The sequence below is a fragment of the Primulina tabacum genome, chromosome 6 (assembly GCF_025594145.1).
Source record: "Primulina tabacum isolate GXHZ01 chromosome 6, ASM2559414v2, whole genome shotgun sequence".
In the NCBI taxonomy this organism is placed as follows: domain Eukaryota; kingdom Viridiplantae; phylum Streptophyta; class Magnoliopsida; order Lamiales; family Gesneriaceae; genus Primulina; species Primulina tabacum.
Genome location: NC_134555.1, coordinates 37,744,631 through 37,816,719, shown reverse-complemented (window position 1 = coordinate 37,816,719; position 72,089 = coordinate 37,744,631). Strand labels below are relative to the sequence as shown.

Here is a 72,089-nt window from a genome sequence, read left to right as displayed (position 1 = left end):
TATGCAAAAATTGGGTCTACGTTGGATGATTTATATGTAGCAATCATGATGCATGATGTGTATATAACGATGTTAATATTTAATTAATTAATATATTTAATTTGTGATTTATTAAAAGACTTTTTTTGGTTTTTTTTCCACCCAATTTGAAATAAGAGGAATTTTTTTATTGGGCAATGATTGGTCATAACACTTGAATTGTAGTTAATATCAATGACTTATGTCCAATACAATAGAAAGAGACTTGAACGATACAAGGGTGTAACATATATCAACGTTGAAAATAGAAGCTGAAGCTAACATTAGATGCTAGCTCCAACCTCATTTATTTAATTTTAAAAAATATTTTTTTAAAAAATTGTATCGGACAGGGTGTGCGATGCATGCACCCCATACTCGGGTGTGTGTGGCATATGTGCGTGGGAGAAGGCCTAACGTGCAGATTGTGCGATGGATAGTATGATGGATAAATACTAACGGATAAATTGAAAAAAAGTTCTCTATAAATGGCAATATCTCCAACTTTTCCACCATTTCCCAAGCAAAATTTTTAACTTTCTTAAACTAAATGGTTAATAAATTCGATGCTCATTCAAGAAAATTTTGGTTCTTCACCTGCATAAGAAAATTCAAGTTATCAAAATTCACAATCTCATTTTCATCCCGATCACCAACCTTCTGAAGTTGCTTACGCAGCTCAATTTGCAAAAAATATTCTCACTTATTCGAATGTTGTTCATAACCCTTCGTTTTCATGATTCTGGCTAATTATTATGCTTTAATGAGTGGCCATTTTATGACGCCGCCTCTTTTTCACATATTTTCTCCTAAACCACCACGGAAAATTCTGTCAAGCGAATTTCAACATGTGTGTTTTGGAGGATTTGGATCCAATTGAGAGCCGACGTGTGGGGGCCCGTGCTCCTGATTAACGTTTAATGACCAAACAACCAGGATTTATTAATGTAAACAGCGAAAGCGATTAAAAATTTTCCTTTTGGGCCAATAGAAATTTCGGCATGACCTCCCCGTAAGTAGGACATCCCAAAAATTTCCAAACAACACAAACAACATTTATATACTCGAAATAAAGTCATAACATCAATTCACAAACCTATAGCCGCACTGGCCAGGACTAGCATATACAGAGCCGATAAGGCTCGCTCACACAACAACAATCCAAAACATCTAAAAAATAACAGTACAGCTACACAGGACATTCCCTGTCAAAAGTATGACTCCATAATATAATATCTGGGAACTCTCAATCACAATCCAACTACTGGGCGCCGCTACCTGACGCTCCACCAGACGTGTCAAATCCTCCTGGATAACCTGCTATGGCATCAAAAACAACCACAGCATAAAGAGAAACGAGGGGTTGGGCCCCAGTACGACGAACCAGTAATATTACGACAAATATAACTGACATGAAATAAAATCAAATAAAATGCGATACAATGCAATGTAATGCAATGTAATGCAATGCGTGAAAGGTAACAATCGATAACGGATACCAAACGGAGTCCAAATGAATCGCATCAACAACAGTAACAGTGGTCACCCGTGTCAGGAACGTAGCAACGCAACATCAATTCGCCACTCATCCATGCACGTAGCATCGAGGGTACGGGAGCTACTCGCTCAGCCCTCATGCAAGTCATCAGGAGTGCTAATCCTACCCATCCGCTCTATCGATGACGCAACAACTCGATAGATCAATAGCAATCAAAGGAGTCAAGGCTCGAAAATGCTATGCACTAATAGTATCAACTCAAATAAATGCATGAATGCAATCACGTATTCACAGAAGCACATAAGGCATGCCACAACTCATTACAAAGTACTTAACGTCATTTCACATCATATAGACGTCATAATAAAACAGTTCATGCGTACCTCAACTGATACTTAATTTACCACCAAAATATCTTAAGGATTTCTCGTAGAATCCAATCATGTGGCAAATAATACATTTCATGTCAAGTTCCATTTATTTTTCTATTATTTGACAATTTAGCCTAAAATTCCAAAAATTCTTAATTTAGACTTTAATATTTCTAAAATGAATATGCGACAATTCTATAGCCTTTAAACACCTAATTATTGAACAATAAAATTCGAAAACACAATCACATAAATCTGAATTTTCGAATTTAATCCAAATAAATTCCGAAAATCTGGTAGATACCTCTAATCGGCTCAATTCTTGTACCTACAATCAATAATATAATAAATATTAATATTGGTACCAAATTTAACCCAAAAAAATACAGCAACCTTGCTGGAATCATGATTTGTACCTCAATATATATACCAAAATGAAGCCTATGACATAAGGAACAAAACCCCTCAATCAATTTCCGAATTTCGACGACGTACGGCGGCAATTCGACGATGAAAGCGACGGCGGGTTTGTCGAAAAGTGTCAAGAAACCCTTCAATATCGGTACTAAAACGTAGCTCTTGTCACGGGCTTTCCGAATATGTATTTATTTTAATTTTTGGATCACCGGTGTGACTACAATCGATGGAAGAAGATTTGAAATTGAAGGAGAAAGAAATAAGAAACTTGGAACAGAAAGAAGATTACGGGAGATTCACGATGCTTCTTAGCATTTCTTTTTCTTTTTTTATATATATTAATTACTAAATGGGCTGGGCTTGGGGAATTTGGGCTCTCATAGGACGGTACCAATGTCAAGGCTATGCTCTCAAGTTCCACCACACTTGATGCAACCTGAGATAGAAAATATTAATCTCGAGGATGATGAGAATGTCCCTCGTCATAAATTAAAGGTGATATGTTCAACCGAGGAGGATAAATTTCTTGCAAGAGCTTAGGTACTACTAAAAACGACCCAAAAATTGGTGATGAACAAAATAATAAGCATTTTTGGCAAAATATTGTCGCCTACTATAATGACAAAAGTCATGCAGAGAGAAAATGGATGGCGATAAAGTCACATTACTATCGAGTTATGCACGATGTTGAAAAGTTTTTGGGATGGTACAACAATTTCTTCAACAATCGGGCTAGTGGTAAAAATGACGATAATATTTTAGTTGATCCACGTGACATGGTGAAAACATCACACAATAATAAGCCGTTTAAGTACGAGTACATGAGGAAGATTGCAATGGATTGCGATCCTAGTCACTTGGTCCTCATGTTGTCAACAAGTCGAGACTTTCGAGTCAGGGGCACATATTTATTCAACAAATTTGGATACTGATGATGACTTTGAAAGCCACTCATGTGAGGTCCGGGGTCGAAGAGGACGGGGGGTGATCGTCGGTGCCATGATGTTTCACGGACAATGAGCGGCTCCTGGCAGGCTTCTAGGTGAAGGGAACACGAGTGAACCAATCTTACACTAGAAGGAGAGGTATTCCAAAACTATTCAGGTATGAGACTGTGCAGTTGAGGAGGGCTTAAAAGATTTGATATGTACTACTCATATCAAGAAGGTGCATCTTCTTTTCGAAAGCTCATCACATAAGAACTCCAAAGTTAAGTGTGCTTGACTTGAGACAATTCTAGGATGGGTGACCCCCTGGAAAGTTTCCTAGGATGCGTGTGAGTAGGAACATAAACATGCTGGAAAGATTCGTCTTGGTAAAGTGAGGACAATCGTCGAATTCGAGGCGTTACAGCTCACATCCAATAGGGCAACAAAGGGCCAAAAGAAAGAACAAACCCAAAGTTACAGACGTTGGAGAACATCAAGTGAAATGGAAATAAATGCATGAATATCAAAGGGAAAAATTGGCGATGAAGGAAGCTGAGATAAAGAGAAAATAAATCGAGATGATTACAAAGCAAATGAAACTTGAGCAAAAAATTTATGATATACTTATAGCGGATACTAGTGGAATGATGGAGACCCAGCTTCATTGGCATATGAAAATGGTTGCAACAATTGCGAATAGGCGTGGCCTATAATAGGTGTGTTGGTTGTGTACGCTTATGTTTTTCAAATTTATGTTAATCTTTGCCGGTTGTTTACGCTTATGTTTCTAAAATTTGTCGCTCTTTCTTGGTTGTGTACATTTATGTTTTTGAAATTTATATTAGTCTTTGTCGATTATTACGTTTTGTTTTTGAAATTGAAATTGATGTAGTCTTTGAGGTTTTTCGATAATTTCTTTTTTAAAATTTATATTCATTAACCGTAATTTTTTTTAAAATTTAAAATTTAAAATAGGTATTGAATTGGTGACCAGGCTGGTCCGATCATATGTCAAAACCTCGAAAAGTGGCTTAACCGCTAAAAACCGATGAGAACGGGTAAAAATCGAAAAACTGTAAAACCGGCCGGTTCTTATGGAGCAGCCAGGTTTCTTTATTTTATTAAAAAACAAAATAATATATACATATTTATTTATTTATTTAAATTAGAAGCAATATAACTTGTAAGGGCATCTACATTAGTGGTTTGAACACAAATGAAGTGTTAATATCAATGTGAGTGATGTCATCACACACCCACTTGTGCAACATGATGTGGGCGTTCAAATGTTTGAATGTCCGCATCACTTCATTTTCTTTTCTTTTTTATTTTTTTTTTTTGAATTTGAAAGTGAAAGGGTGGTCCCCATTAATTACATGTATTTATATATATAATATATATGTATATTATTTAATTTAATAATTTATTTAAATAGTTAAAATAAAGATTATTTATTTTTAATAATATTAAAATAGTAACTGTTAGTTTTATTAAAATTATTAAAAAATTATTTTAACGGCTATTTAACGACTAATTAACGGCTACTTTAATAAAAAAAATTAAATATTCATATATAAATACTCACACATTCCACAAATTATTTCAAACATCCAAACATATTATTCTACATCATAAATCACTAAAAAAATCTTCTCTCTTCTATTTTCACTATATCAATATTATTTGAAAAATCTATTTCTAAATTCTTACTTCGTGCCGAAATGGATGAAAATTACCGAGATTTTTTTAGAAATTGCGTGAATTATCCAAAAATGTCGGAAGAAAATACTTCTTCTCAAAATTCACAAATTCCGCCAAATTATCCATATTTTTCATACCCACCAAATTATCCACATCACATATATCCACCAAATTATCTCTATAATCCATATCCACCAAATTATCCATATAATTCATATCCACCAAATTATTCATCTAATCACATCTCCGACGGAAAATGAACCTGCCACCCCGACTTTCGTCCCAGAGACTAAATTGTCCGACCGTGAATCCCCAATTGAAGTCGCAAATTTGGAGAATGTGGATTCTGGCGCTAAGGGTAGAAAAAACGGTCAACCTGGAAAAAATTTGAAGACGATGTCTTAGCGAGATCGTTTGTCACTATCAACGATGACCCAATCATCAGCAATGATCAAAAGGTAGAAGCTTTCTGGGGACGTGTTGCAAGATGCTACAATGACAATCGTCCCGCAAGTACACCAAATAGAAGTGCAAGTGTCATACGATCGTACTGGCACAAAACCATCCAAAAAAAAGTATATCGATTCAATGCAAATTACAAGAGCATTTATAGTGCATATCGTAGCGGTCACAATGATGAGGATATACTACGGCTTGCGTATGAAAAATATCACGAGGAAAATAACGGCATCGAATTTAATCTCGAGCATGTGTGGAAAATCGTAAAAGATCGTCCATTGTTTACTCCACATTATGTTGATCACCTTGTTTGCACGAAGAAGGCAAGGACCTCTAAGTCTAGAGCAAGTTTGGTCGTTGGAAATTAGCCGTTGGAATATAGCCGTTGCAAATTTGGTCGTTGGAAAGTAGCCGTTGGAATATAGCCATTGCAAATTTAAAAATATATAGACACTTTGTGCTCTATAATTCTTCATTCTACAAACATATCATTTGGCAAACACGTAGACTTGAATTTGTTTACTCCAAAATGTCTCAATATTCAAGTAGTTCCAGGTCTAGCTCAACAAGTGAAAACGAAGTCCAAGTTGAAGTTGATGACGAATATTATGATCCGGAGAAAGAGCTAATGTCATTGATACTTCAACAAAGCCGAAAAATAGTTGAAGCATGTCAAAGTAATAACATGATGCGGCGAAGAAGAAGGTTCATTAAAATAAATCATGAAGCTGGGCATGCGAGGCTCTTCAATAATTATTTCTCCACAAACCGGTGTATCCAGATCAAATATTTCGAAGACGATTTCGCATGCGAAGAGAAATATTCCTTCGAATAGTGACTGCACTTGAGAATCGTTCACCGTATTTTCAGCATAAGGACGATGCTGCGAGAAGAAAAGGCTTGTCACCACTAACAAAATGCACGGCTACAATTCGCCAATTGGCGTATGGAGTCCCGGCCGACCATATTGACGAGTACCTATGCATGGCTGAATCAACTGCCATCAAGTGTCTTTTCAAGTTTTTCGAATATGTGGTTGAACTATTTAGTGATCGATTTTGAGAAGACCAAATGATGATGATGTTCAACGTCTTCTTCAAATGCATGATGAGAGGCACGGGTTCCCTGAAATGTTGGGCAGCCTTGATTGCATGCGCTTGGAATTGAAAAATTGCCCAGTTGCTTGGAAAGGCCAGTTTACAAGAGGCCATGGGTCACCAACCATCGTGCTTGAAGCGGTTGCGTCTCAAGACTTGTGGATATGGCATGCATTCTTTGGTGTTGCCGGTTCATGTAACAATCTTAACGTGTTGTACGAATCTCTCATATTCAATAACGTCTTGCAAGAAAATTCCCTAGATATTAATTTAATGGTCAACGAGACTCAATATACGAAGGGGTATTATTTAACAGATAGAATATATCAAAAATGAGCAACTTTTGTTAAGACTTTTCCTTGCCCGGAGGATCCAACTATCCCGATGTTAGCTGAGATAGCTCTTGATGAATTTCCTACGAACTTTCTTCAGATCTCCTTTGTGTATTCTTCTAATCAGGTCCACGATTGGAATATTAATTACTCTTCTTTAATGTCTCCATTGAGGAATGCAGTTTTTACATCCATTTGCCATATCTCATAGTCATACCATGTTGCTATGGCTAGTAGTATTCTAATGGACTTAAACATAGCAACTGGTGAAAAAGTTTCCTCATAGTCAATTCCTTGCCTTTGAGTATAACCTTTTGCAACCAGTCTTGCTTTGAAGGTCACTACCTTCCCATCCGCCCCAAGCTTTCTTTTGTATATCCATTTGCATCATATGGGAACGATTCCTTCAGGTGGATCCACTAATGTCCAGACTTTGTTTGAATAGATAGAGTCCATTTCTGACTGCATGGCTTCAAGCCATTTATATGAATCGGCATCAGACAATGCTTCCTTGAAATTTCTTGCATCACATCCAGGAATGGGCTCACATTGGCCCTCTTCAAGAAGCAAGCTCAACCTATTAGGCGACCTTGAGATCCTTTCGGATCTTCTAAGAGCTTGTGTTTCTTTGATTGGTTGTTGGGGTGTGGGTTCTACTAGTTGTGTAGTAGGAGGTTCTCAAATCTCATCGAGTTCTATCATCCTGCCTTTTCTATCCAATAGAAACTCCTTCTCTAAGAAGGTGGCATCCTTGAAACAAACACATTTGTTTCACTAGGATAATAGAAGTAACATCCAACAGAATTCTTTGGATATTCCACAAAGTAGCACAAAAAATTGGCTCTACTATCCAATTTGTCTCCCACTGCCTGCTTCAGGTAAGCAGGGCATCCCCATATTCATAAGTAAGAATATTTGGGTGGCATTCACATCCATATCTCATATGGATTTTTATTCCCTGCCTTTGTATGGACTTGATTCAACAATCTTGCCACTGTTTCAAGCGCATATTCCCAAAGGGATGGCGGAAACTATTTGAATCCCATCATAGATCGAACCATGTTCATCTCGTCCGATTACAACGTTCTGACACACCATACAACTGGGTTGTGGCAGGCGGAGTCCACTATGAGAGAATCTCATTCTCTTTAAGGTAGTCTTGAAACTCAATACTCAAGTATTCTCCACCTCGATCTAATCGTAGTGTTTTAATACTTTTTCCTAATTATTTCTTTACTTCTGCTCTGAATTCTTTGAACTTTTCAAAGGCTTCATACTTGTATTTCATCAAATACACATACCCAAACCTCGAATGGTCATCGGTAAAGGTGATGAAGTAGGAATGACCATATCTTACGCTAACACTTAGCGGGCCACACACATCTATTTGGATCAAATCCAACAGATTATGTGCACGTTCCACTTTTCCTAGGAAAGGGGCATTGGCCATTTTTCTTTTAGACAGGACTCACATGTCTCTCAGAGAGTTTATGTCTGACGAGTCAAACATATCATCTCCCACTAGCTTGTGCATCCTTCTTTGGGAAATATGCCCTAGCCTAACGTGCCACAAATGTGCTTGGTTTAGACTATCTTGTTTTCTTTTGGTTGTTGTTGAAATCGTGTTTACTTGGACATTCACTTATTATTGCCAAAACATTTCTGGCCCAGATAATTTTTTATGTCCAGACTTCTTGCAGTGAAGCAAATATGTTCTGACTTATCGGGCTTTGTCAAATTCCTGGCCCACCACCTTCTCATTAAGCCCAATCATACTTACATCATGCTCATGGGCAAGAGCCTCATCTTGCATGCGTGTAGTAATGTGTTCCTTGAAAGTGGCGTGCATCATTATGCGAGTTTCATGCACTATGCAACTCTTGCATGTGTATTTGAATGTCAACAGCATTCAACATTTCCTCAAAATGTCTCTACAGTTCATTTGACATAGAAGAGAGCATATTACACTTCAGCTTGCATACTATGGTCCTACCATCTTGCATGCTTTGTCAGTTCAGCAAGACTGACATTAGTATGTATGCTATTTTCTCCGAATTTAGAACAATTATCTCAGTCAATCTTGAAAATTAGTGTTCGGTTAGCTTGTTTTAATAACAGATATGAATTATGTGACGAAATCATAAATATACTGATATGGAAACAGAATAAATTTGTGAATGTGGGTGGCTAGGGTTATGGCTTGATTAATCCTATTTATAATTAAGACATGCCCTAATATTTTACAATTAACCCAAAGAGGAGGCTTTTTAAGGAAAGACATGAGTCTGCAAGAAAAGATGTTGAACGAGCATTTGAGGTGCTCCAAGCTCGATGGGCAATTGTCAGCGGTCCAGCTCGTTACTGGTACAGAAAAAAGTTAAAACATATTATGTTAGCATGCATTATTTTACATAACATGATTGTTGAAGATGAGGGGGTTCACGTGACAAATTGGTACAACGGTGAAGGCGACGAACCCGCACAATCTGTCCAGGGCTCAAACTTAGAATTTCATGAATATATCCAAACAAATTCCGAAATACGTGATACATGTGCATCACCAAATTCGTGCCGACTTAGTTGAACATATTTGATCACAATACAACAACTTTTGAATTAGTATTTTACATTTTCTCTTACATTTAATTTATATGTTTGTGTGTTTTTATGCAAATTTTCTTAATTTTATATGTTGTATTGTTTCTTAAGTTTATGATAAAATTAAATTTTAATTAAATGACACTTAGAAAATAAGATAAAACAACGTACTAAATATATAAAAACATATTATTATTCATATAAAATAATAATATTTTATATTTTGTAAATAATTTGAAATTGAATTTATTTAATTTTAAATAAAAATAAGATGAATGAGTGGATAGCGAGATCTATAAATAATGAGTGTTAATGTTAAATGAATATGAGAGAATAGATATATTAATATTAAAAATTTGACACCATATTTGGAGAGCTCTCTCGACATCTAATTTCTATCGATACCATCTATTGGAGGAAATCTCGACCCCGAAGAAATCGACACCTTCGCTCCTCGTTTCTTTTCTTGTAATATTTGGACATTGGTATCATTTTCATCCTTAATCATCCTCTTCTCTATATATTATTTGTTAATAGCATATATTTTTCCTTGAAGTCATCTTAGATTATTTTTCAAAATCATTTACTGTTTAAACTATATTCAGAAAATGATTGACAATCATCATGATTTGGCATTATAATTGACAGCTAATCTTAATTGAAAAGTCCTCTGAAGCTATTATTTACCAGAAAAGAGTAAGTAAAATATCATCTTAGGCTATATCACAGCTCGTTCTAACACTTAAAATGACAGTTGGGATCATATTGTGAGTTTATTATTCTTTTAAAATTTATATTCTCTGTGACAACCAAGTATTCTGGCTTCAGGTCTTTAAAACACTAGACTTTTGAAATATGTGAAATAATTACTAATTTGGCACTGAATGAGCTGATAGAAATTGAATTTTTATTTATTTTTCGTTTTATTAACCAAATTCGATTTTTTTTCATTTCTTAATTTATCAAGATGATATATAATAGGTAAATCAGAATGATATACTTGATGATTTAGGTAAAAATTTATATGATTTTACTTATGAATTAGTATATTGTAATTTATATAATAATTGATTCAGTATCATTCAATATCACTTTTTGTATAGATGGATTGGTCAGACGGTTTTCAGCAATCTAATTCCACAGATAATCCTGTTTGCTCGTTAAGAAGCAAAACTGATCCAGCATTGGCTCATTTTAAAGAGGACGCGATGGGAAAAAAGTTGGACTTGTTTGCATTGCGATAATGTGTCGAGGGATCAATAGAATGAAAAAACATTTAGCTGGAAGAAAAGAGGATTTTGTGGCATAAAAAAAGTTCCATATGATGTAAGATAGCAAATGAAACAATCTTTGAAGTCTTGTGAAGAAAAAACATAGCTCCGATATCATTTGAAGATGATAGTATCGATGGTCCTCATGTGACAAATCTAGAAGAAGAAATGCATCCACCACATGCTCGAACAAAAGGAATAGATTAATCTGTTTTTGGTGCATCTTCTCAAAAGGGAAAGAAAAAGATAGATGAGAAGATGCCTAACTATTTTGCACTAAAAACTACTACTGGTGCACAACGTTCTATCAAAAGTGTTCTTGTAAGTAAAGAATCATTACTTAATGTTGATATGGCCGTTGCTAGATTTTTCTGTGATACTTGCATTCCTATCAATGCTGTGAATTCTGTTTATTTTCAACAAATGGTGGATGTTGTTGCTGTCGTTGTTCCTAGTTATAAAGCACCTAAATATAATCAGTAGTGAACAAATTTATTAGGGAGCATGAAAAGAGAAGTTCAATTAGTAGTTAATGTTATCTGAGTGTTAGTCAAGAAAAAGGTTGCACTATTATTGTTGATGGTCAAATAGGAAAATTATGAACTTTCTAGTGTATTGCAAGCGGGGAACATCATTTGTGAGATCTATTGATGCTTTGACATTGTGAAAGATGCAACAACAATTTCTAATCTATTTGTTGAGTGGGTTGAATGGGTTGTATCAAATAATGTTGTTCATTTGGTAACTGATAATGGGGCCAACTACAAAGCTACCGGTTTTTTTTATTAATGACAGGTATCCCTCTATCAAATGGTCGCCTTGTGCTACACATTGTTTGAATTTGGTTCTTGGTGATATTGGTAAAATGGAGTTTCTTAGTAATCTTGCAAAAAAGCTTCTTTAGTAACAAATTTGTTACAATCATGCATTTCTATTGGCATGGTTGAGAAAAAGATAAGGATGGACATAGATTTTATGTCCAGGACCAATTCGTTTTGCTACCGCATTCATTGCATTGAAGAGTATCCTTGAACATCAACATGATTTGCAAGCTTTTGTCACTAGTAAGACATTTAAGGATTCTCAATACTTTAATGACAAAAAAACAAGTGTTGTTGTGGCGGTTGTTCTTGTTTCGAGATTTTGGAGTGATTGTACATTTGTAGTTGGTGTTGTTGCTCCACTAATACGTATTGATAGGATCGATTGGGGACAAGCATTGAATTACGATAACTCAGTTCTTGAAATATTGAACACCGATAAATTAAATCAAGTTTGATTTTCAAACCAAATGGGAGGAACTCAAAATAATATTACGTAGAAACCAATTAAAAATTTTGGTAAAGCATTTAAAAAATATACAAGTTAAATATATAAAAACGTTTTGGTTAAAGTGTTTTATCAAACAATTGGTATGCAATATTTTGGTATTTGAAGAACTCATAAAATTCTTCAAAGATGCATTTTAAAAACCGTAGCAATAAGTAAATGCAATAATATAATATGAATGTTCGGAGAATAACAACTGATATGTCGCATCTTCTTCTACGTAATAAGGTATCACTATAAGGTTTTGATTTATACAACTCTTGTACAAACTCATTTCAACTTAGTACTTATTTCTTGGTTAATTAAAACTCCTAACACACTCGAATGTAGACTGCATAATGTTTAAAGTCTCTTATGTCAAGAGTATAAACACAATATTTAATGTCTTTGTGTGAAGACTCGCTCATCTAAACTTTAAAGTTCAACTTTCATATATATGTGTAAGTGATTATGTGTGAGAATTTAATCTTTTATAGTGTATGTGTCTGAGTTTGCTCTCATTATAACTAATTTCTTCATGTAGACTTATCATGCTTTGAATCCCCTCCCAAAGCTTGTATTTGATCTTTAAGTCATATTTATAACATCCAACAATGATATGGACGTTTGAAACAAGAATATGGCCGTCGGAAAAGTTTATGTATTGTTTATGTTATGGAAACAGTTTGCGTTGCTGACTATTTGTTGAATTTTTACCGTTTATAAATTTTGACCGCTGCTGAATTTTGCGATGCTGAATCCAATTTGCTTATTTTGGGTTGTATTGGATGCAACAGCTATCGGTTTTCTACTGATTGCAGCAGCTACTGGTTACAAAGACTATGGTTTTTGGTAACCATCTCTATTAGTTTGGGCTATGTTGCATTTCGAGGTCTACTGCTTTTCAGCACTCACAATTTCAGCACTCATGATTTCAATAGTCTTGTTTCTTGCTTATAACTCTTGATTTGTTGCTTTTTGAGCAAAATGATGAACATAAAAGTTGTAGATTTTTTTTATATTTCCACATAATCAAGAATCTTTCAATTTAGAGCTTGCAAAAGAGCGTTATGCTCGAAACACTCAGTTGCACTAGAGATTCTACTCTACTGAATTTGAGTGCAAAACCAATAACTTCAATGTGAATTTTTGTCTTAGAATTTGATTCAGACCTCTATTTTTGAATTTTTTAACCGTTTCAATGGCTGGTCATTTGAATCACTCAGATGTGAAATATCATTAAAAAATTTATGCTAGCCAGATTTCAACTTTGCTAATTTCATATTTCAATAACTAAAACTTTAATTTGAATAAATAACTACAGACTTGAGTAAAGATATTATAAATATAATAACAAGTTTTGTTATGATCAAAATTAAGATTGTAAGTATTTCAAATCCCAACATAGAATGGATACTGAACAGAGACCTTCGATTGGTTATGTCTATGATAGAATGTACATGACAAAGAAAGCAATAATTTGATGAGAAAACAATGAAATATTGTCAGCATCACTAATTTAAGTTGAAAGTAGTAGGCTTTACTCGGATAAAACTCTTAAAGAGAATTTTCAGCCGGCATTCTAAATGATCATCAAAACATCATCCTATAAGAAAAGCAATATGCCGACGGGTCTATTCGATATATAATCAAAAATCCAATTTAACAGCATAATCAACACAATCTCAGTCATTCTATTTAGAAACTTTCATCTTTGATATTTCTTCAAGCAAATGATTGGATTCAGCTACGTAATCAATAGGCGCAACAGCTTTAACAGTTATCCTCTGCCTCTTCTCGTTGTTGTACACCTGTGGTGTAACACTAACTCGGAAAAGGTGAGGAACCCATGTAGCTTCTTTGAGTTTCATTTGATAAGAACTCCCTCCATCCTGATATTTTATTAAATCAAGAAATTAGCCAGCACGTCAACAGCTGCATAAATTGGACATTGGAAAAGGGGGTAGCATAGTGCTAACCTGAGATTTCAATGCATTTAGCTCATCTGCTGAGCATCCAAGTAACATTTCTGCTTGTTCATTGAACACAGATAGATAGGCTTCACCGCTCGCATCGGAAACTTTTACTCCCATTATGTATCTGCAGTGAGACAAGGACAGATTAGATATATGTTGTAAACATTGTTGACTGATAGTTCAAAGTAGATGTCATGTTGCAAGTTAAACAAACCTTAAACTGCACTCTTCTTCATTTTTTTGGCATCCTTCACACCAATAGCCTGAACCAACAGCTTCGGTAACTTTCTTGTTACATGTCTTGCAAGCCCGATACCACATTGTTTGGTCGGGTTTGATAGTGCTAATGTACGCTTTGATGCAGAAAAATACGGGCTGTGAACAAGGAACAGATAAATTAATATAGTTAATGCATATAAAAATTTGTTGCGTTCCTTAAAATTAACCATGGAGTTCAATCATGTTTTTGCCATGGAAAATTAAATACATTCAATTTTTAATTATTTACATCATAATTTGTTTAAATATTACCTTATCCTCACCCAACGAGGGGTTATTAGTAATATGAGCCAAAGAGACCCGGTCAGAGTACATAGAACGCACTCCACCTTTCGAGGAAGGGCTTAAACCAGAACCTACAGAGGCCATAGGTGTTTCTCTACCTTCAGATTCAAACCTGGAGAACATTACAACAAGAACATATTCAAAACATGTAGAAACAAAGAGAGGTAAAGGCTGAAAATTTTGCATTTCGTGAACATTGATTTACCAAGATCTCAACTTTTTGGCTTCCGGTGTTGCTGGATTGACTACTAAAACACTTTTGCTCAGCGTTGACAATGATACGCCTGAATTGGTATAGAAAAGCATTGTTCAGCTGACATTATAAGTATTCAGTTTCATACGTTGTGTGTAAATATAATATTATAATTACCCTGGAAATCTCCAACTTTCAGAGATTTTATCGCAACAATAGGAGATTTATCTGAAATATCCAGCAGTTCCTGTCCAACATTTGTGGCAAGATCATTCCAAAGAGACACCACTACGGTCTTTTTCCTGCAAATATTATTTAAAATTCATCACTTTTCAACTGCAATTGAACTATATTAAAATCACTAATACAACAACAATGTTGACATACGTCTCATCAGCAATTGTTATATCACGCTTTGGCACCGACTCATTGTTACTTTTCCTCCGAATGCTCATTGTAGGAGATACATCTTGGACAACACCAATTACATCTGTGAAAAGAGGTCGATTACAGGTTAGGTTTCCAAAATAAAGGGAAAGATCCATCGAGTTATTGTATAGGGAACACCTACCCACAAGTTCTCTTCCATGGACATATGGGCCTAGTTCATCAATGGGGACAAAATTGAATTTTGTGTCAGGAATAAAAGCTGCCTCATTGAAGACTTCCTCGACTTCAGAATTTTCATTCAAGGTCATTTCGTAATCATTTTGTACAGTTTTGAATTGCTTGTTGGCAACTTTCAATGCGCCCTTTGATATAAAATAGACCTTCCCCATCTGAAACTTATCATAGAACTTCCGGGCTGCCTCGTTGAACATTGTTGCTTGTATTTGCGTTCCCTGGACCATATCAAAGCAATTTAACATCTCCATCAGCGTGAAACAGATGACAAAGATTAATATTTGACACATTTAAAAACACAAACCGTCCACTTACATCTTCATCTGTCAACTCTACATTAAACACACAACCTTCTCCTCTAGCATTCTTGTAAAAACGCATTGTTCCTTTGCTGGTGACACGGACCTTTATGGTCCAATTACCCTGGTATGGATTCAAGGACACAAGCGGATGAATTCTCCGAGTCATAGACAACCGTGCACCAGGTGCCATACTGCCATCAATCGCATGTAAGAAGATTGAAACACTTAAAAGTTGAAACTCATGATATCAAATCACCAAAAATTTCATTAATCGCGATATTTATGCATTCTATTACTGCAAATTATGAAACCGTCTACTTACTTTCCATGTTGTTCTTGAACTATTTGATGAGCTGATTTAGCCACAATTTCTTGCTTAGGCTTCAATACAATGCCGGTACCCTCACTCTTTACTTCAATCTTGACATGAATCTCCTGCTCAGGCTTCAACACCATCTCAGTTTCCTCGGTTTTCACTTCTGACTTGTACTCTGACTCAAGCGCTGGACATACAGACTCGCATTTTGATACAATCAAGAACCTAAAATATATCACATGTTGTACCTGTTTAAGATATGTCGAATAAGATTTAACATACTAAGAGTATCAGAAAGAAAATTACTTTTCGTTCTTTGTTGGGATGTCGTTCAGAGCGTAATCAAGAATGCGAATGAGACCCAAATTCTGAATGTTCCCAGAGGTTACTTCCGATGATAAAGTGGACTGCAACAGTGCCCTCACCTTCTTCTTACCATCACTCGCCATAAACCTGAATTAAAAAAAAAGGTGTAAAAGACGAATCGAGCGTCAAAATATTTGTTTAACACAACGTATAACTTCATAAATGATTGATTCTTAAACATTTCACGAAATTCATCGAACCGAACTCAGAATCTTGTAGCACTACTATAGTGACGAGTGACAACCAAATTTCTTTACGTCATTTTACACGAAAAATCGATGAAAACAGAAAATGAATCGGATACACAGATAGAAACGATTTTATTAGTGCATAAATCTGTCCATCCATGACATAAATTTCATTTTCTTGATCAAATAAATGCTGGGAAATTACAAAAAAAAAAAACGTACATGTATTTCGACCCCGTGGGCTTCAGATCGACAACTTGTATGATAATTTCCGGCAAATCTGACGTAGAATCAGGACATGGGTTAGAAAGAATCGTAGATATCGCATCTGGGCTCGCCGTTTTGGCCATCTTTGTTCCACCTCCTTCAGCTTCAGTCTAGATTTACACGCAGGAAAATGCAAAAGGAAGAAAACCCCAGGTTTGAATTTGTTTAGAAAACTCAGAAAAATGGATATTGGATACTGGAGAAAATGGAAATCTTGCTGTACATATGATTGAATATTAGGAGCGAAAGTTTTTCACTGAAATTTTGGATTCGGAATTTGGCGCGAGGTGATGTTTTCTCAGCGCCATAATTTAATTTAGACTAGATTTACTCGCAATTGGGCTTTCTTTGGTTTTATTTTCTTCATTATTTATAAATTATTAAATTGGTAAATGGACTTCGAACAAATTAATTTATTCTTAATCTGAATTGTTTTTAAGTTCAATTAACATTGTTAAATTTATTTAGGTACAAAATTCTATTTTAAAAGGTTTATTTTATTTATTAAATTTTTTGAAAAATTCATGTTTATTTAAATATTATATTATAAAAATAAGTATTTTTATTAAAATATTATAATTATTAATTAATATAAATATAATATATTTTAAAAATATTTATACATAATAAAAGTATATATAAATCAAAATTTTATTTTAATACATTGACTTTATTAAAAAACAAAGAAATACTGTTGGATCGAGAATTCGGTAGGTGGATAACAAATAATATTGTGGCAAAATTGACTTAGGAGAAACTGATATAGCTGTTAGCCTGTTACAGATAAATAAAATCGATATTGTTCTAAAACTAAATACGCAAAAACTTGTGTGAGACGGTCTCACGGATCATATTTTGTGAGACTGATATCTTATTTGGGTCATCAATGAAAAAATATTAATTTTTATGCTAAGAGTATTTGTAACGTCTCCCTTGTTTTTAAAATTCTACTGGACATTTTTTTTTAATGCGGAAACATTTTTTTATTAAAAGCTCACATTTTCGAAATAACATTTAAAATAATCGTAATAATTTGACAGAAAAAAAATATCCAAACTCATCTATAATCATACGAAAACATAAACTAATAAAAATCTTAAAATCATCAACGTGTTAAAATATTCATTTCCTCTCAATCTCATAAATCGTAATGCGGAAAACATGTGGTCCTCGGGTCGTGTCACCGCACCAGGTCTGCCTACTCAGAGTTCGGCACCTATAGTCTCCTCAACATTTAACTCACCTGCATCACACACGCCTAGTGAGTCTAAAGACTCAACACACCTATACCAGGAATAACAAGTACATATACATAGCACACAGCAGTGAAAAATATCATACTCAACATATCTTTCATGAACTTAAAAGCATAACATAAACGTGTATTGTAAAATCATAATGCCAACATACCTTTCATGAACTTTAAAACATGAATATAAACATGTCGTATCAAATCATATCGTACTAAATCATGTCATCTCATGTCATCATAAACTTAAACATTTTCTTTTTAATTGAATTCAGTTCATTAGTTGTGACTTTCGTATCAGCTCTATCGTATCAGCTCTATCGTATTAGCTCTATCGATGGATCCATCTATAAAACCGTGGTACCCGGCGGCGAGGACATCAGCGACAGCATTACCCGTCCACTGAGCCTTGGCCTCAGCTCATCATATCTCATATCATGTCAATGGAAATACGATCGTCGGGCTCCCTCTGTGGCCTTCTCCCGTAAACGGGCTCCCTCTTGGGCCTTTTCCCTCACGATATCTCCAATCATATCATCGTATACATATACATCGTCAGTCACAACCAACTCTCATCCTTCAAAAACATCATCATATTGATCACTTAATAAAAACATACATATACGTAATTTTTCCTTTAAACCAAGCATGCAACGTATATTTTCATAAAATCTTAAAAATCGTGTTCATGATGCATAAAACTTTAAAATATAGTAAATTTGTGCTCAGGGCGCTGACAGGGCTAACATCTCACCCCGGGTGCAAAATGACCATTTCGCCCCTAGAAACCCAAAAATTACCATTTTGCCCTTAGACGTAAAATTTCACGTTTTTGACATTTTCTTAATACCATTGATTCTAACATGTCCCAAATAATTATTTAAGCCTACAAAAATTTTTCCATATTTTTAGTTGGCTTAATCGATAAATTTTAAATTAATCATCTTTAAACATAACATATTAACGCGCTTTAATCCCGAATTAAACCAAATATTAGCATAAACTTCCCAAATTAAAAACTTAGACTTCTTATAATTATTTGAGCTTAAATATAATTTTTCATAATTTAATTAAGCTTAAATCTAGCGTTTCAATTAATTTTGTAATTAACGTTTCGTGTTGCGACTAAATCCCGGATAAATCCAAAACTCATTATTTTGACCCGAAGCTTACCAAATTACTTAAAATATCCCAAAACATATTTAAAAGCATCCCTAGACGTAAACTCGAGCTCATTTTATAACTTAACCGAATTATTTTAAAACTTGGACCGGTGTCCCGGTTTTAACCCGAATCGACTCGAAACTTGACCGTATTTTTCCCAACTTTTTACCACACCTAATAAACACTTAAAAGGCCTTAAAAACATCCAGACCCGTTGCTTAAACCATTCAATCAGGCCTTACAAGCTGCTGGAAATCAGCCTCTTACCCTTTCGCCTACCCTACTACTCTACCTCCCTATTCTCGCGTCTTAGCCCAACACCGATGGAACCAGGCACGGCTCAGCCTTTCCTAGACCACCATAGGGCTCCCCTGAACCTACTGCACCCACGCCATCAGCCTCATGCATCAGGCGTAGATCACCCTATCGCTACACTCCCCACGACACCAATCGAACCCAACTCGTCCAACTCTTCCATTGCGGCGTCTAGGACAAGACCAGCAGCGTTCGTGCATTTCCAGACCATGGTTCAGACCCACCAGAGTCTGTTCAAGGTCTAGAGTCGCCCTTGCACCACCAGGCTTCACCTACCCACCGATCTAGACAAAGAAAACGAGAAACCCCAAGCCGCTACACATCTCAGCCTTCACTCCAAACCTACCGAACCTTACACCAGCCCCATGACTCCACTAACCTGCTCTGAACGGTCCTTTAGCATCAGCAAAACGGCAGCCTCCTTGCACAATTCAAGAAAATGTGAGACTTGAAACAAAAAGAATGCAATAAACACAAGAAAATCAAAGATCTTCTATAGACAAGCTTGGATCGAAATTTTTCATGCATGAACACCAAACTCAGTATATAAAACGTGTATGATGCAGAAGAATGATATAAAGCGTGCCTGGTGAAAATATTTCGCAAGGAAATCGAAGAACGAGCGTCGGGACTCAAGTCGGAGAATTTTCTTACGCCTTGAATGGAAATGGCCGTGCTTTCAGTTGCTGGGATTTCTATGAAAATGTTGAGATGGGAGTGAGGGTGTCGGCTGATTGGGGAGGGTATTGTTAGGTGTAGTGGGTCTTTGGGGATTTATTATGTGGTTAATTAAAATATAATAGGCCATAAGTTGCTAATTAAAGATTTAAAAAGGATTTTAAGCCCAACAAGCTTAAAAGTAGTCTCACTAAGTCCAAACACACTCCCGAAAAATATTTCGTCTTGAAAAGTTTTTGAAAATATTAGCCGAACCCTCAAAAAGTCCCCCGATTCGATAAAATTTGCTTACCGGATAAAAATAAAATTCTGCGGATAAAAAATACCCAATAAATCCCAATTCTTGAAAAATACCTTTAAAACATCTTATTTTAATTAATAGACCTTAATCGTGTAATAAAAATAATTTTCTTGAAAATTCTTCGGTCTCCGATCCTCGTTCAAGAGCGAAATGCAACTTAAAAACCTTAATGCATGAACTTATAAAATGTATGGAATAAATTGTCACGCCCCGAAACTCGGGATTGACACTGGCGTTGTTTAACAATCACACAATCGAAACAACAAGTCTTTCGTAGCACAGTATAAACCGAACCAGTTTATATATCATAATTTCCACGAAATAAACATTGTCTTTACAATAACGAAATCCAACGAAATAGTAAATAATGCGGAAGCGTCTTACAATTATTAAATCATAAATTCGAACATAACTACTACTGGTCTCGTGAATCACCATCCCCAGAACTGTTCGGACTCCTCTTCCTCAACCTGTTCTTCGGACTTATCTGGGAAGGGTTGTAAGGGGGGTGAGTATTTTGGGAATACTCAGTAAATGGGGGACTTTGAACACAACATAACCAATTTAATAACATTTTCAAAACATATCATAAACGTACATCATGCTTTTCATAAACGTAACGTAAATTTCATAACATAATAACACTGCGATTTTTCACCATTAACGGTTTACTGACGTCAGTCCCTAAGTTTTGATCCTCTAAGGGAGCGAGGCCATAAAACAGTCCTATCACACTGTTAAGGGCCATATGTTGGAATTCCACTCATTTTCAGGGAATCCTCACATTGTCAAACATAAACGTAATAACTTTCGTAAAAACGCATAGACAAAACGATGGTACTCGACCGTATTTTTAAACCACAAAACCGAAATTTTCATGTGCGTAAAACAAAATTTAAAACAGCCCACTTACAGTGTTTGGATGTACTTAAAAAAACGTGGAGTGAACGGCTTGGTTTGGATCACTTCGCGCTCCTCGTCCGGGTAGCGCTCCGGCTCGATTTCTTTGACGATTTTCGGGACGATTTTTGTGCAGTATTTTGGCTAGGGAGAGTTGCTGAATTTTCGAGTTTTTCAGCTCTAGGATTTCGAAATTATGTGTGTTGAATGAGTGGGGTTGATGCACTATTTATAGGGGAGGAGGGTGGAGCTAAATTTGGCACTAAAATCATACCAAAAATTCATGTCAAATCTCCTAATATTGACTCCAAATATCCTTGTCATTGCTGATGATTTCTCTTCCTAATTCGTGAGATATAAATCCTTGATTTATATGAATATCCGAGATTTTCTTTATCTTGTTTCCTTGCATCTTGTATGATATACTAATTTGTAATATTTCCTACCCCAAAATTCGAAATTTGCTTGGCAATAAAGATTTCAACATGGCCATCTTATTCTAATACAATAAAAAGAATCTTATGCTAATAAAATTTCCTTCCAAATTTTAATTACATTATTGCAAGATTTTCGGTTCTCACATCCCTCCCTCCTTATGAGAAGTTTCGTCCTCGAAACTGGAGTTGGCCTGGTCTCCAAATAGGTAGGGATATTCCTTTCCCTTACAATCTACTACCGCATTGTTTCTTGCTAACCAATCCATTCCTAAGATGATATCGAAATCGACCATGATCAACTGTATCAGGTCGGCTCTAAAAATCTAATTACCAATACTGATTTTTCAATCTCTGTAAATTTCGTCAGTTTCAATGGCTCTACTAGTAGGCGTGGCTAGTTGGAAAGGTTCGGTTAGCTTATCGGGCGTACGTCCTAACTTCTTACCAAATCTCTTAGATATACAAGAATGTGTAGCGCCACAGTCAAATAACACATAAGCAGGCACTTGCTGAAAAATATGGTACCTGACACAACATCGCTTGCATCATCTGCCTCCTCCTGCGTCATGGCAAACACCCTAACATTCGGTTTGTTCTCCCGTGGTTTATTGGTATTCGCCCCTGAGCTTGACCCGTCTCCTTTACCTGGTCCAGTTGTTTTGTTGCTGACGGCTGGACAATCTGCCATAAATTCTACCATGCATGAATTATGCATAAAATGCATAAAATAATTAAACACAATTTAATAAAATAAAAACATATTTTATGCTTTAAAAGAATTTAATGAAATACCAAAGAATTTAATAATTTGCATGCATGTGGTTCACGTGGACTTTTCGATATTCGGGAAGTTACAGTATTACTTTTTATTGTGAATATCGGTAGGGTTGACACGTCTCACATATAAAGATTCGTGAAACCGTCTCACAATAGACCTACTCAACTAAATAAATAAGTCTAAAGGATTTAAGTTCACCAAACATCAGAATCAACCTATGACGAAACTCTAACTGATGTCAACATCGAGCAATATGAACAAACTGATCACAACAATGTACAAGTCAATACTTATCATAACAGTGTACAAATTGTCAGAAAAACATTGACATTGACTAAACAGCCAGCATACACTTTTTTGAGAGTACAAATAGATGAGGAGTTGACTTCAGGAATCAATTACTCATCCCCTGATAAGATTAAATATTCAAAGTTCTTGATATATCTGAGTGAAACTGGGTTTATTTCATCCTACCCATGTGTGCATTGCCCCCATGATATGATGGATGGTCAAGATTTGCCCATGCATATATAGGACCCATTTTTTTAAATTGTACGTGTGGCAATATCTTACCCGGTGAAATGAAGTGAAAGTAGTGCCTACATAGGTAGGATCTCATTAACCGCGAAACTGAATCACTTCAGCACACTTTTAAAAGAATTTTATCTGAACATTTAATTATCATTTCGTGCTAATTTAGTATCATTTTGTATTACTCGTGTATAGCAGTTTGTAGACTGTATATTGATCAATTTGAGGTACTAGGAATTTTAGTTTGACAGTGTTTAAGACCAAACTGAATCAAGATCTTGCAAACTATTTGTATCATCCAAAGTTTTCTGGTGTGAAACTTCCTAGAGAAAGAAGAGGTGACGTGGGAGCTTCAGTTCTCCGAACATCCAGAAACATATCGGTCATCTTTACACTTCAGCTCACCTATTCCCATTCATTTTGTTATTTGTTCTAACTTCCTTCCGCACTTATATATATGTAAGCAAACTGATATAGACACTCAAAAATAGTCAGTTTAATTGTCAACTCATCTAAATTAATTGGAGAAACTTTCATGTTGTGTTTTAAGTATTTATTCAACTCTAATTCTAAACACTTAATCAATCCTACAAATATATTTTAATCGTTCCCTAAAACTCCCATGCAATCGTTAAACTTACTTTCAAACCTCATCTAAATCATAGTTATAACATAAAGTCTTGTCCGATAATGTTATATGTATACTAAAAATTATAACAAATACACTTTTTTCCTCTCCCAACATTATTTCTTACAACCACGAAACCTCAGCATACGAAGCCCGAACCGATTTTCACGTCGCGTTTATTCGAGTTCTATAATAATTAGAATTTTATGATAACTTTTTATTCGAATTACTTGTACGTTTGGTATGAAAGATAAAACTCCATATACTTAATTCACAACACGTTTTATTCAAGTTCTATAACAATTAGAATTTTATAATTTCATCATTTCACGAGTCAAATTAGACAATGCTTCAAAAAATTATCGTGTCACACTTTGAAATATCGTTCAAAACGTAAACCCTCAGCAAAGAGAGGCAGAATAAATATTGGGGAATAAACAAAATGCTAAAAAACACACAAAGAGAACATATTAAATTAAGTATTGCTAATCCTTTGATTGATTTACATGAGAGATTTACACTAAATGCCAATAAAATTCCTATTTTCTCGCATTCTAAACACATTCCCATGTCAAGATCGGTGTCAAACTACAAACCCAGATTAGAAACTAGATATAACATGTGTGCACTGTCCTATATGTAGAGATGCACACGGGCCGAGTCAAACTCAAATATCACACTATTACTCGAGCTTGACTCGATTTAAATTTTGTAGGATCGAGCTCAATCGAGTATTCAATTTCACAGGAGTTCGACTCATGAAAATATTGAGTTACTTGAGCTCGTGCTCGAAAATATTTGCAGCATAATTTTAAGTTTTGAATGTTGTAATTATATAGACAAAACTACCCTTAAACTATATATCATCTAAAAAAGCAATATATAGTTACTCGAGTAGCTCGTCGAACTAAGTAGAAACGTTTAAAAATCGAATTTGACTCCATAATTAGTCGAGCTACTCAACTCGAGCTCAGTGAAATCAAACTCAAGTCGAGTTTTAACTGATCCGCTCTCGAACAGCATGACTTGCTTGCACCCTATATGGTGGGACATAACCAAATTGGCCTCCACATTTTCTTGAAGCTACACTAACACAATGACCAACATGGCACGCAGGGAAACCAGCGTGGTCGCGTCAAGACGTTTCCGGCAGTGGCAACGTCTCCTGTTGTCGTCGAAGGCTGTGACTCTTTCGTAGTAGTCAGTTGTTGCGAATGAGGCCGTGATTGTTCTTGGCTTGTGCTCTTTATGGAACAAGCTGAACCGATTGATACACCTTTTTCACGGTCTACTGTCGCTCTAAAGTATAGCAAAATGATTCATACGATCTGTCAATCAGTCGTAACAATAAACGAAAGCTTCAATCTAGCTAAATGAAATTTAAACTTACGTCCAAAATGCGAAAGATTTGGTACTTGTCCTGCTTCCCTCAGAACGATGAGAAACACATCTGGCCTCAGTGGCCTGAGCCAAGGATTCTTCATTCTTCTGGTTCTCGCAATCCCTGATCACCTCTTTCATCATCGCCTCCGCTATTCCTATCTCACGACTTCTGGTATCAACACCCGCCTTGCCACCCGCACACTGCGCCGCCGAGTAATTAAACATCTGACCAGACGTCGACGTCTGATCTGCGCGAAGCTCCCCGGATCTCCAAAAGAGATGGTCGTTAGTAAAGCTCATATTCCCCATGTGGATACTGAACAGTGATTCATTCGAAGCCACGCTCCAATCCGTGGGTGCGGATGACTTGTTTCTTGCGAATACATGAGATGGGATTCTATATGAAGAAGTGTTGGGATTATGCTCCATTGTTTGTGTCTGAGGGGCGTCTGTTACTGATGATGCAGCATTAGCATTGGGTGGTACTGCTGATTGGATACTCGATGTTTCCTTGGAACTTTCGGAGATGGGAGCATCAACGTGTGAAGAGACAATGCTTGGAGTGAATAGATCATCGTCTCCAAAAGGGTCGTCGACTAACGGGGAATTGGGTGAAGATGATGAAGAAGAAGAGGAAGATGGACTTAATATTTTACCCGAATCTTTGCGATTTTCGAGGTTTTCAACAGCAACAGAAGAAGTTTTTTGCTGGGATTCTGTGGATGATATTGTCGTATTCGGTTCATGATCATGTGAAAATGATCCCATTGGGTTTGAAATATATCAAGTTAGACCTGCAATCAAACACACATTGTTACATTAACAAAATTGGGAACAAATTAAAAACATGTCAACATTGGTTGAATGAATGAATGAACATTTTAACTTCTTCTCATGATTCTTGACCCCGGCCGACCAAAGTTTAACCAACAAGAAATAACAGAGAAATCAAAAGAGTTTATATTTCCATCCCGTATTGTGTATTTCATCTCATTTTTCATTTATTTAGATTTAGATAATATACATAGGCATCGCGACTTACATGTCCAATACCAGAAGTCGATTAAGAAAATGGATTATTGAAGAACGAGTACAAAGAAGAAAGGCATGCATACCATGTATATCTGCACTCCCTTTGTTCAGATCAGGGAAGAAGCCTGGCTTGGATTTGGCCCAAATTTTCACAAAACCTGGGCATATATTATCGGCAGACTCCTTTCCACCGCGACGAAGAAAAGAAAACGACAATGCAATGAACCATGCAAAGAAATTGGGGAGAGAAGTTGGGAATGTTTCCTAAAAAGAATTGATGGTTTAACGTTGATTTAGCATTTCTTACTGGAACACGTCAGTGCATGGGGATTGAAGGAGGATATATAGAGGTGCTGCATCAGAAAAAAATTCTAATGCAATTAATTTTGTCTATTTTTTTTGGACATTCAATCTTAGGTTGGAATTGAATTGTGTATTGTCTGAATATTACCTTTAAAATGGTGATCTATTTATGAGTTGTGTATTGTCCAAATTATCCTTGTGTTTAATTTATTGTCTTAAATTGGTGTTTGATTTATTGTGTGTTAAATTTGTGTTAAGTGTTTAATTTATTTTGTTTGCTTGATTTTTATTATGTTTATTTTTCAGATGATTATTAGTGTTAAGTTTGATTTATTGTATATGCATATACACAATGGTTGTCTTTTTCTATTTTAAGGCAGTGTTTGCGAGAGATTATTTTAAGTACTTCAACCTAATAAAATGTTTGAAAATTGTACTTAGAAGCTAGGAAAAAAAACCCCTATTAAATATTTAATTCCAAAAAAAAAATTTAGTTTTTGGTTTCAAAATTCGCGAATTTTCAAATTTTCATCTATATTTGACACAAAAAAATGATCATTTTTATATTTGAGTAGTATGAGTATTTAAAATATTATGCATGCTCCAAAACTTCTGACATTTTTCATGATTTCATAGGTGAGTTTTCGATTATTATTGTAGCATTAAACAGAAGTGCAATGAAAACTATATTTTTATTGATGTTATTAATATTTTATCATTTCTTTTATTGTTCATTTACTGCAAATACGTGTCTTTCTATTTTTCAATGTCTGTTTTTTTATTTTGAGCTGCTATGTTTCGTGTGCTTGACTCTATTTTTCGTTGTTATGTTATTTTTCGTTCTTTGTCGTTGTTTATGCTATGCAAGATTAGAAGTGGTCTTCGTTGTCATGTGCGGATTGCAGGTAAAAAAAAGAAAATTAGAATGCAAAGAGGTTTTGTATGAAAATAAAAAACATGTAAAACAAGATCGAATAACAGAAGTTGATACAAAAGTCCAAGATGTATTTTGAGACCTATACTTTTTCTACTTGTGGCTGTTATATTCTACTGTACTTGTTAACCATATGCTAACATTTTGTCTCAAGACTAACATCATAACAGGCATTTAAAATTCCATTTAGTCTTTAAGACATGCATATATACATCTTCTCTTGCATCTTAGATTTTTATGAACGTTTTTCCTTTGCTAAAATATGCCGTATAATTTAAACTATTTCTTGCTTCTGTATTGCATCTATACAACACATTGTTGTTCTGAGAATGTGGATACTGTAAACTTTTAAAAAAACAACAGTGTTTTTTGTATTTTATTTCTTTATTTTGGGTTACTTACTAAATATTAAATATTAAATAGAACGAAAAACTTTTTTTCCCCAAGGTTTAAAAAATCTATATAGAAAGCCATTCTTAAAACTATAAAAACAAATATACGAATTATTAAAACAAGTAACTATAAAATATCTCCTAAATAAATATATATTATGCTATAATACTATCATATCTAATGCTTTCCTATCTTATTTACATAATGTCATTATTTTATCCTCAACTTACAACTAAATATTGTTATATTATTTCTCTAAAATAAGAATAATAAAAAACATTAGTAATATCCATTCTACTAAGACAATTTAATCGAAGAGAGAAGTCATATTTATAACTGCAAATTATTGATTAAATATTGGACAATGGAATATATATGTCATTACTATTTAGAGAAAAGGCAAAAAAATTTATCCAAAGCACAAAACTTTTACAACAACTATCGCACAACTAAACGATTTAAATTCACAAGTGTACGCATCCTAGGTACACAAATCTGTGTATGCACATGAACTAATCTATAAAACCTTTTATTTGCTAATATTAAATGAATTATTTTTTATCACGCTTATTTCCCAGTAGGTACAGCGCCATTGCGCAGCACAGGAGCGCACCCGCGCATAGCAGAAGGAAAACTGCTAGAAAATCGCGAGCTACTGCGGGATAAATTCTTGTAAACGCGCGCATCTCCTTGAAAGAAAAACCAGAGACATGAGCGCACCCGAAAATCCACAAATTACAGAGACACACCCGCCACTGCACCACATACCCACGTACCAGCGCGTTTTTCTTTGGTGTAAGACACAGAAACATGCACGCATCAGCACACTCAAAGTCCGCATATGCACAATTCCTAATCCTTCACTCTTCCAGTAGCCACTGCGTCATAACGCGGTAGAAGAGTGCACCTGCGCACTCTACAAATAAAAAAATTTCAGCAAGTTGTGCGCGCTTGGAGGATAAACGCTTGCAAACGTGCACATCCCTTCCAAAAAAAACCCCGAGACATGCGTGTTGTTACGCGTTACACCCGTGCAGCAGCACATCCCAAAAAACCACAAAATACAGAGATAGGCATGCCACTGCGCACTATATCCACGGACTAGCGCCTCTTTTTTACATGTCACACACAGAACTATAAGCGCACCAGCACATTCAAGGTGCGCATATGCACGCTCACTACCCCATAATATTAAAAAATTAGCCTCGCATTAATGCATTAAAAAAGCGCAATAGCACACATCCTCTTCTGAAAAAAACAAACAAAAAAGCGTTTTCCCTCTCATTCTAACAAAAAATTCCCCTTTTTCATATACCCTTCTCTTCTCCCCTTTAGCAGCCGCCATTAAAATTCCATCTTTCCGCTAACCCTATAGCTGAGCAAGACCCGTTCAACGAGCCCAAACGCCAACCGCTCAACACATCCTTCAAGATTCCCGAATGCAGCACCGCCTACCGGAACATCAGCTTTGTTGCCCGCCTCCTTCCAGTAACATTTTCTAAGGTAAACCCATCTTCTTTGAAATTTTATATACAAGATTTACATGTTTATGCAATATAATGTCTTACAAATTTTTGGGTCTGATTGTTGCTATTCCTTGAAATTATTTACTAAGAATTATGCCTCCAAAAAAAAATCCAAGAGAAATGCTTCGTCCTCATCTCATTGCTATGATAAACACAAATTTTAGAATGCGGAAGCTCAAAGGATTTATGAAAGCACATTAACCCGACCACTTATTAAAGAAAGAGGAATAGACATGTCCAGCCCTGATTATTGTTTAGTGGAAGAGATTGTAAAACGAGGATGGGTAGAACTGGCCAAATCACCAGTAGACGCTGTAATTTCGATCGTTCATGAGTTTTACGCAAACTTACATGTGAAGCATGAAGGCCATAAAGTTTTGGTCCGAGGCAAAATGGTAGCATTTGACTCAACTACCATAAACATGGTTTACAATCTACCAATTCTCGATGATGATGAATATACTCAATACATAGCTGGAAATCTAGATTATACTGTGATGATCAAAGACTTATGTGTACATGGAGCAGAATGGAGAACAAATCAGGAAATCCCAGTCACATTAAAAAAATCTGAGATGCTTAGTGACCCAAATAGTTGGGCGTCATTCATTCTTGCGAAAATACTACCTTCAACGCATCAAACAGAAATTACAAGAGACAAAGTTGCTTTGGTACATGCTATCACAACAGGTAAATCAGTGGATTTAGGTAAAATTATTCATGGTTCAATAATGCGTACAAGTAAAAGTCTCATCACTACCGGTCTCCCTTGTCTGCATATTGTGACTGAGTTGTGCCATCGTGCTGGTGTAACATGGGGTTCAGATGAGCAAATTTTAAAAGCAAAAGCACCAATCATTGTATATCGTGATAGGCTGTTCCATGGACTAGCATAAAACATAAGACGCCAAGAAAAAGCAACATACAATCAACGTGCCAAAGATCGCCGAGGACCACGACTACCGGCATTGAGCTGAGTAAGTCTAGGAGACCGAATAACAAAAATAGAACAAGACATCATAGCAAAATGTGAGGAACTAGCAGAGCACATGCAATCAACAATCACATTCATGACTTATATGGTTAACTTTACATCAGCCCTTGCACAGCGCATTCCACCAAACACTCCAGCAGATACACCCTTTCCTCCACCACCACTCTGGCCACCTCAGCATCCACTGCAGTACACCTCACCACGTCAATCTATAGATGATGATATCCATTATGCCAACAATGATGACTTAAATAACAGCTGCTAGAGCTCAATATATCAAGTATATATCGTCACTTCCTTTTGTTTCATGCAATTTACATATTTAACATTTCAAACTTAGCAAAATATGTTGGTTAAAAAAAATCTAGGAAAAATACTTAAGGAATACTATCAAATGTCAAACAAATTTTTTATTAAATGACTCTAAATCTGTTACTAATTTCCCAAGTCTCCTTTCATGTATACAACTACTTACAAGATCAGAATGACTGATACATTCAATACCTTCTTAATTACAATTGCATCACAACTTAAGTATACATTATTATTTTCTGTTTTTTTAGCACTAAAGTTTACTCTATTAACACTTAAAATAAGAAATTAATGTCTAGCTCTTCTAAAACACAACACGCGGTACAAATATAATCAATAATATAATGACTAAGACGTATATTATAAAACAATAAATTATACCCTTGCACTTGTCAACAATTTAAAACATCTAAGTTACTTGTGTTGAGGTGGCTACAAACATTCATACCATGTGTCATAAATCATCTATGACTCACCTTTCTCCATATGATATATATAAGCTTATCTATCCTCTACTACTTTACAATTATTTGCTTTAACATTTGAATACTTTTCTTTCAATACCTAACATACTGTTTCTGAAACAAATCCAATGGAAAACAATCAGTACTGTGATTGTATCGACTGCACCCAATGTTACTAAAACTCTCTATTTCAAAAAGAAGTCGAAGAACTAATAAAAAGATTTTACTCAAATCAGGTATGGGCCATCATCTTACGAAGAGCACTTAACATGAAATCAAAGCTTTCTCTTCTATTAGATTATGCAGCTGATATTGAAACAGAGCTAGATATCAACATTATCCGACAAATCCAATATCTATATTATCTGTATATTAAACATATACTAGAACAACTATCTTATAGTCTAGAAATCGTTTGATTCAAAAACATTTATATCAACATGTTAATAATAATAAAACTTATTATACAGAACCTACATGTGTAGAAGTTGTCTTTATTTTATTTTTCACACTAGACCACATTTTTCCTGTTGCGATACATAAATAACTTTTCTAATGTTTTTGGTATACCATTTGTTTCTACTTAATATATCTATTTTTAAATATTTCAGGCTAAATCTGATTTAACATGTTATTAATGACCTAGCTAATGGCTAATGTATTTAGTTTGTTTCTAATTTTAGTCAATAAATGATATATATAACCTTTGAATCACAGATATGCTGAGTAAATATCAATATATGATATAGCTTTTGCAAATGTATTGTTACTTATGATTGCCTACGAATAATAGTTTCTCTTCATTAGTAGAAGAAATTTTTTTAATAAAATCACCACATTTTCACCAGCTGTTTATTTCTAATAAGCTAAAATAATATGAATAAATTTTCAAGCCTTTTTATTTATAATAAGTTAAATTTCTACAATTGAGCACCAGTTAATAAATTAGAATCTAGATCACCTTACTACTGGATTTGTTTTCTTCAAGTACAACCCCACATACAGAAACGAGGATTGAAGTGATCTTGCAATAATAGAAACATAACTAAGCTTTTGTTGTTTTCTAAGTATGTGCTACCTAAATACATTACATATAATGTATGTAAATTAACATGCTGCTATGATGTTTAGACTTTATTAATATTTTGCTAAGTTTGAAAGGTTAAATATGTACATTGCATGAAACAAAAGGAAGTGACGGTATATACCTGATATATTGAGCGCTAGCAGCTGTTATTTAAGTCATCATTGTCGGCATCATGGATATCATCATCTATAGATTGACGTGGTGAGGTGTACTGCAGTGGATTCTGGGGTGGCCAGAGTGGTGGTGGAGGAAAGGGTGTATCTGCTGGAGTGTTTGGTGGAACGCGTTGTGCAAGGGCTGATGTAAAGTTAACCATATAAGTCATGAATGTGATTGTTGATTGCATGTGCTCTGCTAGTTCCTTACGTTTTGCTCTGATGTCTTGTTCTATTTTTGTTATTCGGTCTCCTAGACTTACTCAGCTCAATGCCGGTAGTCGTGGTCCTCGGCGATCTTTGGCACGTTGATTGTATGCTGCTTTTTCTTGGCGTCTTATGTTTTATGCTAGTCCATGGAACAGCCTATCACGATATACAATGATTGGTGCTTTTGCTTTTAAAATTTGCTCATCTGAACCCCATGTTACACCAGCACGATGGCACAACTCAGTCACAATATGCAGACAAGGGAGACCGGTAGTGATGAGACTTTTACTTGTACGCATTATTGAACCATGAATGATTTTACCTAAATCCACTGATTTACCTGTTGTGATAGCATGTACCAAAGCAACTTTGTCTCTTGTAATTTCTGTTTGATGCGTTGAAGGTAGTATTTTCGCAAGAATGAATGACGCCCAATTATTTGGGTCACTAAGCATCTCAGATTTTTTTAATGTGACTGGGATTCCCTGATTTGTTCTCCATTCTGCTCCATGTACACATAAGTCTTTGATCATCATAGTATAATCTAGATTTCCAGCTATGTATTGAGTATATTCATCATCATCGAGAATTGGTAGATTGTAAACCATGTTTATGGTAGTTGAGTCAAATGCTACCATTTTGCCTCAGACCAAAACTTTATGGCCTTCATGCTTCACATGTAAGTTTGCGTAAAACTCATGAACGATCGAAATTACAGCGTCTACTGGTGCTTTGGCCAGTTCTACCCATCCTCATTTTACAATCTCTTCCACTAAACAATAATCAGGGCTGGACATGTCTATTCCTCTTTCTTTAATAAGTGGTCGGGTTAATGTGCTTTCATAAATCCTTTGAGCTTCCGCATTCCAAAATATGTGTTTATCATAGCAATGAGATGAGGACGAAGCATTTCTCTTGGATTTTTTTTGGAGGCATAATTCTTAGTAAATAATTTCAAGGAATAGCAACAATCAGACCCAAAAATTTGTAAGACATTATATTGCATAAACATGTAAATCTTGTATATAAAATTTCAAAGAAGATGGGTTTACCTTAGAAAATGTTATTGGAAGGAGGCGGACAACAAAGCTGAAGTTCCGGTAGGCGGTGTTGCGTTCGGGAATCTTGAAGGATGTGTTGAGCGGTTGGCGTTTGGGCTCGTTGAACGGGTCTGGGTCTTGCTCAGCTGTAGGGTTAGCAGAAAGATGGAATTTTAATGGCGGCTGTTGAAGGGGAGAAGAGAAGGGTATATGAAAAAGGGGAATTTTTTGTTAGAATGAGAGGGAAAATGCTTTTTTGTGTTTTTTTTCAGAAGAGGATGTGTGCTGTTGCGCTTTTTTAATGTGTTAATGCGAGGCTAAATCTGTAATATTATGGGGGTAGTGAGCGTGCATATGCGCACCTTGAATGTACTGGTGCGCTTATAGTTCTGTGTGTGACATGTAAAAAAGAGGCGCTAGTCCGTGGATATAGTGCGCAGTGGCGTGCCTATCTCTGTATTTTGTGGTTTTTTGGGATGTGCTGCTGCACGGGTATAATGCGTAACAACACGCATGTCTCGGGATTTTTTTGGAAGGGATATTTACGAATTTGTTATATGCTCACTCATCAATAAAGTGATACTCATCTATTGAAGATGATGAAGCATATCCAAATTATACATCAAATATATGCGTGTCATCTCATAGGTAAACACAAAGATGAGGATGATGGATGAACGACGTATCATAACTATATATATCTATATCTATACTACTATAAATATATGGCTTTGAATTGTAAAACAAATTACTTTACATCTAAATTAGTTAAAATGATTTATAAGATTTTTAAAATTTTCTTATATTTATTAAATATTTTTTTCTCGGAAAATAAAAGTTTTTAAAAATATTTGTCACACCCCGAGCCCAGGCTCGCGCCTGCGTGACTGCACAATGGGCCCCTATAACAACTACTTCGTATTCGTCCTCGCTTTACGAAAATTATTAACCCAAGTTGCTATAAAAATCCATTGTAAGCCATTATAAACTCATTTTAAATATTTCATTTTTAAGATGTGGGACAAGGGTATCACAATCACCTCTACTTCAGAACGTGACGTCCTCGTCGTGGCCTGACCCCTCGATCCACCAGAGCCGAGAATCTAGAGGTGGCTCTGACATGTTCAAGAGGTGGCTTCTGTCATGTAGCACTTTGCCCCGCAGGTTCAAGAGGTGACTCCCATGCACGTAGCACTTTGCCACTCATAGCACTTATTTCTCGGTGTTCCATGCCGGTGACCGGCTCTGATACCATTCTGTCACGCCCCGAGCCCAGGCCCGCGCCTGCGTGACTGCACAATGGGCCCCTATAGCAACTACTTCGTATTCGTCCTCGCTTTACGAAAATGATTAACCCAAGTTGCTATAGAAATCCATTGTAAGACATTATAAACTCATTTTAAATCTTTCATTTTTAAGATGTGGGACAAGGGTATCACAATATTACAATTGTATTTATATTTCAAGGTCTGTCAAATTTTCATTGATGAATACTTATAGAACTTGTAGCTACTTTTTCAAGGACATGATTTATGTATAGAATTATATAACTTCAAAATATACATAAAAAATTCAGAAATTATGATTGTTGTAAATAAAATTGATATATTTGTTTTTTGTTTTATTAATTTGAATACTCATTGTCTAACCTTATTATTTTACATAGTGTATTATTATAAGTGAGGTGACACAGTGATAATAAGAATATGGTTATGACGAGGGATCACATTAATAAATATTTTTATATTTATACAGATTATCGCAACACTATATACTTCCTAGTTGTAGGCACCTCAAATTTTTGAGGTGTTTACCCAAGTTTTCATGCAATAAACGATAAATTTTGTTCGTATTTTAAAGACTATAAATATATGTTTATATTTGTATATATTTAATTGTATGAGTTCTTATTTTAATGCATTACAATTATGTAGATATAAAATAAACTAAAGTAGTCGTATTTTTTGGGTAAAATAATATAGGAGACAATATATAGTGTGAGTTTTTAAAGCAATTATCAAGTTTAATTTATTTTTGTGAGAAAACTTAAAGATGCTAAATCTGGGGACCACAGAATTTAATATTATAGATACCAAAAATCATAGGCAATTAGCTTATGTATACGAATTATATGTAAGTGTAAACCGATATATTAGATGTAGGAATATATATATTTGAAAATGTTTAAAATCGTATTCTTTAATTTGGTAAAAGTTGTGTATGCATGTTATAATGTGCAAAGGTTTTATTTAAGCTTGTTGAAAAAATAACGAAACTAACCAGTTTAAACGTAACTAAATAATATGAATGAACACAGAATTAGCAGCTAAATATGCGGGTTAATATCAATTTTTTTTTGTTTTGGTTTTTTTTTTAAGGGAAAAGGTGAATAAAAACGATTAAATTTTTTCTATTTTTTGGTAATTTTATGTGTTAGGAATCAAAAGCTAGAAATTGTTTTGGCTAAGAAATAATGTATTTTACTTTATTTATCTTAGACAGTCCATCAATTGTTTTATTGTGAAGGCATGATTAAAGCATATGTGATATTTTTTGTTTAGGTATTGGGTAAGGGGAAAAAATATATATTTCATATACGTTTGAAGTAGTTGCTATTTTTTAAATTTTAGTAATGGGCATGGTTTATACATATATGCTATTTTATTTTGTATTTAAATGTTCTTTTTTTAGAGGAATTAATGAATTATATTGTTTGAATAATGTTGTTTCTAGAAAATAAGGTATAAAATATGTTTAAAAATATAAATATTAGAAAGAAGATCTATTAATACGCCTGGGTTCAGTTAGGTTGTAGGTTTTTAAACATGATAGATATGATTCAGCATATTAACACAAATTAAGGAATGAATATTATATATATATGTGACTATAACATTTTTTAATCTTAAAAAAAAATTTAGGGGGTTAGCAATAAGTAAATTTTACATATATATTCGTTTTTTAAAAATTGAATTTGACGTTTATATTTTTCAGAAGCAAAAGTTTTTAAGTTGTTCAGATAATGATATGTGGGACAAAGTTTGTAGAAATGTAAAGTTTTTTTAATGTATTTATAAATCAAAATTAGCACATTCTTAGTTTTGTGAATACTGGCATTTTTGATAAAGTTAATAAACAAGCTATAGGTTGGCTGAGTTTTGTTATCAAAATAATAATAAAGTCTAACTATAATAGTAGGCTGATAAATTATATATTTTCTATCTAATGTTTTTAGACAGCACATACTTAGAAAGCACAAAAAACTTATTTATGTTCCTACTATAACAAGATCACTTCATTTCTCGTTTCTGTCTGTGGAGTTGTACCTGAAAAAACAAAGCCCATAATAAGGTGAGTTAAATTTTAGTATATTAACTGATATTGAAATGTAGGAATTTAACTTATTATAAATAAAAATAGGTAGAAAATCTAATCATATCATTTTATCTTATTAAAACTAAACAATTGGTGAAAATATTTATATTTTATTAAATTTCTTTTTTCTAAAAACAAAGGCAAACTATAGTTCGTAGGTAAATGTAAGCAATAATACAGTTGTGTAAGCTATATCATATATTGGTTTTTACTGAGCACATCCGTAATGCGAATGTTATATATATGATTTATTGACTAAACTTAGAAATCCGCTAAATACATTAGAAATTAGCTAGGTCATTAGTAATATGGTTAGTTAGATATACATCTTGAAATGATTGAGAATAGATATATTAGGTAAAACAAAATGGTATGGGAATAACATGGTATAAAGTTATTTATGAATTACAACATGGAAAAGGTTAGTAAGTGTAAAAATAAATAAAGGCAACTTTTATAGCTGAAGAATCTGTAGAAGAGAAAGCTTTGATTTCATGTTAAGTGCTCTTCGTAAGATGATGACCCATACCAGGTTTGAGTAAAATCTTTTTATTAGTTCTTCAACTTCTTTTTGAAATAGAGAATTGTAGTAACATTGAGTGCAATCGATACAATCACAGCACGGGTTGTTTTCCATTGGAGTTGGTTTAGAAGCAGTATCTTTTGATACAGAAAGAAAAGTATTCAAATGTTAAGGTAAGTGATTGTAAAATAGTAGACTACAGATAAATTCATATATATCATATGGAGAAAAGTGAGTCATAGATGGGTTATGACACATGATATGATTGTTTTTGGCCACCTCAATACAAGTAACTTAGATGTTTTAAATTGTTGACAGGTGTAAGGGCATAATTGATTGTTTTGTAATATAAGTCTTAGTCATTATATTATTGATTATATTTGCACCACGTGTTGTGTTTTAGAAAAAGCTAGACATTAGTTTTTTATTTTAAGTATTAATAGAGTGAGTTTTAGTGTTAAAAATTAGAAAATAATAATGTGTATTTAAGTTGTGATGAAATTGTAATTAAGAAGTTATTGAATGTAAGAATGTTGATGCTAAGTTATAATATATGTGATTGGTCTACTAATAAATATTCTGTAACATTTTTTTTTAATGAGGTGTATTGGTTAATATGATAGAATGAGTTAGTCATTTTGATGTTTTAAGCAGTTGTATACATAAATGTGGATTTGAAAAATTAGTAACAGATTTAGAGTTATATAACTAACTATTTATTTGATATTTGATAGTAAATCCTAAATATTTTCTCTATATTTTTTTTACCTAACATATTGTGCTAAATCTGAAATGCTAATTATCTAAGATGCATGAAAGAAAAGGAAATGACAGTACATACCTCATACATTGAGCATTAGCAGTAGTTATTTAAGTCATCATTGTCGGCATCATGGATATCTTCATCTATGGACTGGTGTGGTGAGGTGTACTACAGTGGATTCTGGGATGGCCAGGGTGGTGGTGGAGGGAAGGGTGCATCTGCTGGAGTATTTGGTGGAAAGCGTTGTGCAAGGACCGATGTAAAGTTAATCATATAAGTCATGAATGTGGTTGTTGATTGTCTGTGATGTGCTAGTTCTTCATGTTGTGCTTTAATGTCTTGTTCCATTTTCGCTATTCGATCTCCTAGAGTTACTCTGCTCAATGTCGGTAGTTGTGGTTCTCGACGGTCTTTGGCACGTTCATTGTATGCTGATTTTTCTTGGCGCCTTATGGTTTCTGCTGGCCCATACGATAGTCTAACACGATATACAATGATGGGTGCTTTAGTTTTTAAAACTTGCTCATCTGGACCCCACGTTACACCTGCATGATGGCATAGTTCCGTGACAATATGCGGCCAAGGGAGACTAGTAGTGATGAGACTTGTAGCTGTACGCGTTATTGAACCATGGATGATTTTGCCTAGGTCTACTGATTTCCCTGTTGTAATAGCATGTACCAAAGCGACTTTGTCTCTTGTAATTTCCGTTTGGTGTGTTGAAGGTAGTATTTTCGCAAAAATGAATGAGGCCCAACTATTTGGGTCACGAAGCATTTCAGATTTTTTTAATGAGACTGGGATTCCCTCATTTGTTCGCCATTCTGCTCCATCTACACGCAACTCCTTGATCATCATAGTATAATTTATATTTCCATCTATGTATTCAGTATATTCATCAGTGTCGAGGATTGGTAGATTATAAACCATGTTTATGGTAGTTGAGTCAAATGCTACCATTTTGCCTCGAACCAAAACTTGATGATCTTCGTGCTTCACGCGTAAGTTTGTGTAAAACTCACGAACGACCGAAATTACAGCGTCTGCTGGTGATTTGGCCAATTCTACCCATCCTCGTTTTACAATCTCTTCCACTCAACGATAGTCAGGGCTGGACATGTCTATTCCTCTTTCTTTAATAATTGGCCGAGTTAGTGTGGTTTCGTAAATTCTTTGAGCCTCCGTATTCCAGAATTTGTGTTTATCATACACATGAGATGAGGATAAAGCATTCCCCTTAGATTTCTCTTTTGGAGGCATAATTCTTAGTAAACAATTTCAAGGAACAACAATACTCAGATCCAAAAATTTATAAGACATTATATAGCATAAACTTGTAAAACTTGTATATAAAATTTTAAAGAGAATGGGTTTACCTTAGAAAATGTTACTGGAGGGAGGAGCCGAACAAATCTGAAATTTCGGTAAGCGTTGTTGCGTACGGGAATTTTGAAGCAAGTGTTGAGTGGGTGACGGTTGGGTTCCTTGGGGCGATCTTGCGCAGCTGTAGGGTTAGTGGAAAGATGGTCCTTTAATGGCGGCTGCTTAAGGGGCGAAGAGAAGAACAGATGGAAGTTGGAAAATTATTGTGGGAATGAGGGGGAAAACGTATTTTTGTGTGTTTTTCCCCGGAAGAGGGTGTGCGCTACTGCGCTTTTTCAACACGCTAGTGCGGGGCTGAATCTGTAAAAGTATGCTGGTAGTGAGCGTGTATATGCGCACTTTGATTGTGTTGTTGCGCGCATGTTTCTGTGTGTGGTATTTGGAAAAAAGAGGCGCTGGTTCGTGGATATAATGCACAGTCGTGTGCTTACTTCTGTTTTTTGTGGCATTTCATGAAGCGTTGCTGCACGAGTATAACGCGTAATAGCGCGCATGCCTCTGTTTTTTTTTTTTGGAGAAAATGTGCGCGCTTGCGAACTTTTATCCTGCAGGCGCACGCAAGCTTCTGCCATTTTGTTGCCCACAATGTGCGCAGGTGCACGCTTGTGTCACGTCATGGCGCAGTGGGTACTGGAAAATGAAATTCCCAAAATTTTTTTTCCATATAATGTTAAAAAATGTAATGTCTTATAAGTTAGTTCATGTATGTATGTAGGTTTGTGTACCTAAGTCGTACGTACTTGTAGATTTATAGCGTTTAATTGCGCGATGGTTACTATAAAAGGCTTCATTTAGGTTTTTTCTCCTCGTTTTTTTATATATTATTGAAACATGTACTCCGTTGTTCATTATTCAGTCCATATTTTGTATTTATAAGTATGCATTTTTCCCCGGTCAAATTGTTTTAGTAGAATGGATATTACTAATTTTTCTTATTTTGCTTAGTTTAGAGTAATAATGTAACAGTACGTAGTTAGTTGTAAGTTGGCAATAAAAAATCGATATCGTATAAATAAGTAGGAAGGCCTTAGATATAATTTATCATAGCATGAAATTATTTAATGGATATTTTATAGCTGTTTTTTTTTTATTATACGTTGTATTTAGTTTTATAGTTTTAAGAATGTATGTCTATATAGATTTGTCATTGCTTAGGGAAAAAAGTTTTTCCTTGTAATTCAATATATAGTAAGTATATTAAATCGAACACATAAGATACAAAAGAGACATGTTTTTTTTTATATTATTCTATATTATCTTTGTTTTTAGACTAATAATGCTATGTATAAATGCCACACAGAAGCCTATATATTAGAGTAAAGGAAAATGTTTAAAATTACTGAAAATACACAGTTTATTCTAGCAATTAAAGCATGGTTGTAAAAAACTAAGATGTAAGAGAAGATGTGTATATGTATATTTTAAAGGTAGTTAGAATTTCAAATAACAATTAATATGTTAGTCTTCAGACAAAATATTAGCGTATGGATAACAAACAAAATATAGCAACTACATTTACAAAAAGCATAAATACTAAAACACATACTGGACTTTTGTATCTATATTTGTCCTTCAGTCTTGTTTTACATGTTTTTTACTTTCATGTAATAACTCTTCACGTTCCAATTTTCTTTTGCCTGTTGGAATGGGTTGTTGTACTTTAAGATATGTTTCAAAGTGTTCTTTCTGCATTGAAGAGCTGCTTTCTTGGGATTCAGCTGCAGCCACATAACCTTGTATCAATCCTAGAACTTTTAAAGATGATCCTTTGTCTTCATAACTGTGCGATGTTGATGACGAATCAGCTGCGGGTAGTACATTCTATGACCGTGTTTCGAACAAAAGTTTTGCCTCTTGTTTTGCTCCACGACATTCTTAGTTGGAAAAGGAACTGTAAATCTCTCGATTTTTGGTTGAATATATCATGAATAAAAGGTGTTACTGCGATTGATAAGATAAGTAATATTCAAAAACTATATGAAGTTTTTGATTAACAAAAAATAATTGGTAAATAAACATACATGTTCTTCTGTCTCAATCATGTCTTCTCATGACATACATAACAACAGGCTTGCTTCTTTGTTCTCAAAATAAGCAGACAAATTTCCAGTACCGTCAAATAGTTCTGCTTGGAACCGTAATCTATATGTATATCATAGTTAAGATACCATGTTTTTAATGAGCGTAGATTTTCCATATTTATCACTTACAGGGGTTTTGGGCTTGGAAAATCATGGTTGTAATACAAACATGTGAACTCATATTTGTATGCAGCTCCGCAAGACTTAGAGCAACCTGGGCAAGCTAGAAAATATACAAAGTCCTCGGGATTTTTTATTCTTATCTTAGCCTTTAGGGTTGTCCGCGCGAGAGGGGGAAAAAAAAACAAGGGACCTCTACAAAGAAACTGTGGAAACGACACCAAAATAAGTCATTCCGAGTTACTGAGCAACACTTTCCAACACGCTTAATATAGCTACAAAAGGGGAAAAACACACGAAGAACATCATAATCTAAGCCGAAGAGAACCAAGGGGATCAATATAGCTAAAAGAAGGCAAAAAAACATGAAGAACAACATATTCAAAGTCAAAGAGAACGCAGGGGACATCTGTCGACGTTTTCTCCAACACGAACACGATTAATATAGCTACAACAGCGCAGAAACACATGAAGGACATCATAATCAAAGCCGGAAATCATATAATAATCAAGGCCAAAGAGAACGAAGGGGATCACGCACCTGTTGACGTTTTATGGCTCTCGGACGAGGAGATCGAACGGCAAATGAAAACTTCAAGGAGGAATGAGCACAAGGAGATGGAGAATTGAAAAAAACCGAACAACAAATGCAACCACCAAAGAAAAAGGAAAGCAAAAAGATACCGGTGAGAAAGGAGGAGGAGGTGGGCATAATCAATTGACCTCGTAATGACAGCACAAACTATTGATTTTGGAGAAAGAAACGCTGGACGCGTGTTGGGGTTTTTAACCGGCTACCGTACAGAAACTGGCCAAATATAATTTATTGCCGCTTTCATATAAGTAGATAGATACGTATATCAAACTTAAAACAATTTAATTATATTAGTATTCAAGAACTCAAGTAAAAAATAAAATCTGAACTTTAACGAGGTATCGTAGATTGAATTAATGGTTGAAAAATAAAAGATAATGAGAGGTAAGTGATAAATAATTTTTCTTCTCACATGATCTTTGTGTGTTCCACACATGCATATCTTCTAGTATATATAAACACATTTAACGCACTGAATAATGAATAAATATATGAATCCTGCAACTAAATATAATAAAATTTACAGGTTCAAAAAATATAATAAAATTTACCATCTTGTTTATCGAACATCTATAAAACTTGAAGTTTATATTTTTAGACCTCATAACAAAAAATAATAAACCAAATCAAAATTATAAGAATTCTCAATTTGTTGGACATATATTTATCAGACCAAAAATTTATTTTATAAAATAATATATTTTAACACACGAATTAATAAAGTATAATTTTAACTACTATAACATATATAGTTCCCTCGCGTTACAAGTGGAAAGAATTTCACAAGCCAACAATCACATAACTTTGCCAATAATCGAAAGTATGTGGCCAAGTAACACTCTCTCTAACAAGTTTCCAATACAAATCCAAAGAAAACCAACGCACAAACTGAAATCTATTTTACATGGTGCAATGCTAAACGTGGCTTACAGGATGAATTTGTCAAACAGTTCAACGTGACAGAAACACGAGCAATTTCGATTTTCAGTTCAGTAGTCTTCCATGTGCCTGAATATTAATCGGCCGTCCAGCTTTGCTCCACAATGTCCCGTACTCGCCGATTATATTCTCGCTTGTTCTCACTGAACATTCGAGCAGCTTCAGAATTCGCAGGAGAATTGGGATTCGGATCGCATAACAATGACTGAAACAAAAAACAAGTGGGATAAGTAAAGATTGTTTTTAACAACTGATATCAATATGAGTGAAAAGTACAAAATGATGAAAAAATTTTAGGTGAGCCCAGACATCAGCTAATTGTGCATTACAAGGATTATGCTATCCTGTGAGTATTGCAATTTATAGAGGATCCAATAATTCATTTGTTTTAATCATGGGTCAATGTAAAAAAAACTTTCATGGTCTTAATATACACTTACACGAAAAGCTAAAAGCTGCGATCTACGGTCTCTAGTGATCCAGGTATGCTTCGGTAAGACTCTTTTACTTTAAAAACTTGACATGTGACAGCAATGTATGCCTACTTCTACCATACACGGGGGATACAATAAGTATGCTAGTGTTTCAATTGACACTTGTCACTTGGACTGTTTTCACATAGGATTTGGCCGTACAGCAGTAAAATTACAGCAAATTATAGTACAAGTTGAAAATCAATCCAAAAAAGTTATTCCATGAAATTTATTAAAGATAATTCATGTACTTGTATCACCACCACAGGTCACAAGTTTCAATACGATATAGCTTACTAATTTCACAAAGTTTCGATTGTGAACGAACAATGAGAGTAGCACCGCAGCACAACTAAATATGATGGCATGACCTCAAGCAAGTTAAAAAAAGGCCCACCAACAACATTAAATTTGATTTGAGCAATGGCATCAGGACAGTTTCGGTTATGTAAGAAGAACACCTCAGTTATTGCAAGTCAAATGACCATGTAATTACCAAATGTGTTTGACAAGTTTATAACACCCAAAGGGTCGATAATTTCCATGGACTTGCGAAACATTTAGCCATTAGATACAATCTAACACGATTTAAGAGAAAATTAGACAAGGAAATGGCAAATATTTGCATTATAAGTTTTTTAACTTCTAGAAGATAATGAGGGCAAAGAATTATCAATTCTCATTCTATACCAAATCATTCAGCTTTTTGCACATCCTTGGGGTAAGAATAAGCACCAATGAACACAGGTTTTAACTCTCTCAGCAATGGTTGCTCAAATTTCAAAACTTAAGTAGGGAGAAAAATGAAACCAAACACACCCTTGTTTCATCATAGAGTTCGAAAAAAGATTTTTGAACTATCAACAAATTACATGTATAAACATCAACTCCTGTTATTGCTTAAAAAGTGCAATGTTCCTTTGATACAAAATCAAGCAACAGAAAATGCCCTTCTAATTGCTACCTATCAGTAGCCTACTATCTACCTTTGGTCATTTTAGTTAGCAATCAGCACAGACTTCAGAAAAATGATGTCACAAGCTTAATTCAATAAACAGAAGTACCTGGATAGAGGTAAGTATAGCTGCAACATCATAGATGGGACTCCACTGATTTTGAAGGATGTCCAAGCATATACTTCCATCTGCATAAACTGATAAGAAAAAAGTATAATCGCGAATTTGAGCTCAAGATTAAGCAAACGAATCAAAATCTAATCAAGGGAAGCATCTTACTATTAGGATGGAACATCCGAGAAACAAATCGAACTGTTGGTGGTTTGTTAGGGTAGTCTTCCGTGAACTGAAGTGTCAACTTGAACGTTCCTATGACAATCAAAGCATGACCATTAGTTGTTCTGTATATCATGACAATAATAAGTGCAAAAGATATTGTGAAATTACATTTGCCAAATGAGAATGTTAACTTTTATTTCCTTTTCTAATTCATTACCCATTCTTTATTAATTCAAGTGTTTATTTGCATGTTGGCAGAATTGCCAAAGGGGTTTAAGCTCAAAACACATTTAACAGGGACCACAACTTTATCAAGGAGAAGGCAGCTCTGAACTCTCAATTCGTAAAGAACAAAATGCATGAAGACCTGGAGACTCTTTGAAACAAAACTATGGTCCTATAACAAATTAATAGAAGCACAATATAAACAAGCTTTATCTCAATATTATTTTTAATTGATCCATCAAAAAATTCTTTTGGAAAAAATAGATTTGATTCTAGAAGAACATTCAAGCATCCTTGGCATTAGAACTGACTCTATTCTATTGAAATGTTAGCACCACCGAATTTCAAAACGAGGAATGGGGCATATCACATTACCATCGTAATCTAGTGTCGGGTGTGTTATGTTTGATGAAGATAAATTCTTTTTGATGGACCTAAAAAATTTGTCATACAGTACATATTACAAGTGTGAAAATAAACACTGCAACATTGATGGACAAGATGAGCCAACGAGAACTAGATTATGGATTAGTAATCATCCCAAATTTTTACAAGGATTTGATAAGTGGGAGCTTCTTGAATATGTTTTATAAAAACAAACACACCAGAAAAGCAACTTAAAAATGTTACAATCAACAACATTTTCTGCCTTTATCAGACCAAGTAAATAAACATAGGCAAACAAATAAGAAATACATCAACATTGTATGCAACCAAAAAAATGAATTTCCAAAATTGTCAATCATGAAAATGACTCACCTCCATCCCAAGGTGTGTCATCAGGACTGCAACCACATGAGAAAAGAAACAACAGCATTTATCATGCAACTATACTTCAAAAATAATGCAATAAAAGTTATACTGAAAAATCCCTGCTAGCCGGTCGCTTCTGACTTGTCTTACAGCCATAGACTTTTAACTTACATTCTCAGAATTATGGCAATTAGGATTTCAAGATGCATCAATACCAATTCTCCCTACTTTTCTCTCTCTTTGTTTTCTTCTTATTCTGCCGGGAGTTTTTATTTTATTACGTATACAAGGTTGTCATAAGTGCTTGTAAATTGGTTTCCAAGACAAAGCTTAAGATTCATGCAGCACTCAAAATACCTCATAAACCCCTTACAGCCATGAGATGGCAAAGCTGCACCCCTCCGGGTTTAAGTGGATTTTTCCCAACTTCAAGGAAAACATGGTTCGTGCTCCCGGCCCCAGAATTGTCGTTCCAGAACGCAACAGTATCTACTAGACAAAGTTTCAGGCTGAAACATGTGTTTTACTGTAACACCGTTTTTATGGAATGTCGTTGATATTTGACCGTGGTGGAATGGAACGGCAGATTCTTGGCCGATGCGGAACAATTTTTTATTTTATCCAAGTTTTCCTTTTTTTTAATTAAACCCCTTGTTGCCATGAGATGGCAAAGCATCTTAATTAGCACCCTCCGGGTTTAAGTGGACTTTCCCAACTTCAAGATTAAGATTGATTCAACCAACCAAGAAACTAACATCTGGATCACAGTAAACATGGTTCGTGGTCGTGGTCGTGGCCCCGGAATAGTCGTTCCAGAACGGTAACGGTATCTACCACGACAAAATTTCAGGCCGAAACAGCTGTGCTACCATAACACTGTTTTTATGGAATATCGCTGATTTTTGGCTGTTGTGGTCCTGTGGAACATTTCTTTTTCTTTTTCCCAAGTTTTCCTTTTCTTTTTCATTAAATATTTTTCAAAGTTTCAATTTTTTTATTATCATTTGTTTCAAAAACGTGACCATCATAGCGACTGTTACGGCAAACCATGGGGTAACCTAACGTACAGAAAAGCAAGAGCTCACCCAAATATAACTGCGTTCCAAAGCATGATATTATCGTCCTGTGGTGCACCACTAATTCCTGCTGGCGGGTCCTGCTGCGACCTCTTGAAGTCCCTCATCAGCCTCTTCCTAGCCGGCGTCGACATTTTAAACTAAAGATAACATAAATTCAACATTTCATTCAGCACAAATAAGAGATCAGACAACTTATTAACCAAAAAAGGAAGGTTAACAACAAAAACAAACATTCTATCTTCTTTCCAATAATTTTTTTTGCAATTCAAAATCAACTCAATCCAAAAGGCATGCAGCTCAACTCATAAACCAAGAATTCACTACAAGTAGAATTCGAAATCTGTAGCTAATTATTGCATCAAAAGAAGATATTCTGGAAAATTCCATGAGAAGAAACAAGGTAGCCACACCACATACATTATTCATATGATTTTCACGAAACCCTGAATTCCAACACACCAAGAAGGAAAAAACACAAGAACAAACAAGATAAAAACAAAAAATAATTGAAGGGTTTTGCCTCCCATCACAATCAAAATTCCTAATGATTTCTTTGTTCACAAGATCTGCTTCCGATCAACTACTATCATAATTAGCATAAACGCCATAACTATCTATGCGTGAGCATAACAAACAAAAAGAAATGGATAATTTACCTTTTAAGGAATGGATTAAAGCGAGGGTTTGAGCTGCAGAAGTCTAGAAAATGGAAGGCTAGAAGATCGAGTTTCGTGCTGTCTATATTTATATCCACCATTAATGATTAAATCCAATCTTACGTGTTAGATTTTGACTTAAGTCAGCCAATCAAATTATATTATTGTCAAATCAAATATAAATTTATAATATTAGTAAATTAAGTCTTTGTTTATACTGCTGAGATATTAAATATAAATTTATCGTATTTTTTTAAATAAATTAAACTAATTTTAAAAATATTGCTAAATAAATTTTCTAAATTAACAAGATAAGAGAAAATAATCGAAAAAAATAATATAATAGGTCAAGTGGCAAATAAATTAGTGGGAAAGGGCAGATTGAAGAATAATGTATATATTTACATGATAACTAAATACAGTAGAATATATAAATTAGCGGGAAAAGGCAGATTTATGATATAAGGATCGCCTATATTTCGGAAAAATATTAAACTCAGAATTTAAATATCTAAGATAGTAAAATTTTGATATAACATAAAAAAATTATCAATTTTTTGAAGAATAATGATATCAGATAAAACATTCATCAATATTCATAATGAATTTGAAAATCAGATATAAGATATGTCAATATTCCAAATAAATATTAATATAATATCAAATATTTGTTAATATTCTTGAAGAACATTGATTTGAGATATAATATGTCAATATTCTTGAAGACTATCGATCTACGATATAAAATTTGCATTTATTAATGAAAGTATATTGATTAAAGATCAAATATATAAGATATATCAATATTCTTCAAGAATATTGATCTTAAAATTGATAATCTAGACATAATTATCTATATTTCCGAATAATATTAATCTTATAATATACAAGATCTCTCAATATTTTTGAAAAATATAAATTTTGAATAAATATTGATCTTAAATATTCTTGAAGAATATTAATTTACAGTAAATTAGAAATATATATTTATATATTTATGTTGTTCTATCAAATAGCATATGTTGTAATTTGTAACAACTATTATATTTATTATATATTCATTTACGCTTCAGAAACATCACAATCATAAGATTCATATCGATATAGATATAAGATGTATCAATATTCATGAAAAATATTAATTTAAGAATTAAAATCAAAGATCTATTAATATTTATGAAAATATCGACTTTAGATATATCAACAATACCCTAGAATATTGATATAAAATATAAGATATGTCAATATTTTTTAAGAATATTGTTCGAAATCTAAAATTTGTCGATATTTCTGCAAAATATCGATATAAGATATATAATTTATCGATTTTTCTGAAAAATATTGATACAAGATATAAAATTCATCAATATCCTAAAAATCTTGATCTAAGATAAAAGATATTTCAAAAATGTTGATTAAAATTTAAGACTTAATGATATATTTGATATAGTATGTCACTTGTGAGACGGTCTCACGAATCTTTATCTGTGAGACGAATCAACACTACCAATATTTACAATAAAAAAGTAATACTCTCAGCATAAAAGTAATATTTTTTCATGGATGACCCAAATAAGAGATCTGTCTCACAAAATACGACCCGTAAGACCGTCTCACACAAGTTTTTGTTTTTTGATGAATATCGATTAAATATTATTGAATGTTCAAGAAGAATATTCAAGATCTAAAATATATAAATATTATCGAATAATATTCATAATATTTGTTGTTTAAATATGATATAATATTTACCAATATTCTTAAATGATATTGACTTGATATCAAATTAGAATCATGTATTTTTTGTTAGTTATCTTGAAGAAACATAATATAATATTTATTAATAATCTAGATAAATTTGATTTGAGCTGTTTTCGATTGAAGGATTTATCTAGATCTAACAAAATGATAGATTTATTGTGCAATTTTTTGTTAACTTGTCAAATGGTTTCACCAAATTATGCCGAAAACCTATACAATTCTCATTATAGATGTCGTGAACTTTGTTGAAGGAATTTGGCCTCAACCATCAGATTTAATTATAAAATTTGTGCAATTCTTATTATTTTTATGTCGCATTAATGTATCAAATTCCATGTTGTTTTCTACCATTTTATTTTTCCAAATGCGAGATTGGAGTAGAGACGTCTAGCCTGAATTTTTCTTTTCGAGTACAAATCAATATTTATCCTAATCGATTCATTCGCTACAACTTATATTTCAAGTACAAGATACTGAAAGAAATATATGTATAATTTTTCAAATTCAGTTCTTTCATAAACATGATTAAAGAAAGTCGCCTAATTGACGTGATTTATTTCCTGAAGTGAATAACACATTTGATATATTGTGTCATGTGTAAATTAATTTTTCAAAGAAGAAGAATGTTTTATTTCACTTAAAGTGGAATATTGATTATAAAATATCGGCATAGATATTTGAAAATTATATATTTCAAGTGTCATAAACAAATATTTGTATCGTAGTGTGATTAAAAAAATTAGACATCTTAATCGAATATTGTACCAAATATACATTGATATCTAGAACTATGTCCTACATGAAGTATGTTCAAGGACTTCTATCAAGCATGATCCATGATTTGTGGAGGAAATTGATTACCACCTAACTTATATTTTTATTATAACTTAACATAGATGTATTAAAAATCCAGAAGATCACTGATTGCCGATGAAAGATGTGTTCGATAATATTTGGATTTTTGAATCTAATGACAATATTCATAAAATATAGTATATATGTTATTAAAAATAAATTGTTTTATAAGAGCTCTAGTAACCCAGAAGAGTTAACATGCATTTTTCTAAAGAAAAAATAACAAGTTTATTGTCAAAAATTAATGTTGTTTTTGTGTCTCATAGACAAATATAATATCGAGACAACTAGTCTAGCAGATATCAGAATAAAATTGGGCGATACACAAACCCAACTTCTCAAAAATGGTATTATCAATGTAAATACGATAAAATAAACGTCACTATAAACCAGGAGTTTATTGATATTGAAGTTTGCTAACATTATAAACCTGATGTTTATTGATATTGTAAACATAATTTTAAGGATTTTATAGAGTCAACTATTTTGTATTACAAACTGAAAGTTTTTATACCAATAAAAAGCTCATTGATAAAAACACTTCTATAGTTTATAATAATTGATTGATTTGAGGATCATACTTGTATCTATAATATAAATTATTGATAATGCATAAATATATTGAACAAGGAATTAGATGTTCTTGAACAAATCAATAAGAAGATTCTTAAATCAACTAACCAGAATATTATAAGATTTAAGAATTCTAATATATTGAATTGTTAAATTTGGTATCTCTGTCAGTTGTTCAAATAGGGACTCAATCCCTGTGAGAACCTGAAATTCCAGCAGCAACTCATACTTCAGAAGCTGGTATTTTTCCAGCAGACATGTATTTTCCAGCAGAAGAGCGAGAAAGCAGCAGACAGTTACTGATTCAGCTTAGACTTGTAACCGAAGCATTAACATGGAATAAAGGCTGTTAATGGCAGATTATAGTCATTAATTGGGAGGCTAACTATCAGAATTTGGCCTATAAATAACACTCTCAAACCTCTGAATTGGGTTACACAAATCTTGAGACTATCACTTGAATTTTCGAGCTAAAGGAGTACTTATTTTCGAGCAGTAAAATCCAGTAGGAAGAGCAACCAGAATTCCAGTAGACTTCAACCGAAATTCTAGCAAATTACAGTAAGTAGGCTTATATATAAATATCTTGAAATCCGTTTGATAATTCTGTTTTAAAGTTCAGTTTCTGTATGTTTGATTTCTGATATATGATTTTGAAGCACTGAAACTCCCTAGTGAACTAATGGTAGGAATATATATTCTGAACATTTCTGATTTCTGATTCTGATTCTGGCCTCACCCCTTAGAGGAGAGAACATATAGGGGACTGATACCAGTTTAGCCATGAAATTCACTAACGTGCTCAGTGCTTACTAATTCTGATTTCTGTTATGAAACCTGTAAATTCTGAATTCTGATTTCTGTTCTGAAAATACGAGTTTTCTGTATATTATTGTATTACTGTTTCTGTTGTAAACGATTTCGAAACCTGGGAGTTATTCCCGTCCCTGCTTACTGAGCGAAAATCATATCACTCACCCACCAAACCCATCTCAGATAAGAACGAGGAAGAAAAGTTAGAAGAAGAAGAAGAGCATATTCAATTTTGGGGCTGGTGATGAAGATTGTTGTTCTCAGTTCTGATTCATATTTTAAATTCCGCTGCATCTGTTCCGACATTGTATTTCTGGTTTTACATTTCCGCTGTAAAACATTATTAATTGAGTTGTACCAGACATTGAATATTCAGTATTATGAATAAAAGACTGGTTTCTGAATTCTGTACTTCTGAGGCTTGTTGTTTTCGAATGTGAATTTGAGAGCAACGCCGGTGTCAACCAACCCCCGTCCTGGGGCGTGACATTGAAGTGGTATCAGAGCAAACCAGATTTCATAATCTGGGGAGGAGGAACTTGAAGTAATAAGTTCTAATAGAGTTCTGAAATTAAGTTCTGAAAGTTACTGAAATAAGCTACTGTAATAGACTTCTGAAAATTAGCTATTGTAATAGACTACTGAAAATATAGACTAACTACGTACAGTAGGGAAAAATCAGTAAGGGAAACCAGAACCAGTAGATTGAAAACCAGTAGACCCAAAACCAATAGCCCGAAACCAGAACCAGTAGATGGAAACCAGTAGACCCAAAACCAGTAGCCCGAAATCAGAACCAGTAGACGAAAACCAGCAGATCTGAATGCAGAAGACTGGGTCAGTAGACTCGGAATGCAGCAGACTGGTTCTAACAGTGCTGGAAAAGCAGCAGACTGATTGCAGTAGCATCAGAATTGCAGTAACCCACGAATTCCAGTAGGCGCATGCAGTAGACCTTGCAAATGGCATGAAAGTTGAGGTGTTTTTCGCGCAAACTTCAAACGGCCATATCTTTTGATCCCGGAGGAATTTTTACTATTAAAAGTATGTGTTGGAAAGCTCTCGACGAGGAGAACCTAACCAAGAACCAATCAATCTTTCTAGCACCACCGACGGACCCCAAAATCCTTCGTTAAGATAGGGATATCATCATTTCCGTAAAAAATTTTCAAAATTTTGAAACTTTGAGGAATTTTCATTTTCAAACGGCTTAATATTTTTGCACCAAACTTGGTATCATTCATGTTATTGATGTGAAGGATTTTTAGAAAAAATTTCACGCTATTCTGAGACCAAAAAGTTTTGAGCCATTTTCTTCTATTAAATGTTATAGGCATACTGATTCTGTTCATTCCAGTAATTGTCTATAGTTCGACTTTTATTCTTGATATCGTTTCTGAACCTTCACTTTCATGATTTGGATGTAGGATATGGCTGACCAGAGTAGCTACATTAAGAGCTTAGAGAAGAAGCTAGAGAAACTTAAGGAGCATAACTACTGCCTAAAGCAGGACAAAGACGAGTTAGAGCGTCGAGCAGAACACTTGAGGTGTGATGTTCAACGATATGCTCATTATCTGCATGAAGCAGAAGAGAGGAATAAGAAGACTCAAGAAGAGTTTGAGACCTCTTAAGAGACTGTTGCTGAGTTCATCGAGTTACGTGATACATTAGTTGAGAAGATCCAAATACTTAAGGATCAAAATCACCAACTCGTAATCCAGCATAATCAGTATAGAGAACAGACTGACGCTCAGATTCAAGAGCTGCAGGACACATGGTCATATTGAACATCTGGAAGCAGTACTAGCCAATCATGAAGAAGAACCCGAGGAGGATCCCGAAGAAGAAGTTGAAGAGGATCCTATGGATTTGGGATTAGGAGAAGTGATAGATTAGACATTCAGTAGTAGTCCTTTGTAATACCACGTGTTCCATTTGCATTTATGTTCTCATTTTCGATGTTTCGTTGTAATTGCACTTTCTTGAGGAATCAATAAAAATTTATTTCTATCCATTGGTTTCATATTTAATTTTGGAGCAATTACTCGATCATTGTGATTCCTTTGTTTAGTCTCTATTCTGCCATCAACCTTAGAACTTTCATAATTGTAGGAAATGGACGGTCGACCAGTTAGAAACAATCGCAATCCTCGTTACGGCAACCGCAACAACAACCGTAATGACGAAGATGCACAACAACCCCAACAGCAACCACCAGTAGTTGGCCTCAGTCAAGTAGATTTGATGGCTATAGCCACGATTGTGGCAACCACGCTACAAGGGTTGGTGAACCCTAATGCTAATCAGCCACCACCACCACCTCCAGCTCAAAATGGGACGAAACAGCACTATGAGTCTCTCCGAAGAGCAAGAGTCCCAAACTTTGATGGAAGTTCAGATCCCGAGGTCGGACAGAATTGGATGAAAGAGGTGGAGAATCATCTTTGATTACTTGAGGTTCCACAAGGGATCAGAGTAGATGTGATTACACATTTTCTTGTGGATAAAGCTGCCAAATGGTGGGAAGGAGTCTCACCAGCTATGTTAGAGGCGGAACCTATCACTTGGCAAAGGTTCCGAGAGGCATTCATGAGGCAGTACTTTCCAACAGCAGTTCGAGTGCAGAAGCTGTCAGAATTTGAAAGCTTGGTTCAAGAACCAAACATGACAGTGGTGGAGTATTCATCCAAGTTCCACTCGTTGGGAACTTACTCCCCAACCATCATGGGAGACGAAGCCTTGAAGATGCATCGCTTCAAGAAGGGGTTGAAAAGCCGTATTCAATCTGCCCTTGCCGTTATCGAGCCCAATAGTTTTGATGAATTGATGGGAGCCGCCATCAGGGCTGAGAATGACATCAAGAGGCGTGAAGGCGAGAACAAACTCAAACGTCCTCAGCCAAGCCAGTACCGATCGGGCCAGCAATTCAAGAGGCCTATATTTTCTAGCAACCAATTTACCAGTGCTCCATCCAAAGGAACCACTTCTTCTCAATCAAACAAAGAAGGAGTCAAGTGTCAAACTTGCGGATTCACACACACTGGTGAATGTCGTAGGAATTCTGGAGCTTGTTTCCGTTGTGGAAAGATGGACCATCGCATTGCTCAATGTCCTCTTCCAGATCCAAGGAACGGACCAACAGGAGGAACAACTCCAAACAAGCCTAAGGAGAACAAGCCAAATGCTCGAGTTTATGCTATCACCCAAGAGGAGGCTGACAACTCGAATGATTTCGTAGCTGGTACCATTTTAATCAATAATATACCTGCTTATGTGTTATTTGATTGTGGTGCTACGCATTCATTCATGTCTAAGAGATTTTCCAAGAAGTTAGGAGCTAAGCCTGATAACTTAGAAGAACCATATAGAGTAGCAACTCCTGCTAATCGAATTTTAGAAACTCGCACTCTATATCGGAATATTGGTGTTCTCATAGTAGATCAAAATTTCAAGGCAAACCTGATTCAACTAAACATGGTGGAATTCGACGTAATTATTGGAATGGATTGATTAGCCAAGAATCATGCTTTAGTAGACTGTCATGGAAAGACGGTAACCATCCAAGGTCCACACCAACAGAAACTTTTATTTCATGGAAAGACCAAAGAACGAAAGACTCTTCTTTCTGCTTCTCAAACTTGGAAAGCCGTGAAAAGTGGAGAAGAAGTTTACCTAGCTATGTTAAGCGAGGTAAAGAAAGAAACCACACTTACACTAGAAGAGATTCCGGTAGTACAAGAATTCCCGGATGTCTTTCCTGAAGAACTCCCTGGCGAACTTTCCGACCGCGAGGTGGAATTTGAGATTAATTTAGTGCCCAATGCTGCATTAATCTCAAAAGCACCATATCGAATGGCTCCGGCAGAATTGAAAGAACTCAAAGAGCAACTTCAAGAATTGTTGGATAAGAAAAAAATCCGACCAAGCGCATCTCCGTGGGGAGCTCCTGTCCTATTTGTAAAGAAGAAGGACGAAATCATGAGGATGTGTATTGATTACAGAGATCTGTCTAAGATTACAATAAAAAACAAGTATCCGCTTCCAAGGATAGATGATCTATTTGACCAACTCAAAGGAGCTTCAGTCTTTTCCAAGCTCGACTTAAGGTCAGGCTACCACCAATTGAAGGTCAAGACAGATGATATTCCGAAGACAGCCTTCAGAACAAGATATGGACACTATGAGTTCATGGTAATGCCATTCGGATTAACCAACGCTCCAGCAGTATTCATGGATCTCATGAACAGGGTGTTCAAGCCATTTCTTGACAAGTATGTTGTGGTATTCATCGACGATATTCTGGTATATTCGTCAAGTGAGGAAGACCACAAAGAACATCTTCGTCTCACCCTCCAGAAGCTGAGAGAAAAGGAACTATACGCCAAGTTGAAGAAATACGAATTCTGGCTAGAGAGCGTCACATTCTTGGGACACATATCAGCAGCAGGAGTATCTGTGGACCCTAAGAAAGTCGAAGCAATCTCAGATTGGCCTAGACCAAAGACTGTGACAGAAATTAGAAGTTTATTGGGATTAGCAGGCTATTATCGAAAATTTGTTGAAGGATTCTCTTCAATAGCAATACCTCTCACCAAACTCACACAGAAGAACTCTAAATTTCAATGGAGTGAAGATTGTGAGAAAAGCTTCGAGACTTTGAAGAAGAAGCTTACATCCACACCAGTGTTGGTATTGCCAACTGAAGGCAAAGACTTCACCATCTACAGTGATGCATCTAAAGGAGGTTTAGGATGTGTACTTATGCAAGAGGGAAGGGTGATTGCATACGCGTCAAGACAGTTGAAGCCGTATGAACAGAATTACCCAATGCATGACCTCAAATTAACTGCAGTAGTGTTCGCACTAAAGATTTGGAGACACTATTTATATGATGCTAAGTGTGAGATTTTCACTGATCACCAAAGCCTCAAGTACTTGTTCACTCAGAAAGAGTTAAACATGAGGCAGAGACGATGGATTGAACTCTTGAAAGACTACGACTTGACGATAAGCTACCACCCAGAAAAAGCAAACAAGGTAGCCGATGCTTTGAGTCGGAAGGATATGAACAAAGTAATCCTGACATCACTTTCAGCACAACCATGTCTTCGAGAGACAATCAAGATAAGTCAAGATAGATATTCCGCTTTGGTGAAACTAAAAGAGCAAGTTAAAGAAGGGAAATCACCAGATTTTGAGATCGATAACAAAGGAATCTTGTGGATGAAAGGACGATTGTGTGTACCAGACATCGATAACCTTCGACAAGAAGTAATGTTTGAAGCACATAAGTCAAAATTTTCAGTTCATCCTGACAGTACCAAGATGTATAGAGATTTGAAGAAAATTTTTTGGTGGAGTGGAATGAAGAAAGACGTAGCAATGTATGTTTCTAAGTGTCACGTGTGCCAGCAAGTCAAGGCAGAGCACCAAAAACCTGGAGGACTTCTGCAACCTCTAGAAATTCCAGAATGGAAATGGGAACATATCTCCATGGACTTTGTTGTCGGGTTACCAAAGTCTAGACAAAGTCATGACGGCATCTGGGTAATCGTAGATAGACTCACAAAATCTGCACATTTCTTACCTGTCCGCATGAACTATAATTTGGACAAGCTAGCCACATTGTACATGAATGAGATCGTACGATTGCATGGAGTTCCAGCTAGCATACTATCAGATAGAGATCCGAGGTTTACATCCCGCTTTTGGAAGAGCTTACAACAAGCTATGGGGACTAAGGTTACTCTTAGTACGGCATATCACCCTCAGACCGATGGCCAAACAGAGAGGACAATTCAGACTCTATAAGATATGCTGAGAGCATGTGCTCTAGACTTCAGTGGTAATTGGAGCGAACATCTGCCCTTAATCGAATTCGCGTACAATAATAGTACCACAGTAGTATTGGAATGGCACCATACGAAGCTCTGTATGGATGAAAGTGTCGATCACCACTGTATTGGGATGAGGTAGGGGGAAAAGTCATTGTTGGACCCGAAATGATCCAACAAACAGTGGATAAAGTCACTTTGATCAAAGATAGATTAAAAGCTGCACAAGATCGACAGAAAAGATGGGCTGACCTGAAAAGAAGACCTGTGGAATTCGAAGTTGGAGAGAAGGCATATGTGAAAGTGTCACCCATGAAGGGTGTAATCCGATTCAATAAGGCTGGGAAACTGAATCTCAGATACGTCGGACCATTTGAGATTCTTGATAAAGTGGGAACACTTGCTTACAGATTAACACTTCCACCTGATATGTCAAGAATCCATAATGTTTTCCACGTCTCACAACTTAGAAGATATATTTCCGATCCTAGTCATATTCTTGAAGCTGGACCACTGTTGGTTGAGGAAAATTTAAATGAAGGGCTAAAATATGAAGAGATTCCAATTCGAATTGTGGATAACAAAGACCAAGTACTGAGGAGACGAACTATTCCATATGTCAAAGTACAATGGTCCAACCACACCGAAAGAGAAGCTACTTGGGAGTTGGAAGAAAAGATGCGAGATCAATACTCTTATCTCTTTGAGGAGCATGTTCAACCAAGTTTCGAGGACGAAACTTCTCATAAGGAGGGAGGGATGTGAGAACCTTTAATTCCAGCAGCAACTCATATTTCAGAAGCTGGTATTTTTCCAGCAGACATGTATTTTCCAGCAGACAGAATCCAGCAGCAGAAGAGCGAGAAAACAGCAGACAGTTACTGATTCAGCTTAGACTTGTAACTGAAGCATTAACATGGAATAAAGGCTGTTAATGACAGAATATAGTCATTAATTGGGAAGCTAACAGTCAGAATTTGGCCTATAAATAACACTCTCAAACCTCTGAATTGGGTTACACAAATCTTGAGACTATCACTTGAATTTTCGAGCTAAAGGAGTACTTATTTTCGAACAGTAGAATCCAGTAGGAATAGCAACCAGAATTCCAGTAGACTTCAACCGAAATTCTAGCAAATTACAGTAAGTAGGCTTATATATAAATATCTTGAAATCCGTTTGATAATTCTGTTTTAAAGTTCAGTTTCTGTATGTTTGATTTCTGATATATGATTTTGAAGCACTGAAACTCCCTAGTGAACTAATGGTAGGAATATATATTCTGAACATTTCTGATTTCTGATTCTGATTCTGGCCTCACCCCTTAGAGGAGAGAACATATAGGGGACTGATACCAGTTTAGCCATGAAATTCACTAACGTGCTCAGTGCTTACTAATTCTGATTTCTGTTATGAAACCTGTAAATTCTGAATTCTGATTTCTGTTCTGAAAATACGAGTTTTCTGTATATTATTGTATTACTGTTTCTGTTGTAAACGATTTCGAAACCTGGGAGTTATTCCCGTCCCTGCTTACTGAGCGAAAATCATATCACTCACCCACCAAACCCATCTCAGATAAGAACGAGGAAGAAAAGTTAGAAGAAGAAGAAGAGCATATTCAATTTTGGGGCTGGTGATGAAGATTGTTGTTCTCAGTTCTGATTCATATTTTAAATTCCGCTGCATCTGTTCCGACATTGTATTTCTGGTTTTACATTTCCGCTGTAAAACATTATTAATTGAGTTGTACCAGACATTGAATATTCAATATTATGAATAAAAGACTGGTTTCTGAATTCTGTACTTCTGAGGCTTGTTGTTTTCGAATGTGAATTTGAGAGCAACGCCGGTGTCAACCAACCCCCGTCCCGGGGCGTGACAATCCCTGTATTTTCTGGAATGAAAATGTAATTATAAATGTGGGTCCACGACTCGTGACCTGATGTTTGCGAAGATATTTAATAAGAATAATAATTTACAGAATATACAATTTGTAAAAATGGGTTGGTTGATTAATTATATGTTGGGTTAAACATGCATGAGCGAGAGTAGTACTGAGATGAGTGACCTATTGGAAAGTTCTCGTACGTCAAGCTGCTTACGTTACACCGCTTAATCTGGTTGTCTAGTTGGGCCGTAAAAGAATGACGCCAGATCTTAACATGTAATATTGTCTCTGCCGGAGATATGGCCGATAGTAGAAAAATGATAAAAATGATCTCTAAAGATATCTTTTAATTATCTTTGGAGTTCATGCCTTGATAATCATGTAAAAGAAGATAATAACTAACAGACTAAAAATAGAAGAAAATTTACCTGTTTTTGCTGGTATGAAGGGCTCATCTTTTCGAGTACTTGCCTTCCTTCCATACCTGGAACCGGTTTCTTGCGATTCGCGGTATGTATGGCATGAGCTGACGCTGCTAACGCAGTAGCAAATTCGATATCACACGAGTCATATCCACGTCTCATTTTTGGGCTACAAATTTCGAGAAATACAAGACTTCAATGATATTGTTCAAATTTTACTGCAGGCACTTGTAACTAAATTAACACTTGTAATGGTAATTAGCTTTGTTGTCTCCGAAGTCATCTCTGTGGTTAAGAATTAAGCCAACTAATAAAAATAAGTTCAATGATTTCTCAATATGAATACAAAGGTGGATTTTTATCAAAGGTAAGCAAATTAAGGCCATGCAAAAATAAATAAGATGAAGCACTTAGAGTCATAAATTTTGATTAAAAATGGAATAAATATATATTTGGGATGAAAATTAATTGACTTGGATAAAGTTATATGGAAAAACATAAATAATATATTTAAAAAGGAAATCCAACTACAAATAAATGTAGGTCACCTTTTACGTACTCACCACTATTCGCTAAAGCAAAGAATTTCTCTTGGGTTGTAAACTCAAACCCTAAATAATAACCTGATAAATTAACTTTCATTTTTTTTTTCTTCTTGAAAATGAATAAATTAACTTTCGAACATGGATACTTGTGAAAAATTATGTTTCGATTCCTTGTTTGTTTCAGAGATTTCTTTAGAGTGTATGTCGTGAGATTGAATGAGTAATACCAAAGTTTTCTTAAGAAAAACAAGTCAAGCCAACAAATCTAAACAAATTAACCCATTTCGCATTTTCAAAGAAAACGAAAAAAGAAAAATAAATCTACTTATTTATAAGGAAAAATTACCCCGAAACCAACTCTTGATAATTTTACATCGAAAAATTAAGAAACAAGGTATATAGTATTACTTTTCTGGTGGAAAAAAAAAAGAAACTATTTCATTAAAACCTTAAATACAAAACTTTTTTTGTGTATTTTGGATAATTATTCCTATTTATTTGCTACTTACATTCTTATATATAAACTAAAGAAGCACAATGGTTCAAATGATTAATATTAAGATAAAAAATTGTGTGAGACGGTCTCACAGGTCGTATTTTGTGAGACAGATCTCTTATTTGAGTCATCCATGAAAAAGTATTACTTTTTATTGTGAATATCGATAATATTAACTCATCTCACAAATAAAGTTCGTGAGACCGTCTCACAACGGACTTACTATAATATTAATTAAACATATTCCTTTAGTGTCAAAACAAGTTCAAATCTTGTCCAAAATCGTGTCCCGAACCTTGTCCGAATCATATAGAAATATGGATTGTATATCAAAGCTACGAATTATTATAAACCGGTGAAACATGGAGACAACGGTAACATGACGGAAGGTTACACGATATGGGACAATTGTAGCCATGGCTACAGGCTTCTACTTTCCAAGCAGACGACGGCCACGTTGAGTAACGCCTTTCACCCGGGTATTCAGCACCTCCACATCATCCTGAACATTATCGATAGCTTTGGTTTGCCTGCAGTGAAAGAGCCGTATGGGAATAATTAATCTGTATCTCCAATGGATAAATTTATTTGATCATAGTTCGATAGTCGTGATAGACTGCTTTATCACACAGGCTGCCACACAAACACCAAGATTCACACTTTCCGGAACAAAGAACAGATAAATTCGAGAGAAAGGTTGAATAAAACTAGCCTTTCAATTTCAGATCCCATGTCTATAGCCATATGCTTTAGCTCCCCCAGTATGTTACTTAAATCTGTGAGCGAATCATCTTGTTTGGCTTTCTCAAACTGGTAAAAAAAACATGTAATTATAATCAGTTGGGCGTCAAAAAAAGTAAAAGGCGTACTTTATCACATCAACACTTCATTTCTTAAACCTAAATATTACACATGAGAAAGCATACCTCAACTTTCTGCAACGTATTTGTGGGTTCGTTCGGTGGTGTACGGCTATGAGATATTTCCTTGGAAGTATGAGTCAGCCCCAATTTTTCTCTTTGCTCCAAGTGATTGCCATTTATTTGCACCGGATCATCTACAGAATAACAAGCCTTATAATCAAGAAATTGCAAAGAAAACTATAAAAATAAAACCTTCCCACTGGTCTAGGAATATAAGCCTAAAGATCGGTCATGTTGGAATGTTCGACGAATGATATATGTGATAAATACAAAAAAAACATGGTCACATACCTCGAACGATCACAGGGCCTGCTATTGGGCGAGTTTTCTTGGGCTTCCATGTCTCGGAGAACATGCCCCCAAGACTTCCCATGAGCTTTTCACCCTGTGATGTATAGGCACATGGTTTTAGGAACAATTATTGCAAGTAGCAGAGACATAACGGGCATAATTAGCTGAAACATTTAACATATATAGGAATGATGAATTATCATCGATCCAGAGACAAGGCATGTACATTTTAGAGGGTAAATCCAAAATCACCATTAATTATAGTAGTTTCACAACGCCTAGATCATCTTCATGTCTTCCTAGAACTTAGACGAGATTAACGAAGACTAGTTTTTAGAATGTTCTGTGACAAGGATAAAGAATGGAAGTGATGGTAACTTAGAGTTGTTGAGTATATATATATTCAAAAAGCCCACTTTTAGCAATAAAGGGGGGTGAAACAAATGCATACATGTGAAATCCATTAGAAATATGAGCATACAAACTTAGTGAAGCATGCAAGAGACAGATAACTCCTCACTGAGTTTAGACAAGCAAGTGAAAGATTAAGTTGAATCAAATATAGAAGAGTACACTAATGAGGAGAAAGAGGGGATCATTCTCGAAGAAAAGACGAAGAAAAAGTTTTACTTTAAAAATAGACAAACAAGGAAAAATGTTTCATTTAGTTCTGAGGTTTCACTACTGAAGTTGAATGAAAGAGTTTGAGTTCCTATTTTAGCCTGAATTCTTGACTCCACCTCTGATACCTCTCCTTAAAAATAGCAGATGGATACAAAATTATGCACAAGTGTCGTCAGTAATGCATTTTCTCTTGCCATATTTCCTCTTCATTCCCTCCACCATGGTTTAGGATTCACATATGAATTTAACAGTAACAATTCTAAAACTAAGCCAGGAAAAGCTCAAGGCCAAACTTAGAATTATGTTTCCTGTTATATGCCTTTCAATGAGTCGAATGTTCAAACACTTGTGAATTAATTCAATGCTTACTGCAGATACTGTTACTGGCCCACATATCTTTGGCTTCTAATATGCGAGTGTTTCTGCATGAGAAGAATACCAACCATACAAAAATTAAACATACCCTACTAAGGTCATGATCGATATCAGCAGCAACCATGTGAGTTCTCGTAATCTGTTCTCCCTGTTGATGCAAAGAGATCAATGTTTTAGTAGCTTCATCTTTCATATCTTCAGCAATTTTGAGACAACTATTGACAGTAGTTGTAGTCTCCTCCGCCTTATATACAGCATAATCTTCCAATTCCTGCACACTTTGGTTCTCCAATCCACCGGAATCCCGGAAATCATTGTTGTACTTGTTTCTAGCTGCCGAAGAAAGAAAAGGCTTAGATGATGAGGTCTCTTTAATCTCGTCATCATCAAAAGGGTTCGAGCTTGAATTCGGTGTCATGGGAGAAGGGTCTGACGAGGTTCGTCTAGCCGCTTGAAGGGATTGCTTACTGTCAGTTTCATCATCTGAATCAAACGGATTAGAAATGGGATTATCAGGGACTTTTGGGTCGCCTGAGTGGTGCTTAGAGAACCTATGCAAGGGGGATTTCTTCTGACCAAACATTTTATACCACCAAATGAATTTAGGATCAAAATAGGACGTGTTTTGATAGTGAATCTGAAAGTCTTATCAAAAAAGAATACGTCCTGTGATCGTGAAGTTCCTGGGAACGAAAAATAACACGTACCCAACAGTCAGGGCATCTGCAAGAGCATAGAAACAATCATAAATAATAAACACAAACACACAAAAAAGAACAGCATAGAACTATTGAACAAACAAAAGAAAGAAAAACAAAGATTTGATCAGCACTTGGACTGATGAGGTAAAATAAAATCTAGTTCATATTATTCACAAAAATGAGGTAACACCTTTGAGCAAAAAGAACGACTTCCCGTCCATATACTAAGGCCCCAACTAACGAATTCTCCATAGACAATGAAAGTAAAAGCTTCCACCCGTCCTCGACAAGAAGATAAAAATTTACAATTTACATAATTCACTAACCAATTAACTCTCTTTCTGATTACAGCAACTTATTATGCAGTGGTAATTTCGGACAAAGACCCATTGTACCAAGCAGGCGATTTATAAAGAACGTTGATAAGTATTTCATAAATCCGAATTTCATCATACAGAAGTACTAAAAATACGTCATATAATCGAACTTTCAGTTGGAAACCAACCAAATGTCAAAATAAAAGAAAAAACCCAATATATATATATATATAACGAGAGGACTTACGATTGACCAACAACGAGCAAATCAGCTTAACCAACATAACTATAAAAACAGTAAAATCACATCTCTCCTTCAGCAGGAAGTTCAAAACACCCAGAAGGCACGAACAAATCAAACTATTAAACTTCATACGAAACTTGAAGATGGAAACTTTTGAACTGGGTCACATGGAAATCCACAAATTCATTTCAAATTCTTGCAGATTAATAAAGAAAAGATAGGCGGTAATACCTGAAATATTAAAGGGACAATCAAGAATTAAGAGAGCTCCAAAAGGGAAGTCTTTTTCTGAAAAATTCAACGACGATAACGCAGAGAAATGAATTTGGAATTGGAATAAATGAATGATGAAAAATCTTCGTTGAGAGACTTGGTAAGAGCCAAGAGGATTCGAAATTGGTCGGAAACTGCGAGTATTCAAACATAGCCCCCTTGGCCATGAAACTGTTACATGGATATGAATTTACTTTTTAATATATAATATTTTCTTACATCAAGTAATTTTAAAAAAAATCATAAATGATTATTTATATGTGAATTTTGATAATTAATTAGAATATTTATTTTAATACGATAATTTATTGTTATTTTCTAAATTTATAACATCTTGTAATAAAATTTTGGGTTATTTAATTTAAAATTGATATGATTTATTTTGTGTGTACACAATGACATCGTGATAAATAATATACTATAACATAGATATAAAACTAGTAAGAAAATATTTTTTTTGTTTACAAAATTATGATTATTTTGATTATCTAAATCATTAATTTCAAATTAATATTTTTTACATCTATACTTCTATACTATTTTATTAAGTTTGAGATACTTAGAGTAACTAACTTTGGTGTCATGGTCTGTTTTAATGAATATATATATTAATAAAATGTTAAATTTTTAATGCAATTTATATCTAGTTCAGCAGATAGAGTCATTATTTTTTTGGGTTTAGGTTATATGTTCAATTCTCACTAAGGTAATTTTTTATTATTTTATTTTTCAATTTATTTTTTAATTTATATATCAGAATTACAGTGTAGTCCCTCACTATTTCTTATAATTATATTTTGATCATCATTTAAATATAAATCAAATAAATTATAAAAAATATTATACAAGCACGTAACGCGTGCGTCGGTGCACTAATAGATATTAACTTTATTCACATCCACTACATGTGTAACTTTGGCAATGAAGTACTTTGTGTAGTATCTCTAAACAAATTGATTTTAAAATTATGATGTTATCCTTATTTTACAAAACAAATTGCACAAATATTTAAATTATTAATTATAAAATTTCAAAAATTCACATATCACCTAAATAATAATTACAAATTGCAACAACCAAAAAATGTGGTTATTAATTTATTTAAGAATTAGTTAAATAAATTGTTGTCAAAAGACCTGTGTTGTGTGCATGATAATATTTAACACGTACATAGAAGTGGACAATAGAATTAAGATTAGAAAGAAGCAAGTTGGACCTTTTCCAATGGTAACATTGAATTAATCCACTAATGCATTTTTAATCATCCCCAACCCCACAAAAAAAATAAAAATAAAAATATAAACTCTATGCAAGGGAGAGCCGAATAAATTATATCAAGTATACAATAAAAAAAAGTTAAGATTTGTGTGGATGACAATAGTATTGAAATGTGTGATCTCATAGAAATTCTTGTGCGTCAAATTACTTATAGAATCATCAAAAGAGATCAAGTTCGTCGGTCCAACCCTGAAAAACAGGCGAGTTATGTTACCCATTTAGTGACCAACTTGAAGGCGCCCAAAAACAAAAACAAGTCAACTCATTTGGATAGCTGGTTGGGACATGTATTTTTATTTTTACCATATTGTTTCAATGATTTATGTATGATTAATATGTTTTAAAATGATTTATGTATGATAGTTTTTGGAATTTTATATTATATATAATGATTTTGTGTTATCGATTAATAACTTTTGAAATATTTACATTATTTATAATAATTTATGGATATTTTTTTTAAAAAAAATATTTTTGGCAATTTTTGATTGGTTGACCCACAACCCATATTGGGTTGGCTTGTGTTGGAGTTTTCTCAATCCGCTAAATTAGCATATCAGCCTTTTTGACAACTCTGCGGCGGAAAGGAGAGCTTCCCTCTGGGTTTTCGTCTACCATAAAAAATTATATTTTTTCATGAATCAGATCGGGTTGGAGATCCGTCTTGTGAGAACCTGAATTTCCAGCAGCAGCTAACATTTTTCAGCAGCTAGCAATATTCAGTAGCAAAGAAAAATTCCAGCAGAAGCTAACAATTTCAGCATCAGCTAATATTTCAGAAGCTGATATTTTTTTTCCAGCAGATAGAATCCAGCAGCAGACAGAATTCCAGCAGACAGTTACTAATTCAGCATATGACTTGTAACTGAAGCATTTAACACGGAATAAATGTTGTTAATGGCATATTATAGCCATTAATTGGGAGGCTAACAGTCAGAATTTTGTCTATAAATAACACCCTCAAACCTCTGAATTGGTGTTACACAAATTTTGAGTTATCACTTGAATTTTCGAGATAAGAGAGTGCTTATTTTCGAGCAGTAGAAACCAGTAGCGAGAGCAAGCATATTTTCAGACTTCAACCGAAACTCTCCAGCAAATTACTGTAAGTGGGCTTATGTATAAATATCTTGAATCCAGTTTGACGATTTATGTTTTAAAGCGAAGTTTCTGTATGTTCGATTTCTGATATCTGATTTTTGAAGTACTGAAACTTAGTGAACTAATGGTAGGAATATATATTCTGAACATTACTGATTACTGGCCTCACCCCTTAGAGGAGAGAACATATAGGGGACTGATATCAGTTTAGCCATGAAATTCACAAACATGCTCAGTGCTTACTTGATAATTTCTGATTACTGATTACCGAATACTGATTTCTGTTTATTGATTTCTGAATACTGATTTCTGTTCTGAAAATAAGAATTTCTGTATATCATTCGGATTACTGTTTCTGTTTAAAAATGGTTTTGAAAACTGGGAGTTATTCCCGCCCCCGCTTATACCAAACCCATCTCAAATAAGAACGAGGAAGAAATATTAGAAGAAGAAGAGCAGATTCACTTTTGGGGCTGGTGAAGAAGATTGTCATTTCTCAGTTCTGATTTTAGTTTATGTTATTTCTGCTGCATCTGTTAAGATACTGTTATGTATGGTTTTATATTTTCGCTGCAAAACATTTGCTCTTTGAGTTGTATCAGACAATGAATATTATGAATAAAAGACTGGTTTCTGAATTTTGTACTTATGAGGCTTATTGTTTTCAAATGTAAATTTGAGAGTAACGTCGATGTCAACCAACCTCTGTCCCGGGGCGTGACACGTCTCACAATACTCATGGGAGTTCTTGAGTAGAAACTAGATAGCAAATGAGAAAACATGTCATGTAGTTCATACTTCTGGTTTAATTTTAAACATAATGAGTAAAAAACTTAACTAATTTTTAAAACTAAAATCTTTATCGAAACTTAAATTTAGAAAATATATTATTGTTAATTAAGCAAAATTTAATTGTACAAATTTAAAAGATCAAAAAATCTGAAAATTAAATTGGGCACGTATCCCTTTAATTCCTAATATGATACCAAGAACAAAAATGACAAAAAAATAAAAAAAAAAACTAAACCAATTGTTCAATATGTGGTTTAGAACTGACATGCTAAATCGTTAGTTCTAGGGTTCGGAAAAGCCTAATTCTTAACTGACCCATTGCGTGAGTTCCGAACGGTCGACCTCGTTAACCTGATCATCGACCACGGTCTAGTTCAAGGCCAGGTCCTGTTCACCATGAAACCTTGGTCACCTTTAACTAAGATCTCGAATCATGTCTTATTATTCGTAACACTCAGATTTACTGTCAATCTAATAATATGTATCGGTGATAGATGAACTATAAGTTTTCAATAATAACATAGCAAAATAGTTATAAATTCCGCGAATATAGAATAAAAACCTACTTAGAACAGATCATATATGCGATAGTTGAGGTTTTAATGTTCAAAGTTGTTTAATGAGACCAATTTATTGCATTTTAAGCTTTCTCGGCTGCGCATTCAGTTGGCCTAACTTATCAGCCCCATTATTAGGGATGTTTTACAAGTCAAAACAAAACAAAGACAAAGACAAAGAAGGGGTAATAACACTTATAGTGTACATTCAATTTTTTTCTGAGTAATTTGGTTTAATATTTTTGTAAAATTGAGACGGATTTAGTGTACGAGCCACCTCTTGAGTTTAGAAATTTTTTTGAAAAGATTTATGGAGAAATATAACTAGTAATTTTGATTCACGATTTCCGTAAAATAAGACGAATACGAAGCAATTAACATCAAATATTGTCTCGTAGAAGCTCGCTCGTAAAGTGTAGGCTCGTCGTCTCGAAACATGAAATTGCATTTCATAGAATATACATAAAATTCTTTATGTCACAACTTGAGACTCTGTTAAAAAGCTTACTTGCAGTTTTTTTAATTATAAAATAGACTTCACAGAGGCCAAATCTGTATTTCAAGTGGTAATATAAAAGTAAACATTAGTGCAGGAACAGTCAATGGAGCACACATTAACTTACAATAATGTATATAATTGACATATAAATAAACAATAATAATTAATTAAGCATGAAAGGGAAAGGAGAAGGGTAGCCATAATTAAAGCCATATTTTAATTATATATATATATAGAAATTGAAACATATTAAAAAAAAATATTTAATACACATGTTATCTTATCAAAACATTTGGAATACCACTGCAAAAAATAAGATATAAAACGACTTCGTGTACATTATAAATTGCTTCCACATGCCAATTTTCAATACCTCATAGTTTCCCTTCATTGCCAAGTCAAAAATAATCACAGCACAAGAATTTTAGGTTGCAGTGATGCAATGCATGCCATGTTAAAAGATACAGAAAAAATTATTATTAACATTTGATTAAATCAAATAGTAAACTAGAGATTTAGGCTCCAGACATACTAACAATTTAAATATATTAAAGATCAAATGTTATATAATCCAGAAATGACCAAAGAAATCAGGAAGAAAAATGAAGAAAGAAAATGTAAGCTCAGAGCTAATAGGCCTATTAGTATTGCTAGTGCTTAGAGAACTTCAGACATTCTGTAAAGAATCAATGAATCTGTACATTGGTAAAATGGCTAGCAAGATCATGCTCAGCTCGAGAGAAAGCCAGGCAACGGTCTATGCTCGTTTCCACTTTCGCTATCGTTGCTTATGCCAATCCACCATTCTTCGTGATCAACCGGAGCAGGCAAGTTGAGATCAAGAAAGTCCGGAGTGTTTGAGGCCGGCATTTGAATCACAACAGACGGACGAGTAGTACTTTTGGGCTGATCTGCTATCAAATGTGATCTCTTGTGCCCACCTAAAGCCTGCCCTGACGGGAAAACCTTGAAGCAAATTGGGCACTCATGCTCCTTAATTTTCAAGAATTCAACTTCTGATGCAGTTTTGGTGGCAAAAGCACTAATTTTTGCCATGCTTTTAGTACTTTGAATGGGTGAATTTTCGGTTTCGTGGCTGTCGTTTTCGCTTCTTGGAGCACAGAAGCCTTTGAACTTTTTGTGGCTAGCTCTGTGACCCCCAAGAGCTTGATATGAAGGGAAGGCTTTTTGGCATATCGTGCATAAGAATTTTCTGGTTTTCTCAAAATCATGGGACTCAAAAGGGCTGTATACAAATAGGGATTTGCAGGTTTTAACAGGCACACTCGCTTCAGAATCATTTGAATCAATGCACTTTCTCTTGCTTGACTTAGCCTTGTTGAATTTCACCCCTTCAAACTGATCCAATCCACTTTTCTGGATCATATTCCTCGGCGAGTTAACTTCAGATTCTTGATCAAGATTTTTCTTCTTTCTCGTGTTCTTGAGCTTATCTCTCGATTTATTGAACTTAGACTCACTACAAAACGACCCTTTGCCAGAATTCTTACCAAATTTCTTACCTTCCGAAAAATCCAAACTATTATAAGAGGAATCAGAAGAATTCATGTCACCCCAATTGATAGCAGCATCCCTTGAAAGCATGATCAAACTCAAAGCAACCTCTTCTTGCTCTTGTTGATCAATCTCAGAAACACAAGGCGAAAAATTGGCTAAAGACGATGAATTTATAGTAGATATGTACCTTTTCATTCTGTTTGACCTCTTTTTCTTGCAAAATGGAACTGCTGATTCACTGTCAGACTGGCTATCCCAAGAATCATCTTCTGAACTATTGGCGATCTTTCTATTGACAGAATGGGATTTCATATGGCCAAACAAAGCCTTCCAGGACTGGAAACTTTTGCCACATTCTTTACAGAATTTTTCTTGAAGCAAAGTATCTTCTTCACTTGGCTTTGAGAATTTTCTGGTCTTCTTTGGATTCTCCCTTAGTCCATAACCACATGGGATCCCGGAAAGTTTGTCGAATCTAGCATTGTTTTTGCCATCGGTAAGAGGCGGAGGTCCGTTTTCTTGAAACTTACGATCTCGACCAGATGAGATATGGATCAAATGAGACCCCACGTGGCCACCCAAAGATCTCCCACAGGGGAAGCTCTTGCTGCAGAATTTGCAGATATGCTTCCATTCTTGATCTCCCTCCATAACTGAATCGGGATTTTTAAAGAAATTCAGGAAACACAGATTAAAAAAAAAATTCAACTTCTGGCTTATTGATCAAACGCTAATGAAACAGCCCAAAATCAAGGAACAAGAATATTATAAACTCAAGCTTGAAGTTGGATCACAGGTTTCTTGAATCTAAAACTGGTGAAGAAAAACAAAATCAAATATTTGATATTCTCTCAACTCTCTGCCTCTGGAGTAGAACAAGATCCCATAAACAAGAAATGTGTAAACGAAAATTAAAAACCAGAGAAACGAAAAGAAAGGCAAGCTAGTTAGCAACTTAAAAAGACCTCCCTCTTTGTTTCTCTCTATGTTTAAGCTACTTTTACTAGTTTCAGAAGGAGCAGTAGCTATAGGGTAGTTGAAAGTTGAAGAAATTATCGATTTTGAAGAGTCAGTTTACCTTTGTTACTTATGACGGAAATATATTTTAATGCATATATGTATATGTATGTATAGTGATTTGAAATGGGTTTCTGTGGGAGGAGAAATCCATGCATGAAAGCAAAGATAAAAAGAGGTAAATTAAAGCAAATACAGATAGCAGCACGTGTAGTCCAACTGAGAATCCTACGGCAACCCAATCTGACTGCTCGTATTTTTCCTAGTGGTGGAGCAATCCAACGGCTCCAGAAAAAAAAAAAAGAAAAGAAAAGAAAAGAAAAGAAAAGATTATTCAATATTTCAAGAATAGTTTATGAAACAATTTTTTTTAAAAAAAATTTTAACTGATAAAAACGATTCTTTCCTTTGTCTCTTGCTATTGGAGAAGCCTACATTGCCAAATGAAAGAGGGGATTAGGGGCTCTACTATATTAATCAAGAGGCAACTTGAGGGTCAGATTTTTTTGTTAAAAAAAATTTTAACTGATAAAAACGATTCTTTCCTTTGTCTCTTGCTATTGGAGAAGCCTACATT

At 34.7% G+C, this 72,089-nt stretch overlaps 5 protein-coding genes and 1 pseudogene across 6 annotated transcripts; 1 reads left to right on the top strand and 5 right to left on the bottom strand.

Annotated features, from left to right (window-relative positions):
- Positions 1–6,200: 6,200 nt before the first annotated feature.
- On the top strand, positions 6,201–11,174 carry LOC142550242 (uncharacterized; annotated as a pseudogene).
- Positions 11,175–13,486: 2,312 nt separating this feature from the next.
- Positions 13,487–17,023, bottom strand: LOC142549360 (replication protein A 70 kDa DNA-binding subunit B-like). Its single transcript, XM_075658276.1, has 12 exons — positions 16,751–17,023; positions 16,281–16,427; positions 15,981–16,199; positions 15,672–15,849; positions 15,304–15,574; positions 15,120–15,222; positions 14,910–15,034; positions 14,745–14,823; positions 14,507–14,651; positions 14,190–14,350; positions 13,979–14,099; positions 13,487–13,891 (listed from the first exon to the last, which is right to left on the bottom strand). Exons 1-12 carry the CDS (start codon positions 16,876–16,878, stop codon positions 13,694–13,696), a joined length of 1,875 nt encoding a protein of 624 aa, XP_075514391.1. The 5' UTR covers positions 16,879–17,023; the 3' UTR covers positions 13,487–13,693.
- A 7,241-nt stretch (positions 17,024–24,264) lies between these two features.
- LOC142548184 (uncharacterized) lies at positions 24,265–26,496 on the bottom strand. Its single transcript, XM_075656507.1, has 3 exons — positions 26,275–26,496; positions 25,167–25,953; positions 24,265–25,075 (listed from the first exon to the last, which is right to left on the bottom strand). The coding sequence occupies exons 2-3, from the start codon at positions 25,925–25,927 to the stop codon at positions 24,865–24,867; spliced, it is 972 nt and encodes a 323-aa protein (XP_075512622.1). The 5' UTR covers positions 25,928–25,953; positions 26,275–26,496; the 3' UTR covers positions 24,265–24,864.
- Positions 26,497–43,167: 16,671 nt separating this feature from the next.
- Positions 43,168–47,943, bottom strand: LOC142549358 (ubiquitin-conjugating enzyme E2 2-like). The gene is made up of 6 exons (XM_075658275.1): positions 47,810–47,943; positions 47,160–47,290; positions 46,081–46,106; positions 45,097–45,186; positions 44,926–45,014; positions 43,168–43,593 (listed from the first exon to the last, which is right to left on the bottom strand). The coding sequence occupies exons 2-6, from the start codon at positions 47,282–47,284 to the stop codon at positions 43,465–43,467; spliced, it is 459 nt and encodes a 152-aa protein (XP_075514390.1). The 5' UTR covers positions 47,285–47,290; positions 47,810–47,943; the 3' UTR covers positions 43,168–43,464.
- Positions 47,944–61,251: 13,308 nt separating this feature from the next.
- Positions 61,252–64,916, bottom strand: LOC142549357 (SNAP25 homologous protein SNAP33-like). 2 transcript variants are annotated; one of them, XM_075658272.1, is made up of 6 exons: positions 64,709–64,916; positions 63,304–63,938; positions 62,217–62,310; positions 61,929–62,059; positions 61,715–61,812; positions 61,252–61,532 (listed from the first exon to the last, which is right to left on the bottom strand). In XM_075658272.1, the coding sequence occupies exons 2-6, from the start codon at positions 63,796–63,798 to the stop codon at positions 61,433–61,435; spliced, it is 918 nt and encodes a 305-aa protein (XP_075514387.1). In that variant the 5' UTR covers positions 63,799–63,938; positions 64,709–64,916; the 3' UTR covers positions 61,252–61,432. The 2 variants fall into 2 exon arrangements, with proteins under 2 accessions (XP_075514387.1, XP_075514388.1); XM_075658273.1 differs by having other exon boundaries at positions 63,304–63,898.
- A 4,609-nt stretch (positions 64,917–69,525) lies between these two features.
- LOC142548183 (uncharacterized) lies at positions 69,526–71,674 on the bottom strand. The gene is made up of 2 exons (XM_075656506.1): positions 71,574–71,674; positions 69,526–71,148 (listed from the first exon to the last, which is right to left on the bottom strand). The coding sequence occupies exons 1-2, from the start codon at positions 71,668–71,670 to the stop codon at positions 69,707–69,709; spliced, it is 1,539 nt and encodes a 512-aa protein (XP_075512621.1). The 5' UTR covers positions 71,671–71,674; the 3' UTR covers positions 69,526–69,706.
- Positions 71,675–72,089: the final 415 nt, after the last annotated feature.

Excerpts from the sequence above, each read along its gene's own strand:
- LOC142549360 (XM_075658276.1), bottom strand. The coding sequence starts at position 16,878 with ATGGCCAAAACGGCGAGCCCAGATGCGATATCTACGATTCTTTCTAAC. Across the intron at positions 15,575-15,671 it reads TAGAGTTGACAGATGAAGAT|GGAACGCAAATACAAGCAAC; the intron begins GTAAGTGGACGG and ends GATATGGTCCAG. Across the intron at positions 14,824-14,909 it reads GAAAGTTGGAGATTTCCAGG|GCGTATCATTGTCAACGCTG; the intron begins GTAATTATAATA and ends ATACCAATTCAG.
- LOC142549357 (XM_075658272.1), bottom strand. The coding sequence starts at position 63,798 with ATGTTTGGTCAGAAGAAATCCCCCTTGCATAGGTTCTCTAAGCACCAC. Across the intron at positions 62,311-63,303 it reads TCGATCATGACCTTAGTAGG|GGTGAAAAGCTCATGGGAAG; the intron begins GTATGTTTAATT and ends TATACATCACAG. Across the intron at positions 62,060-62,216 it reads AGGCCCTGTGATCGTTCGAG|ATGATCCGGTGCAAATAAAT; the intron begins GTATGTGACCAT and ends GTTATTCTGTAG.
- LOC142548184 (XM_075656507.1), bottom strand. The coding sequence starts at position 25,927 with ATGGGATCATTTTCACATGATCATGAACCGAATACGACAATATCATCC. Across the intron at positions 25,076-25,166 it reads AAATCTTTCGCATTTTGGAC|AGCGACAGTAGACCGTGAAA; the intron begins GTAAGTTTAAAT and ends GCTATACTTTAG.
- LOC142548183 (XM_075656506.1), bottom strand. The coding sequence starts at position 71,670 with ATGCATGGATTTCTCCTCCCACAGAAACCCATTTCAAATCACTATACA. Across the intron at positions 71,149-71,573 it reads TTCCGTCATAAGTAACAAAG|TTATGGAGGGAGATCAAGAA; the intron begins GTAAACTGACTC and ends ATCCCGATTCAG.
- LOC142549358 (XM_075658275.1), bottom strand. The coding sequence starts at position 47,284 with ATGTCGACGCCGGCTAGGAAGAGGCTGATGAGGGACTTCAAGAGGTCG. Across the intron at positions 46,107-47,159 it reads TGGAACGCAGTTATATTTGG|TCCTGATGACACACCTTGGG; the intron begins GTGAGCTCTTGC and ends ATGTGGTTGCAG. Across the intron at positions 43,594-44,925 it reads CTATACTTACCTCTATCCAG|TCATTGTTATGCGATCCGAA; the intron begins GTACTTCTGTTT and ends TTTTTGTTTCAG.